This window comes from Rousettus aegyptiacus, unplaced genomic scaffold (genome assembly GCF_014176215.1).
Source record: "Rousettus aegyptiacus isolate mRouAeg1 unplaced genomic scaffold, mRouAeg1.p scaffold_m13_p_4, whole genome shotgun sequence".
NCBI classification, from domain to species: Eukaryota; Metazoa; Chordata; class Mammalia; order Chiroptera; family Pteropodidae; genus Rousettus; species Rousettus aegyptiacus.
In genome coordinates, this window is record NW_023416307.1 from 60917207 (window position 1) to 60978154 (window position 60948).

The window sequence follows — 60948 nt, forward strand, 5'->3', positions numbered from 1 at the left end:
CATTCCATTCCCAACTGTAAATTATCTCTTGGGCCTGTTACTTTTTTCACTCAGTTCCCCATCCTCCCACTCTTATCCCCTGCTATTCAAAACTACATGTGGGTTTTGAGAAAAACCATTTGAGTTTCACATTTATTTCACAGCTATTATTGTTCTTGTTTGCTTTTATTTCACGTGTATCCACATGTGCAGTTTTTCCTTGCTCTGTGTAGCCAGGGATGGCCAGCCTCTCCTTAGGTGTCTCACTGCTCTAGTAAATACACTGAGCAGAAGTCAACTTCTGCTAGGGGAGGAATTATTATTCGTTCATATATTCATTCCTTCATTCATTAGCTCTTCATTTTTTGAGCACTTAATATGCTGGCCATGTTACCAGGCACTGGGAATACAGAGGTGAATTATGACTTTTGAGAAGCTCAAGAACTAGTGGGAGAGACAAATGAGTGAACATCAAACTTGAATACAACAAGGTAAATACTTTTATAAAGATTGTGGGGTGTGAGGTAGGGGGAGTATGACTCTCCATAAGTTCAGTTTCCACCTGGATGGGCCAGAGAAAGGAACATTTGAGCTGGGTCTTTAAGGGTGAGTAGGAGTTTTTCCGAATAAGATACGTCCATCTGAAGGGAATCCTGGAACCTCACTGCTGCTTTGCCATTCTTTATATCATCTTTGTCAGTTCCCTGAAACATTTATCTCTAAATCATCCTCATGTAACTCCAGCTTCACAAATTGAGCAGCCCTTGGCACACCATCTACCTTCATGCTCTAGTAGACAGGAATATGTGGACGCGAGTTCCCTTCACTCTCCTCTTTACCTGAGTTATGCAATTCTTCACTCCTCCCCCTTTTATTCCTCCTCTTTCAGAGGAGCAGTTCCTATCTTCTTCCAAAGCCAACCCACCTCCTTCAAGACTTTGCTTATTAAGTTTTTCTCTGTCATAGCTTCAAAATCTCCTACTTGCAAATTCCTTTCCCTCTGTCAACAAGCAAGTTCTAGTCTCATACAACCTAAAAACAAATGAAACCTTTTTTAACCCTGCTATCCCCTCAAGCTATGGAGGCACTGATCACCTTCTTTTAACTAACATACTTGTTGAGGAAATCGCTTTCTCCTCTCTCGGGCATGACATTCTCACTCTTCCTTCATTCCTTACCTTCTAGTAGTTTGGCTTTCAGCCTCCCCCACCCACCCTCATACCACACTGAATCTTATCTCTCAAAAGTCCACAGACCTCCAAATTAATGGATCCATGGCCTTCATTCTCATCCACTTCAGCATTATTTAAATCCTTAGGATAGCAGTCCTCCCTTTCCTCTTCCCCTGCTTGCCTCCACCACCAGCACTTCTTTTCCCATATCGCAGATCTCATATTGCCCCTTGATCTCAGCTATATGACTGACTCCTAAACCTTGCTTCTGGGTTTCTGTGTGTCTCTAAGCCTCATTCTCATCTTTCTCGCTGTCTCTGTGATAGTTTTATCAGGGTGGCTCACTGATATCTCAACTACTGAGCTCATTACCTTCTTCTCCAAATCTTGATATTTTGGTGAGTGATACTGTCATCATCCCAATATCCAGAATCGGGATCTGAACCATATTATTTATTCCTAATCCTTTTTCTCCCTTACCTTATTTCCAGTTATGTACCAAATCCCATAAGATGTCATTTTGAAATAGTTCCCGCCATCTTTGCTATTATCAAAGCAATAGTTTTCCCTTGCCCTTGCGCCACTGTGGTTGTCTGATAATGCATTTCCACTCTTTTCCAACCCAGATAAAATAATCTTTCCAAAGCTTCACTCTAATGGTGTTAATCCTCTTCCTTCTTTAATTTACTCATATTTATCTCTGGGTAGTAACTGAGTGTTTTTAAAACAAAACCTAATTTTTCTACTCAATTCAACAAATTCTTGTTTGGCGTCTGGTATATGCAAGTCACTTGATGAGGAGTGGCAGAAGTAAAAAGAGGAAGATAAGAGTATTTGCCTTTAAGGAATAGAATCCAACTTTAAGAGAAGACCACTGAGATAAGACAGAGAATGAGGAGAGCTAGAGTATAGAGGAGAAAAAAAGCAATGATGTTTACAGAAGGAGATCACTGTGTGTGTGTGTGTGTGTGACTGTGAAAATAGAAGAGGTGTTTGTAAAGGATTTTGACAGGGAAATAAAACTTTCCAGGCAAAAAAAAAAAAAACAAAAAACAAAAAAACAAACAAAAAACCCCACAATTTCAACAATGGTGTAAAGATGGGAAAGTACCATGCATGTTTAGAAAATAGTGAGTAATCCAGATTTGCTGAAGCATAGAAGTCTAGTGGCATCTAGTCTAATTCCACCTACTTGATAAGTACAAAAAATCCACATATTCCTTTAGAAAATATATAGTAAATAGTATAACTTAGGGTTTTTCTTATGCTTCAATAAAAATATTTATTTGAGTGCTGTGTCTATTTGTTGGGACACACACACACACATAGAGACACACACGAAGTGTTAAGTAGGCTTGTGTGGATACACAGACTTTGCTTTTGAGGAACTCAAGTCTCTTTGGAGGAGGGAATAATTGCACTTCATGTAATCAACACTATTAGTACAAGTAAAGATGTGTGAAGTGCTTCTGGCAGCCAGTGGAGGGAAAGGAAATTAAGTTGGCGTGAATTGTAAGGAAAACTAGATAAGTAGCATGTGACTTAGGCTTTTAAGAACAAGTTTGCCAGTGAGAAGGGGAAAAGTAGGGTGTTTCAGGTAAAGGGAACATGAAAAAAGATGTGTGTGTGTAGGGTGGGGGAAGGTGTGTGAAAATGTGTTCGTAGAAAGGTGAGTTGTCTCATGAGCTAGATAATGGTTCTCAATGGGAGGGGGGTTACCCCCTGGTGGTTCTTATTGAGGGTGACTTTGTCCCCGAGGGCACATTTGGTAATGTCTCTGGACATTTTTTGATTGTCACAAGCTTGGGGAGGTGCCACTGGCATCTTGTGGGTAGAAACCAGGGATGCTGCTAAATATCCTACAACACGCAGGACAGCCACTTACAACAAAAATTTATCCCATTCGAAATGTCAATAGTGCTGAGGTTCAAAAACCCTGGGTAGGGTATGGCAGTCCTAGAAAGAAGTGGCAGGAGACAGTGTTGGAAAGATAGATGTGTTAACATAATGGAGGTTTCCAGAAAGGTAAGAGTTTTTAAAAATCCATTTAATTGGTCTCATTTTTCCAAATGGTGGCCATTAATAGTAAAATTCTATAACAAGTGTTAATGCTTACATGTAACATAAGAGCATTTTCTTCATAAAATTCTATAACTAAAGCTTTGAGGTCATTTGAACAAATATTTTCTTATGGAAAAGTATCCATTTGTAGCCTCTCCCTGGTTATTAGTTAGATTCCTCTGATCCCTGCCATTCCTCCCATTCTTGCCCCAATCCTTACCTTCACCCAATGCATCCAGGATTATCCACTGTGCCTTCTAGCTAAGATGATCTAGGAAGTTCAGGAGCTTAGCTCTGAGTAAAAGTGGCCTGGGTCTCTCTGCAAGTGTAACTAGGAACTGATCACTTGTTCAGATAGCTAGGTATGAACTATCAGGAAAGACTGGCTCTGGTCCAGGAGTAAAACTGGATGTTTGTGAACAGAAATCTGGGGATCACTTTCTCTAAGCTGTATTCATGTTGGAAAAGTTGAATTCATGTTTTCATCACTTAATTCAGTACTTCCCTCCCACATACACACACTCTTTCATTATGAATCCCTGTCCTATCCCCATAACTGGGTGTTAGATCCACTTGATGATTAAGAGGTTGATAACTGACTGGAAATTACATAGGAAACACACAGGACCTCCTAAGCCTAGTTTCAACCTTTTAAACAAAGGTATCAGCCCAGAAATTATTTCCCAAAGTACAGGGGACAAAGAAGGTTATGGGGCAGACTCTTTATTCTGATCAAAGAAGACTGATTACCAAAGACTATATATTAATGGTTTTCAAAACTTTGAGTTCAGGGAACATTTCCAAATACTGGCATTTTTAATGGCACCCCTAAAAGGATTACATAGAATTCACTATCATCATTATACTACAATGGCATTCCTACATTGAAGTTAAAAGGATACAACTTGTTTGTCTATAGAGAAAGGTCACAATTTAAAAGTTGGATAATGCTCCTACCTTTGTGCTGAGAAAATGTATGATGCAGATATGGTTATCAGACAAAATATAAGACACCTAGTTAATTTCAAATTTCAGATAAATAATGAAGTTTTTAAAGTAGAAGTATGTCCTATGCTAAATTCATTTATCTAAAATTTAAATTTAACTGAGCACCCTGTATTTTTATTTGCTAAATCTGGCAATCTTACCCCAAATGGAATGTGAGATGGGAATCTTCCATTTATCCAGTCAGTATCTGTGCCTTTGTGCTTCTCTGGGATAAGCAGCTTGCCCCTCTGGATAGATAGCTGTTAAAGATGCATACAACATGGTGGCGACTCCACAGTGTAGTAGTTAACATGTATGCTTTACACACCAGAAGGTCCTGGGTTTGCGCCCCAGGTGGAGCCATGGACCATGCTGTGAACGTGTGGGAGGAGACACCCTGCTTTCAGAGATCTAGTTCTTAAGGAGAAATGGACAACATCCATGGGTCAGGGGTGGAAGTGGGGTGGAGGGGGGAAATAAAAGGGGGGGGAAGATGCATACAACATGACCCTCTGGCCCAAGGTAATACCTTAACTAGTGCTCAGTTGAAGAAATGATCTACTTTAATGCTGGAAGGTGAAAAATGTCTGGAATGGACTAAGAGATATTGATCTCTGATGTGGTACATTTGTTAAGCATTTTCTTCATTTGACAAATATTAATTGAGCTTCTGAACTATTGTAGGCACTTAGAACGGATAGAGAAATGAAATTGTTTCTTATTAGGAGAAGGAACTAAACACTTTTTCTTGTGATGCCTATATGCTTATGGAGTGAAATTTTTAATGCTAATTTCAATATTCTTAATTTTTATCCTAGAATTGACCTGACTTAGATGTGACTCCATATATTGGCTTTGTCACACTTGAGTTCCTTGTCACTATTTAAATACATCTGCTGTTACTGCCCTGGTCTTGTTTTCTTGAATACTCCGGAGGTAAAATTCTTGCTATGCCAGCATCTCCCATAGCAGATTTTACAAGAACAGACAGCAATAAATACTGATGTAAAAAAAGAAAGCTTTTAGAAGCATGATTCTCCTAACTGAAAACTTTTTGTGTTTTGGCATGTATGCATATATGTATGTATGTATGTTTTGTTTGAGTGGATCTGGGCGCACAGACAATGATGGGTCTCTTGAAAATGTTGGGTGTACAGAGACCATCTCCTTTCAGAGTGAATCTTAATTTAAAACAAAACAAAACAAAACAATTTCTTGACCAGTATAGTCACAAAAGCAAACACTTGAAAGATTCCAATAACAATTTCTTGGGCAGAAAAGATGGCCACTGCTTGGAGCTTGGTTCAGCAGCAGACACTGAAATGTGGCTTGGCTCCATCCCTTGGCATAGTAATAGGGTGTTATGTTCCACTAAAGGCCCTGGTACCTTTTCAGAAACTCTCCAAATCAGGCACAGACTTGCTGGCAGCCACAGCAGAGGGATCTTACTGATCCATGCCCAGCTCTCAGGAGGTAACTGGCAAGAGAGAAGAAAGCAAAACAAGCAACCAAATCCTTGTACACCTTATAAATTTGACTTGGAAATTTTGCCTCAAGGCTGTCAAAGAGTAGAAATAATTATTCCATTTTCTCCAAGGCCAGTTCTGGGCATTTGGTCTTGAATGTAGAGAAAAATACGTCCAATTATCTGATTAGAAACTTTTTTTTTTTTTTTAAGTCTAGCCATTCCCAAGGTCAGGTGACTGCTCCTTGAAAATAAATTTAGGTTATGCCACTCTAGGTCAAAGCTCCTCTGACCTGCTTCCACTTCAGGAGCCAAGCCATGAAATCATGTGCATCTACTTTGCTTGTGAGACATGTGTTTATCTGAACCTCATCTTCCGGGGATAACTAGAGTTGTCTCCATTCTGTCTGAGGTCGGGGAGCTGGGATTCCGTTGGTGGCCGGAACATAAGATTAGGTTCCTCTGCTCAGCTTGTTAACTGAAGCCGGGACAAGCGAGTTAGAAAGCAGTCCCGGTACAGCCTCTTGCCGCCCTCTGGTGAAAAAGGCGGGTAATGAACAAGCCATAACGGGACTTTCATTTCCTGAACGAGTACTGTTATTGTCCGTGCAAAGGTCCAAGGGGAAAAATTACACGTAGAGCTATTAAGTTACAGTAGAATGTGAATCTAAACGTTATAATAGAAAGCTATGTTAAATATAGGGAGCTTAAAATATTTCTCTGTAAGTCTTGATTTCTCAGTAATGGGGAGCTTTAATTCTACCCCTTTATTTGTTTGTTGGGCAATTGTTTCTCACTTTTCTCTCTAAACTTTTCCTTTTCTTTAACCATCATTTTATGTGTCTTGAAATAATTATAATATTCCAGTAAGGTGTTATCTCTAAATATTTCCGAAAAGTGAAACTCAGCATTTGACCCAAGACTATTTTAATTTTCATATACTCCAGATCTTAAACTGGGCTTTATACCTATACATTCAGATCAAAATCCAAATCAAAATTCACTTCAGGAATTCAAATAAAATATGTTAGTCTTACACCTTCTGAAAGCCCCTCAGTGCAAGTGAGAGGTTGTCTCCTAAGACTTTTGCATGCAAATTACATTTTGAAAGAAAACATGCATTTAAAAAAAAAGCCCTAAAAATGCCAAAGTTCTCAAGAAGTATAGTCAGGTAGAAGGATGCATTTTTAAATAAAGATCTATGATAGGATACTTTTTAGAATCAAGGAAAAGTTTTGGAGACTCTATATGGGTTATTAATACATTATGCATAAAGCATATGACTGACTTTTCAAATGTGTTCCAGTGATTTCTAGAGTTATCATGTTTTCAGAGTTAAAGATTCTTAATGCTAGTCTAGTACTTGGTTCTTATTAGAAAGCTTTTTTATTCATGAATTAATCCAGTCAGTATTTATTTAAGAAGTAGGTACTTAGTACCCATGTGCCAGTAGAAGGGACATGCTTACAGAATTGAGCACAAGTGTCTCAAGAACAAGACAAAGTTTGGTCAGTATCATAAAAGAGGTAGAGATAAAGTGAGATGGGAGTTCAGAGATGAAAGAGATTAGTTTCAGCTTTGGGAGTAGATGAAATGAGAGGCATCTGAACTAAGAATTAAGAGATGGATAGGATTTGACATAAAAATTATTATACATGGCAGAAATTTGGAAATGTGGAAATTTCTAAAGCAGCATATTTTGGGGGGAAATAAATTATAGACAGATAGTAAGTGCCATAGAAATGACTTTCGCCCATTCAGGTTACTTATAAAATATGAGAATTAATAACAGTTCAGATACTGTCAATTCTTGATTGACCTCTGTCCTTTACATATGGAAAGATTTCTGCTCTCTTCCTCAAAATACTCCTCTCTCCTGAACAAAAGCAGTAAACAAGAGGAAGAATTATTTTATTCCTTTTCTCTGTCCCTAATTTTCCTTCAGTCACCAACATTATTTACTTTATATTTATTATGCCCTCATTATATGCCAAAGACTCTGCTAGATACTGAAAGACAACAATTAACAAGCAAACATGATCCTTTTTTTTTCTTAAAAAGCTTTTACTGTATGGAGACAGTCAATTAAGCAATGAAATAAAAATCCTACTGTGTAATAAGAAAAATAATATACAGAGGTTATTTGACTTCTGGTATAAGACAATCCGGATTCAAATCTGAGCTCCATTGAATACTTACCATGCGACTTTGAGCTAGTTACTTAGCTTCTTTGCACTTCAGTTTTTAATAGAAATATATTCCTAGGTCACCAAATGGTCCAAGCAGGTGTTTCTGGTGTGCAACGGCTTTCCTCCAGGAAATGATTCCATTTTATGGCTCTGCCATCCCCTAGGGCTTCATCTGAACTGCTGAAGGGAAAAGAGTGAGTGTGGAAGAGGCACAGCTGCTTCTTTAAAGCACCGATCTGGGAATGGCATCTATTAGCTAGATCTCAGTCATATATATGGTCACCCTTAATTCAAGAGAGACAGGGAAGAATAGTCCAGCTGTATATCAGTAAACCAGAATCTAACATCCTACCACTACACCTCCCAGCAATATACCAGGAAAAAGAGGAGAACATAGATTTGTTGTACAGCTGGAAATCTTTGATATAAGCTTTGTAAGCCATGATAAGAAGTTCAGGCTTTATTGTGAAATTAACAGCAAAGCCATCGACAGCAAAGGAGTAAAATGATCATATTTTTCATTTTAGAAAAGTCTTTCAATCAGCAGCAAAGAGAATGGCTTGCATGATTGACTGGATAACCTGGTGGATAAAAAGGTTATTCACTGAGACAAAAAGAGGTGCAAGTTTTCAGGGAGAAAGTGGGGAGCTGAATTCAATTTAGGACGTGTTGAATTTGAGGTGCTTTGGGATCATCAGATGATGATGTAGATTTATGCTCTAGTTATTTAAAGTCTAAAGCTCAGGAGCTGGGTTAGATTTCTGAATTTTCAATTCATGGATGTAGCCATGGGAGTGGGTAGAGAACACCAATATATGAGAAATAGACAGAGGAAGAGGGACTGGTAAAGGAGAATGAGCAGAAGCATCCTGAGAGAGAAGAAAAGGGAGCATAATATGGTATACAGATGCCATGCGAAGAGATTATTTTAAGAAGGCAGTGGTCCACAGTGTCAAAGCAAGACACTGGATTTTATGAAAAAGAGGTTGTACGTGAATACGCTGGTTATTCTGTTTATTCACCATTTCTCCCCTTCTCCGTGCCCCTGCGAGCTGAGCCCTGTAGATTTTATCATGGCCCCCTTGCTCTCTGGCTTCCAAGTGGGCTTGGCCATTGGGAGGCAATGGCAGATCAGAAATCAGAAGAGGAAGGCAAGATATTTCCCCCATTCCTTCTGTGTTTTGGTGTCTGGTCTTGAAAGGTAGGTCCATCCAACCTTGACTTCAGTTCCCACCAGATGTCCTCTTTTCCCTGGTTATAGTTTTCACTGTTTTAGTTCCTTCTCTGTCTCTTCAGTCCTAGGAATGATAATAGCTTCCCACTGTCTCTGCAATTTGAGTGCATCGCCATTACATGTTTATTGCCTACATCACTGTAAGTTACCCCTTCTTTTGAACCATTTGAGATGGATTCTGCTTCCTGCTGGTATGCTGACTAATATAATAATCTTAATAGTAAGTTTGAAATCAAAGTGCAATGGGTTGAATATCGAGTAGGTGGTGAAGAAGGAGTTAGACTTTCAAGGAGTTTGACTGTAGATTAATCTCTTGCTCCTTTCCCTGGGGGAACGGAAAGGCAAGAGACAGTATAAAGAGTGGAGAAACCCTGAAGTGGAGGGAGGAGTTCATTCTTTCCAAGATGGAAGAGACTTGTTTATGTTTAAATGCTGAGGGGAAAAGGCCAATAGAGAAGGGTATATTGTTGCTGTTCAAATGTAGGAGATTCATTTATTGCCTGAAGTGTTTGAGAAGGCAGAAGGATTTGGGACACAGAACACAGATGGAGGGATTTGTCTTAGGTGAGAGATGATCACCTTATCCATTGTAATTGGAAGAATGGAGGACAGGGTAGGTTAGGGAGACAAGTAAATTTGAAGGTTTAGTGTTAGGAAGTTGAGAAAGATTTTGTCTGAGGACGTGTGTGTGTGTGTGTGTGTGTGTGTGTGTGTGTGTGTGTGTGTGTTTTCTGTAACCACAGAAAATTCATAGAGTAGCCTTAATATTGGGTTGGGCATGTGCCAGGCAAATGCGATGGAAGTACAATGGGGTGAGGGAATTAAGAACACTGGCAACTAATGGACTGGGAGAATCTAAGCTCTATATAAATAAGAGTGAGGGCAGAAGGGTACTGATGAAGGAAGAATAGGGGGTTAAGGACTGGTGATTCAGTGAGGTTCAAGATTAGATTTATAAGAAGTAATGAGTAAGCAAGTTGAAAAGATAGGAAGCTATTTGTCAGAAAGGGAAATGTCTGAATTTATGATTTTAGAGATGGGACAATATTGGATGATGAAAAGACTTGGGATATGATTCGAGAGTACATGACCGAAGTGAAGTGGATGTGAAGGTTACTGGAGATGCTATGCTGGATGACTTGGAATGGAGAGGAACAAAAGTGTTCAATATCACTACTTCAGTGAAGGGGAGAGCGAATGGGGGAAAACATCTCGTCCCCATTCTAGGAGTCTCTAGCATTTTCCTCATCGTCTGAATCTAACATCCCACCACTACACCTTCCTCAGAATCCTGTGTCTCATGTGATTATGCCATTTGGGAACCCCTGCCTCAGGCCTAGAACTCAGCTTTCCTCCCCATCAACTCTGTCTTAACATATCAGGGGCTCATTGCTAAGAGAATCCCAGCTCCCATTTTCCACATGATAGAAAAACTGGTTCTGGAGATACAGCAAGGTACAAGCTCCCATTCTGACTGCCAGAGCTTTTGGGGGATGAGGGTGATACAAGCTGAGGAAAGATGTGCTCCTGCTATCTTAATTTGATTGTGGAAAGCACTTTTCTGTAACAATCCTGGGGTCCGTAGCTGGCCTCTTACAGAACCAGTGGCACGAACGTCATGTATGGTGGAGCAAAGTGGGTTTGGTTGGCTAGTTCTGGATTCTAATCATCATCCTTTACAATAATTTAATGGAAGAATGCATTCAGCTTCAAACAGATTTAGAAATGGATTTTCTAAAGTAGGGATTGTCTGTATTAAAATTGTGTGTTGGCCTCTAAATAGCTCAGGCAACAGAGTGATCAAAATAATGCCACTTATTAATGGATATTTTTTCTTTACATTTCTATGAGGCTCTAGGAGTTCAGATAGAAGATTGGCAACAATGATTCTTGCTAAAAGAGTGATTTATGTTTATAATTTAGATATTTTAATATTTAAAAATACCATTTATCATATTACAGAGGTAATTTGTAATTCATTGAGCACAACTCTGAAAATGAAAATAGAACATGAAACTCTTCTGTATTCTCGTCAACCAGAAATAATTATTAATATCATGGCATTATTTTCACTCCAGATATACATTTCCCTTTGCCCCTTCCTCAACCTGGAGTCATACTATATATAAAGTTTGATAATCTCTTTTAATATAATGCGAGCATTCCTCTGTGCTATGACATATCTTTAAAATATGATATGGGTTTTCTAGCTGTTCGCCAAAATCCATTTCCTTCTTGAGTGTACACTAAACTACATTTCCAGGCCTCCTTTGCAGTTAGGATGTAGCCCATGAAATATGAGTGAATGTGATATGTGCTATTCTTGGACCACTACTTTTCAGAGGCAGGTATACTTCCTTTATGTTATCTGTTCCCCTTTCTTGTAGCAAGATGAAGATAATGACAAGGGCCTAGGGAGATTCAAAGTCATAGGATCGAAGGGGCCTAAAATTTTGAACTATCGTGTATTGAACACAATGTAGGTAAGAATAAACATCTATTGTGTTTGAACCATTATATATTTTTAGGTCTGTTTGTAATAGCAGTTTTGTCTACCTTTTTTTTCACCCTATGGATGGATCATAATTTTTTAAAGAAATGTGTATTAGACTGTAATATCTCTAATGAATGGCCCCAAATGAATGAATCATGTCTTCCTGTGTTCATGTCCTTTTCCAAGAAGACCTAGAGTCTGTTTCCCCATTCCTTGAATCCAGGCTACTCATAGGATTTATTTAAGCCAAAAAAAAGGTGATGGAAGTGGCATTCTGGGATTTCGCAGCCCAGACCCTGAGAAACCTTGTAGTACCTGCTTTTGCTCAGGGTGCATCCCAACTGCCATGTAAAGAAGTCCAGGTTATTCTATTGGAGAAAGTCTATACAAGGATATAGGTCCTGGAGGAAGAGATACCGTATGGAGAGAGAAGCCATATGGAGGAAAACCAAGTTCTCGGGCAAATGTGTGAGCCCAGCTAATGCTATAAAAAGAGACACTCAGCTATCCCAGCTCATGCCCAGCCATTAGAGCTATCCTAGAGGGAGTGCCAGACTTGTGAGTGAGGCCACCTTGGTTCCTCCAGATCCAGGTAAGTCCTTAAGCCAACACCATGTGGAGAAGAAATGAGCCATCTCTACAAGGCCCTTCCTAAACTCCTGACCCACAGAACTGTAAATGATAAACTTATTATCTTTTACTAAGTTGTTGATGGTTAACCAGCAATAGATAACTGATACATGGATATTTATATGTTCCCACAATTTTGTTCCTGTAAGTGACAGTGATGAACATCTTTGTACTGACTTTCTCATCTCTCAAAGAAGTCTATGTTGTTGAATTTGCTTAAGTCTGGAAATTGAATAAGAAGTCATGTCTCTCCATGTTGGTGCTCAAATTAAGTTTCTGGCCCCTGTTATATAGATGAAACAATATTTTAATAGTCCGAAATCTATTCAATTCTTACTGACACTGTGATCAATTAGCCACTACTAAAGAGCCCTGCTATTCAAAACAATCGGTTACCATTTTGTCCCTATTTCCATTATAGTAAGTTCACCAACACTGTCTCTCAGAGGGTTTTTGTTGTTGTTGTTGTTCTGTCACTTGGTCTTTGTCGTTCTGGGATCCCATTATCTCCACTGAAATCACGGAGCCACTTTCGATAGTGGTATATTTTACCATCATCCTAGCCTACAGAAGACAGCCATCTAGAACTTTTTGAGGTGGCCCCTCAATAATGTATTTCTCAGTGCCTCAATAGAGGGAGGTCCTTCTCAGAGGATACAATTAGGAGGGAGTGGCTGAGCCTTTGGATTCCTCCTTCTACATTATGCCAGGAAAATTCTAGCATCTTACTTTCATTGAATATAGGCTATAGCTGAGTTCAAGTGTCAATCAACAAAGATACACTTAATTCCAAGAATCTCTGGTAACTCATTTGATGACCCATATCGATAGATTCGATCTAATCCAGTTTTTTTATATTCCATCCTCTTTAGTCTAATAACTTTAAGATCCACTATTACTTCATTTTCTGTTAATAAAAATTAGCAACATTTTGCAATATAAACTATCTTCTTCCATGTCGGACTTTGTGTGTCCCCCAGGAGCAGAGATCTGACTTAAGTTATAGCTATAGAGGTGATGAGAAGTGGTGGGTCTTGAGGTTGTTATAGAGTCTTCACACAAGTCTTACTCGACTTCACACAAGTAGCAAGAAGGCAGGCTGCTCCAAGATTCTTGACTTTTCCCCTGCCAAACAAGATAATTTCTCTTCCAACTCTCAGAATCCTTCTTATCAATCAATGCCTTGACTTTCACATATGAGACTTGAGAGTTTATGATTTCTATTTAGGTTGGAATTCTGCAACCTACAGAATTAAATTTTGGGTCAAGTTAAGCTCTGCAGCTCTAAGAAATAAGTAATTCTTTTTAGGGCTACTACAGAAGCTCTCTGATTCTCTGTGACTTGAGCTAAGAGTTAAAGATCTGAGCTTGTCAATTTTTGTAGGCTCTCCAGTGCACTCGGAAGCATCATTGCTACTGTACCGGTCATCTGATCTCCTTAGGGATTCAGAAGGTATTTCATCACAATGAACCTCAGTTGATTGTCACATGATAGCATACCATGATTTCTCATATCCCATTTCCCTTTGAAAAGAAGATCACTACTGTGTTCAAAGATAAGGACATGTCCAAACCAATCTGATAATCCCATTTTGATGGGCTGTTTCCTAGGACTACTTCTTGTTCCAAATATCATATTAGCCAGAGTCCATTAGTAAAACAGAATTATATTACGTATCTCACTAGAGAAAATTTAATATAAGGAATTGGTTAAAACAAAATGTTTAAGAATTGAACAGCAGACATACAACACTGTGGTAAAACAAAGATAACTGCTAAAAACAGTTACATACAATCCTAGTGCCAAGGAAACAAGGGACAGATTTTGGAGTTATCAGTATTTGGACTTTTAAAGGAAGAGATTTGCAAAATTGGGACCAAGATCTTTGAGGGCAGAAGAGCATCCAGGTGCTGCTCCTATCTCTGAGGGGTCAACTAGTTCTTCGAGTGTGTCAAAGAATCAGGGACAAGAGCCAACCACCATTATCTGGGGTGAAGAGGTATGGGACAACAATGTAGAAATAAGGGAGCAAGGAAGAAGAACGAGTCCTTTCTCTGCTCACTCACCTTCCAACCTCCCTCTAGTGGTTCATGTCGGTACAACTAACTACCAGCTGGCAAAGACCATGTGGTTTTGCTGAATCCCAGCCACAGCATCACAGAGCAAAGTATAAAAGTGTCGCATTGAAGCTGAGAGGCAACAACAGCTGGATGGGCCAGAAGTACTTGTCTCTGAATATAATGGTGTACATGCACACGCACACACACGTGCATGCACGCGTGCGCGCACACCCCGCCCCCACACACAAAATCCTAAGACTTTTTACAAACTATTTTGGCATTAAGAATTTTTTTTCTCATTAAAGTAACAACACATATTTCTTTCCTTTTAAATAGAAAATAAAAATAAGCTCACAGAAGAAAAAAAGATCTATCCAACAGCTGGAAAGATAATCATTGTTAATCCCTTCATTTAGGTCCTTCCAGACCTTTTTCTCAATGTGTAGATACGTATTTTTTCATGGAATCACATTATATATATATAGTTTCTTAAACTGCTTTTAAAATACTTTACTGTACCATTAAAAATTGCTCACATTAATACATATTTATTTATTTATAATAGTGGGTTCCACATTGTTCCTAGCAAGTGTCATATGAGCCACTTCTAGGAGTCTGGGGAGGAGGCCTTCTTAATGGGAGGGCCCTGCCTTCTACCATACACTTTTATCCACTGCAATTCTGCTTTTACTTGTTTTATATATTTGATTTCTATGTAAGATTTTGCGGGGGAAAAAAGGAATTCCACTGCCAAAATATTAGAAAAAAACTGATTAAATTTTGTCTGAACCCCAGTAACATGGTATATCATGCTTTTAATTCTTTGTCTATTTGACAGAACCTCAAAATTATATTTTAGTATATACTTCTTTGATTACTGATGAGATGGACAGGTTTTATATAGTCACTTGTCATCTCTGTGGCAGTTTTTCTTTGCAGACGAGGAAATTTTAAAGCATGGCCCTAAAATCTTATTTTCTTTCTAATGTATGCAGCACATGTCTCTCCCATATCCCTCAGGTCAAGGAAGCTCTGATTTCAAATATCCACTGCTCACCCAGAACCCTGCTCTCTACTCTTACTAATGATCACAAGTCCTCATCCACTGACAACACAGAATTTCTCTTTCTGTGGTTCCTTCATCTGTCCATTACTCTACCCCAAACATATCCATATCTAAAGCTATCTTTATTTTTCTTCTTGGCTCAGAGAATAAAGGCTTTTCAATCTTTAAGTTAATCCCTTTGCGAAAGCACTTGATCCCATCCCTGCCTATGTTCCTCTGGGACCTAGCATGGTGCCTGGCAAACAGCTGATGTTCAAAAACTTTGCTGAATGAATAACGAGCCTTACTCCATCAATTCCTTACCCTTTATCTCTTTAGTATGTCCAGCTTCTCTAACTCTGTTGGCTCCTTTCCCTTAGCCTATATATACAATCAAATAATTTCCTATCTGTGATGGTCAGTTTTATGTGTTAGCTTGGCTAGGCTATGATACCCAGTTATTCAATTAAACTGCTAGTCTCTAGGTGTTGCTGTGAAGGTATTCTGTAGATGTTATTATCAGCTACAATCAATTGACCTTAAACAAGGGAGATTATCCTAGGCAATTTGAGTGAGGCTGATCCAATTCAATCCATTTAAAAGGCCTTAAGAACTGAGATTTCTCTGAAGATGGGAAGGAGGAAGAAGAAATTCCACTTGTAGACTGTAGATTCAGCTCCCGCCTGAGAGTTTCCATCCTGCCCAGAGACCACCCAAAGAATACCCTATTGGTAGTTAGAGAATTCCTCCTGCATCCCCAAGACAAAGGACAGGTGGGTCATAGTCTTAGCTGGCCTAATCTGACTACAGATGCCTACAGACCGGTGGTTCCCAAACCTGGTTGATTATAATTACCTGGATAGCTTTTAAAAATAGAAAATTTCAGGCCCCACTTTGGAAATTCATATTCATTAGGCCTCAGCAGGGCTCTAATTTGTGCTTTTTAAAAGCTCCTTGTGATGGTGGTCAGGGTTGGGGAGCCCTTGCCTAAGGTGATAAAGGTGCTACCCTACAATTTAAGCTTCATTATAATACTATGTTTATGCCTGGAAGTTCATGAATCTAATTACAACAGACTGAGTTCTGGGTAAACACACGTGCACTAGGCAAAGAGTTATATAGCAGCCAAGTGTCAATCAAAATGACCTCAGGAGCCAATCACCTAAGAATGCCTTTGGAAGTGTCCATCAGGGCCCCAAATATAACAGCACACCTCTCCCTCCTCCAGGGTTATAGCTCTCCATTTTCCCTACTGTAACCCATTTCTCCCCCAGGGTGAAAAGGATCTAGAGGTGTGTGCTACCAGAACTCTGCTCCAAAGGTTACAAATTCTATTCATCCTTCAAAAACTCTATACAATATCAGTGAGCTATATTGGCAGTATAACCTTCAGTAAACTCACATGCCATTGGAGGAGATATACAAACACACAAATAAATACAGCAAGGTAATTTCTGAGAGTCTGTGGTAAACCGAATGATGCCCTCCAATAATGTCTATATCCTAATCCCAGAATCTGTGAATATATTACCTTACATTGCAAAACAGATTTTTAGATGTAATTAAAGATTCTGAGATGAGGAGATTATCCTGGGTTGTTTTGGTGGGCTCGATGTAATCACCAAGGTCTTTTTAAGAGGGAGGCATGTAGAAGGTTGAGAGAGGGTGGAGGGAGACTGGAAAACGTTGTGCTATTGAGTTTGAAAATGGAGGATGGAGACATGAGTCAGGAAATTCAAGTGGCTTCTAGATGCTGGAAAAAGCAAGGGAGTAATTTCTCCACTGGAGCCTCCAGGAGGAACCAGCCCTGCTGACTTTAGTTGTGAGATTGATTTTGGACTTCTGACCTTCTGAAATGTAATACAACTAAGTTGTTTTAAATGACTATGTTTGGAGTAATTTGTTACAACAGCAACAGGAAGCTACTATAGAGGCCACATATACAAAAAGGAGGTCCCTATTTCAAGTTCTGGAGTGTAGATGGAATGTTAAGAAAGAAGTACCAAAAGCTGATGACACTGGAGCTAAGGAAGATTATGTTTCAAGAGGATGGTCCAGGTAGAGGAATTAGTGAGTGCAAAGCGCACACGGAGAGATGGGAAGTGCTTCGATGAGACAATGCTACTTGTATTAAACATCAGAAATAATATCAACAATATTCATTCTGGTAAATGTTTTTTTGTATGCCAGGTACTGTTCTACAGCACTTAACTCTGTAACGTCTAGACTATTATTATCTTCATTTTACCTATAGGGATGCTAAGGGTTGGAGGAGTTAGGTAACTTTGCTGCGATCACAGAGCCAGTAAACGGGCAGAGTTATAATTAGAAGCTTGGCAGTGGGTCTCCAAAATCCACTAACTGCCTCTCTAATATATTGCTATAAGAACCTTAAGTACTTAAGTAAGGTAGCATCAGTTTGGCTGAAAATAAATGAACTACTAGATGATTATGAGGTGAGGATCAGCAGAGCTTGGAATATAGTCTTCTCTAAGATACTGATGGGACTGAAATTCAGCCAACTTACAAGTTTAATGAACGCGCACTTTTGCGATTGCTCAAGGTAGAGCCTTCCTTGAATATGTCAAAGTAAATTATTCCCGCGTTACAAATTTTACACTTTGCATAAGCCTCTTTATTTCACCTCCTGCTTTTCTCCCAATATCTGAGACAGGGTTGGGGATGCATGCACCAACCCAACTCTGGGCTTCAGTTTCCATATCTGTGAAACGCCTTGAAGTACTGTAGTTTCAAACTTGGTTGTGCCTCAGAATTCCCTGTGGGGAAGCATAAACGAAATGCAGATTCTTCGCCCCGTTCTGGATTCTCATTGAGTAGTGCCGGGGCGAGGCTCTCCCCCAAAACTCTCCCAAGAGATTCTGACACGCGTGCAGGTTTTGGTTACCAGATGCCGGATGACCACAGGCTCCTTCCCAGTTCACTGCATACGGTCCGCGATTCCGTGAAGGCCCCGCCCCCTCCCCGGCCCCGCCTCCCGGCCCCGCCCCTTGCCCCCTTCCACCCTCGGCGGCTCCACTAGTCTCGCCCGGCTCCGCCTTGCCGCGTCCTTCCCTTCCTCGCCTGATGGCTGTGGTGCTGCCGGGCCTGGAGCCTTGGAACCGCGTGAGGATCCCTAGGCCGGGGAGCCGCAGCTCAGTGACAGTACAGGCCCCCGGCGCGGCCCTGGGTGGGTGAGGTGCCCCGCGCGCGACCGGAGCAGACGGTTTTCGGAGGTGGCGTCCGGCCGGGGCGGTGCACGTGCGCGGGGGGCGGGACTTCCTGAGCCCGCGGGGCGCCGGGCTGGGTGCTGGACGGCCGGAGAGGGGCTGCGCTCCCGAATTTGCCTGGGAATCTTGGAGGGCCTGTGGCTGCGCAGCCCCTCCTTGAACTTACTGTGCCTACCACCAGGCCTGGCTGGAGCGAGCAAGGCCCAGAGCCCGGCGCCGCACGGAGGGTGCGGAGAGAGGCGGAAGCAGCCGGCGTCCGGGAAAAGTGCTGCTTGGGCACCTTGTCCTCGCTAAGGGCACTCAGGACTGTTTACCTTCAGTCAGTTTCCCGACTTCTGCCTTTGGGGAGCTGCGGGGAGTCACCTAGGCACTCTGGACTTAAACTGCGATCTTTCTAGTTCCTCATTTGCAAAATGGGGTTAGTTCTCCCTACATCACCGGTTGTTGGGAGGATCTAATGATGTCATTTAGGGATAGAGTGCTCTTAAAGTGTTTTACCAGTTTATGATGGTATTGCCGTTTATTCAGGCAGGAGCCAGATGGACTGGGTTTGAATCCTAGCTCTTCCCTTTGCCGGGAATTGTCATTGTCTAACCTTGTGCCTCAGCTCATTTTCAAACGGGGATAAAATTAGTACCTGCTTCACAGAGCTATTTTGAAGAATGAACGAGTTAATGTTATAGGTAAAGCATTTGGAACAGTGCCTGATACGGTAAATAAACCCTTAAATGATGGTTGTTATTAATATTAAATGCTTACAAGCTATCAAATCACATCCTCTTCTCCATCATCTATCCATCCTACGCAGTTTACAAATTTTCTTTCTCCTGTATTCAAAAATTCCTTAACAAGATTCCTATTAGGTGTGGACATTCACCAACTCACTCCCCATTTCCAAGGCAGCCTTTTCTTGCTTCAGGTAGTTGGGACAAAAGAAAGTTCTCCATGTTGTGTAGAAATCTGCCTTTGTGTTCCATCTAGGATGCTAGTGCTAGCCATACAGAACACATTAACTCCATTTTCTACTTCACGGCTTGGAAGCTGTTATCTTCTGCTGAGTACCCCGTGTTCAGTCAGGCATTCATCAAGTAATGTAATTTCCAGTTGCCATGCTGGTTTCTCTTAACATATCTTAAAGTGGTATTTTTATGTAATATACTTAATGTAGAAATGCATATTAAGTCCTGTTAAACCTCTCTGCTTTAGACCTTTGTATTGCAGCTGTAATTAAAGAATGCTGCCTTGTTACAATGTCGTTGAAGAGCCAAACCTTAGATGCAGAAACAGATGTGTTATGCGCAGTCCTTTACAGCAATCACAACAGAATGGGTCGCCACAAGCCCCATTTGGCCCTCAAACAGGTAAGGAGGAAGCCCTGTTTTTAAGATTCAACATTTTACTGAAGATGGAGATCATACTACCACTTAATATTTTGTTATTTATGGAAACTCAGTAAATTACTTGTGACTTATAGGTCTTTAGTCCATAGTTGCATGTGGGATTTCATTTTTTTAAAAGTATTTCAAAAACCTTATTTATTTATTTAGAAAAGAACTATGCTTAATTCTAACTTGTTTCTAGTGGGTAATTTTATAAAAAGTTTTCGTCATTATACACAATCTATAATAAATTACAGTGTGTTTGCTTAGTTCAAGGACACAGTGTTTTGTCCAAGACATAGTGTTGAAGAGATAATTTCTGGGCATAATCAAAATCCTACAATCATAAACAATAACAACAACAACAAAAAACAAAGTTGTGATTTATTTATTGTGAGGTGTATAATCAAATTGGTAATATATTAGAGTGTGTAAAGTGGTTTCATGTCATTTTTGGAGTGTAAGAGAAAACTGGACCCTGCAGCTTAGGGCCTGCACCGTAGAGCAGAGCCTGCTAAGCTGGATTCCTCATATGCACATTCATTGATTCACTTTATTAATTCTGCAAGTATTTTTGGTAACATTCTATTTGTCAGACATTTTGCTTGGTGCTGGGTATACAGGGGTTAAAAAAGACATAATCTCTAACCCTACAGGTTCATGCTCTCTGGTTAATTTTCAACTCCCATTAAAGCAAAAGAGATGGCAATTTGTTCATCAAAGAAAGGTCTGGGATCATGGTCTTCTCCTGAATTTTTTCTGGGCAGCTTTTATCTCCTTTTGAATCTTTAACTTCAAAACCAAACTTATCTCAGATTGAACATATTTCTCCTGGTAATTGTGAATAATTATCCAGTCAGAAAAATATGGTGTTCCATTTTCTCTGCTTTTTTCTTTTATGTAGCTCTGCCATCCAGTCAGTTGATCAGTCAAAACTTTTTCTGCATCTGGTCCCTTCTTTTACTTGTGGCTGCATTTTCTTTTTTTAGACATTATCAACTTTTAGTTGTCTTGCTGTCCTAACTGATCTTCCCTCCTCCAGCCTTTCCTACACTGGCATATTCTATAAACCCAAATCAGATTAATCATCCTAAAACAGAGCTTTGATTTTTAATGGTTCTTCACTGTCTTCTGAATAAAGATCAAACTTCTTAGCTTGGCTTACAAGATCCTCCATGATCTGTCCTCTTCAATTTTCCTTAGCTCAGGCTTCTCTCTCATTCTTCATCTATTTTATACTCCAGGCAACCTGAGAATAGAGTCCTCTGCTTACCACATTCATTCCCTTACCTGAGCTTTGCTCAGCTGGTTCTATATGTTAAGAATGCCCAGCCCCTCCATCTCTGTCAGTTAAAGACTTTCTCATCCTCTAAGTCCCATCTTCAAGGCTTCCCAGCAGTAATAATTTCTTCCTGAGGAGTAACAAAATTGTATGTTATGGTAATCTCATTTTAAGTTGCATTTTTCTGATTAGTAAACCTGAACTCCTCTTTTTATGATTCTTGATTATTTGGACCTCCTTTTGGATTTCTCTTACGGCATTTTGCACAGTCTACGTTGTAGTACAGGTATTTGCATACATATTTTATGTTCCCTACTATCCCTTAGAGTAGAGAACATGTCTCATGCTGCTGCTGCAACTATCATTACTACTACTACCTTATATATGCTTAACATATCACAGTTTATAGAAAACTTTCATCTACTTTAAGATTTACTTTTTCTACCTTCAAAAGGTAGGTACTGGAATTAGCTTCACTGTCATGTTCTCTCACGTGGAGCACAGAAAATAGTCTTGATTCCTTTTCTGTGTGACGGTACTTTGAGTAGATGAAGACTGTTGCTCCTCCATGTTCTCTCTTCCTTCATAAACTTCTCAAATTTTTTTGCTTTACCATATCTCAGAAGATGGTGTCCAGAATTGAAAAATGATAAAGATAAGGAGCTGACCTCAGAGAATTTAGGGATTGTTACCTCCATTGCTCTGAAAACTATGCTGTTAAGAGAGAATCCATAAATGAATTTCTAGTAGCATATATGTAGCTTTAGCAAGATACTGTTTTTGCCAGTATCAGTGGCCATCCAGATCATCACATCCTTCATTCTGGAAGCAGTCCCATATACACCCTTTGTGTGGTATTTCCTGAGGACCACAGAATTGTTATCACTTTTTATATAATGGATGGCTCTTACCCCCTGACCTTTTTTTTTTTTTTTTTTTTTTTTTATAAAAAAATGCTATTGAGTGTCTGCTCAACACTCAGTACTGAGTTACAGTGGTGGATAAAATAGACAAAATATATTGTCCTCATGGAGCTTATAGTTGAGAAGAAAAAGGCAATCAGTTGTCAGTCAGTCAAATGTCAGATGGTAATAAGAGGTGCTATGGAGAAAAATACAGCACAGAAGGAGGAAGTGCTGAGGGGACTGTAATTTTAAATAGGGCATATCTTTTTATTTTAGTATTTAAGTATATGTCTTTTAAACTAATTGTTTACTAGATTTTTAGCAATTAGAGATTGGGAAGTGTCTTATGTACTATTTTATTTCCCAGCATGCCTTGCATGTATAAGTGTTCAATGTACATTTATAAAGTGAATAAACTAATCACTTTCCTCACCTCTGTAGCACTTACAGATTGAGTCACGTAGCTTCAGAAAAATTATAATCTTGATAATAATCTTATACTTACTTTGGTCCCCTTTATAGCATCACAGATATTAAATTCTTAGTCATAACCTGACTTGATAAAATTTCTTTTGGCTAGATAAATTTCAGATTTTTAACCAGAAGCAATTGCTCTGGGTTATGGATTTCTTTACCCTTAAAAACCAGTATTCTGTGGTTTTCAGTCTATTTTGATACTTTGGAATTTTGGATCTCTTTGTTTTCCTGGTTACATCAGTGGCCTTATCTATATTATATATGTACAAATTTGAAATATTCTTCCCCTTTCAGGTTGAACAATGTTTAAAACGTTTGAAAAACATGAATTTGGAGGGTTCGATTCAAGATTTGTCTGAGTTGTTTTCTTCTAAGTAAGTGGTCCAGTTACTTTCTGATGAGCTGGGGACTTGGTGTCTTGCTGTGCTCTCCCTTTGGACTTTTCTCTGCTTGGTGTTGGAATGTAACTAATTACACTTTAGCTGTACAAATTTTGTTTTAATAAGGGTCACCTGGTATTTGTGGTCATCTCCCTTTGTGGGCTTGCGGGAGGTACTGGTGTGACTTGAAATGTGGGGTTATGATAGATTATATTGAAACATCTGTGTTGATCAACTCAGTCATTATTGAGCATAACCCATCTGCACTTGACCTTATAGCCCATCTGCACTTGAAAACTGCTATATCAGTAATTTATATTTAATAATGAAAGTAATGTACTTTTCTATTTTTATCAAGTGAAAATCAGCTTGTAACTACCAAAGCATGTGTCGTCCCCAGCCAACCAGTTGTGGAACTGGTGCTGATGAAGATTTTGGGAGCCTGCAAATTGTTACTTCGTTTGTTGGACTGTTGCTGCAAGACATTTCTGTATCCTTGAATCAACTGAAATACCTTCTTCTGAATTGGAATTGTTTGGATATATTTAGTATTTCTCTTAGAAAGCTAAGCTGTAAGAGTTATAACTTATGGGAATTCTTAAAAATTTTGCTCTTGACCTCCTTTTCCCCAAAATTGGCTTATACAATCATTGCTAGAGATTGCCTGTATCTAGTTTGTATTATCCTAAGGGCATTGATAGTTAGAAACTCTTAATGTTAGAAACTAAATTTAATAATGAGAGCTCTAGCACAGTGTATATTCCTTCAAGACTTTAATTCCTTCAAGAAAATTATTTCTATTTCCAGTCTAGTTTTCTCATAAATGTAACTTACACAATTGAAATTACTTTGGTTTTGTTTTCCAACTTTAACTTGATTCTTCAGCTTGACTGTGAAACATCTAGGTTTGCAAGAATTCATTATTTTAAACCTTGTGATGGTTGGGCTGGTGAGCAGATTATGGTATGTATGTACATACCTTAGAAATCCTTCATTTCTTTTTCATCTCTTTAACTCACCTTAGGTTTCTCATTAGTAATTTTCATATTTGTTTTCCCATGGGATGATGAAGATACGGGAGTTCCCTTTCTACATTTGATTAGAGTTTATTTGGGGTGGATTGGGAAGCTATGTGTTGATAGTTATGTCAAAATATTAGGCTTTAAATCTGAAGCCAAGAGATCACCTCAACATTAATGAATTAAGTAACTGAATTTGTAATATTAGCAACTAGAAGAATAAAAAAATGGTTGCTATAATCATAGAGCAAACAGCCCATTTAAAATGAGGGTGTTCCTGGGCAGGCTGTATCTTGTGATTCTTCCTGCCTGTAGATTTGTAATTTTTTATGTCAATCCCTTCTTTATGTGCTCTAGATTCTTCCACCTGAGGTGTAGTTGATATAAAGAACACTGGTAATAGTTTAAAACCAAAGATACCTTTTTCTGCATCTTCTATATTATGAAACTTTTCTGATGAATAATTGAACTTGGAATCTGCCCATCTTTGTAAGGAGACCTGTTCTGGGCCAATTTAGACAATTGGGATGATTATCTCTAATTTGAATTAAAACTAGAAAACAAATACAAAAATTCTGTCTTTGGAGATTAAAAACCTTGCTTTGAAGTCTTAGGCTGGCTATCTCAAATACTATTTCCAATCATCTTGTTTTTTGTTCTGCGTATCTTTAGTCTGGGGTAATAATGTTAGAATCACCACTCATTGTAAAATGTCAAACATTCATTATTATTTTCTGTGATGAAAATAGCTTTAATTTTTGCTGATTACAATAATACATGCTTATTTTAAGAATTTTTTTAAAATAGAAAAATGTGAAGAACCTGAATTGCCTAAAATCTCACTATCTAGATAAAACTGCATTTAAAATTTTGATGCACATCCTTTGAGACAGGTTTCTGTTTAGTACTCTATTTGGTTTTAAGTAACATACTCTACTTGGATTTTTCTGTTAGGGCGAGACTAATCCGGCTATTTGCAAATATGTTATATTGTTTTCTGTTTGTTTGTTTGTTTGTTTATCTATAGTGGTAGATGATAGGCATTTATTTTCAGCTTTGAATGTTGTAGTTATTGTATAATCTGCAAATTGTAATTACTAGCTGGTTCATGAGCTCCTGTTTCTTTCTCTAGGGTTCTCTATAAGGGTGTTTTAAAAAGGCTGATTTCTTTATATGGACCATTGTTTGGATTGCTTCATGAGGTTTCTAGGATTCAACCATTGCCTTACTTCAAAGATTTTACCTTTCCTTCTGATATTGCTGAATTTTTAGGACAGCCCTATTGTGAAGTATTTAAGAAAAAAATGCCTACAGCTTTTGCAGCTAAAGGAGTAACTAAATTCCTAAATAAGCTGTTTTTAACAAAAGAGCAATCACCAAGGTGCAGTGAAGAATCTTTACTTAGAATTTCCAAAAAAGATAAACAAATGAAGATCAATGTACAGAATAATGTGGATCTTGGACAGCCAGTAAAGAATAAGAAAATCTTCAAAGGTAATATGCTTTTATATGGCACATACTCTTAAAAATTTTTGAAATTACAATATAATTATGCAGTGTGTACAAAGAAATCCTGCATCTCATTAATTTTAACTCCTATTGATCATCTTTAGAGAGGTATGTAATACCTGTGTTTTCAAAGCTTGAGCATTTAAGCTTGTTTCTGTTGCTACTTCATAGTTCTCTGCTTGCTTAATTCCCTTTATTTCTTTAGTAGTAATTTGGCAAGAAGAGGTGTTATGCACTTAGGAATTTGTTGATTTGAAAATAGTATGTCTAAATTTTTATAACTGTGATCTTTCCATTTCCACAGAAAAGTCAACAGAATTTGATCTGAGGGCTTTCTGCAAACAGCTGAAACACAAAGCTATTCAGGTTTGGCTTACTATATCTTATGATTTCTGCTAATTTGTAGATGCCACTTACCAAGGACAGAGATTGAATTTTCTCTTTTTATCTCAAGCTCTAAGCTTAGTGCCATCTTAGTTCTCAGTCTGAGCTTTTGAATGAATAGAGGCACTCCGAAGGGATTTGAATGCACCCAGTTAATAGAATGCTTTCAGAAACATCTTACTAAGAATTTTGCTAAAATTTTAAAGTAACCCTAGGATCTATCATAGGTGTGGATTGTACTATAGTTTAAGAGTATGGGCTTTGCAGTCAGACAGAAATGGTTTGAGTCCTGGCTTAGGTTTGTACTTTGTGACCTTAAGTTTCTTGACCTGTCCATACCTCTGTTTCCTAATAATAGAAGGTACTTCATGGATTCTGCCAATTTTAATGCATGTAAAGTGTTTGGCACAGAGTCAGGAGTATGGTAGGCACTTAATTGGTGTTAGATGTTATTAGCTACTTTCATCATCATCCTCATCCTCATCCTTTGTCATGGGGCTTCCATTTCTTTCTTCTTGTCAGGGTTCAATCTTTAACATGGTTCTTCTTAGTGTCTGTAAATATGCTTGTTCTGGACCTAACAACAGATAAGTATGTCAGTGTCCCCTTCTTTCATCTGGTAACTAGTAGACTTATGTTACCCTCTGTCTTCTCAAAATTGTTTTTTTCTGTTATCCTGCATGGTTTATTTCTTCCATTCTTCTTAAGAACTCTTTAATCATTCTAATAAGTCAGAATACTTTCTTGACCGTTTACAAGGATTCCAGTTTGCATTTATATTCTATCTAATTCATGAGTTCCAGAGGGAGGAATAATTGATGATGATGATGATGATGATGATAGCTAATATGTACTTCCGTTGCATTTACTCTGCTAGGCATTGTTCGAAACACTTATATGCATTAACTCACATAATCCTCACAAAAGCCCTGTGAGACAGGTGCTATTATTATTGTTTACATATTTCAGATGAAAAAATTGAGGCATGTAAAGCCAATGAACTTCCTCAGGGGACACAGCAAATACAAGGCAGAGCTGGGATTTGAGTTTAGGCAGTTTGGTTTCATAGTCTTTGTTCTTTACTATTACACCACTCCCCAAGATAGTTTTGCCAACTTTGTTTTAAGAACTATGGCTCTCTGTGACCCTTGTAACTTCTGTAGTCCATCCACCTTTTCCTAGTTTTGAAGCTGGTTGGTCAGTGTCCCTCTTATCATGACTAATCACTACCACATTTTTAGCAATCAGCACTAATATGCTTAGCCTGCTTTTAGGACAGGCTTCTTTTATTGATCACTAACATAAAGTATTGATAGGTCTCTACTTTTTAATTTTCTATTACTTTTTTATGTTCTCAAGGGTAAGACACTTGGAAGAAGGCTAACCCTTGAATGAAGGACGGAAGTCCACCTAGTAGGTGGCATATTTTTATAAACAGTAAAAGTTGGTAAAATTCAAACTTGACTTGATACAGAAAGACGGGTTGAAGAGACAAAGGTGCCACATTAATAGGTGGTTGAATAGAACTGGAAATAGTGCTCAGTTAAGCATTTTAAACATATGTCTGGCAGTCATCCCTGTCTTCACGTGTTTTGTAACATTTATGACTCTTCATTGAGCAAGGTGACTCAGGGTATAGAAATAAGTGAAAAAAAAACGTGGTGGTAGTCCAGTAGTACAGAGTAATAGGGCTCTTCAGTAATTTTTTCCTACCAGATAGGCTTTGACTAATATTTAATTATGTGGAGTTTTATTCCTATGTATAGGTCAAATAGAGATGTGTTAGAATATTTATATTGTTTCCTGTGTACTACTGTATTTAACTACAGACAGGATCTTTTGTAGCACAGAGGAAAACAAATCTTGTGTTAGGAGCATGGATAAATAAGTTTTTTAAGACAAAAGGAAAGCACAGTGAGCTAAAAAAATTTTTCTTCTTTTAAAAATTTTGATAGTCAACTTTTCTTTGTTGTCATATATTTACAAGTCAGTAACAAATCCAATATATTTTTTTTCATCTTTACATTATTTCAGGAGGCCAGCTCTGAGTTTAAATGTCCTAAATCCCAACTAAAGGCAACCAGACATTCTTCTCAGAAAGCGACAGGAACTCCTTGTGCCCAAAGTTTTGTGCAAAGATTCCAAGAGGCTGAGACTTTCATACAACTCTCTGAAGAAATTCAAATGGCGATTCTGTGGTGCAGGAGCAAAAAACTCAAGGCTCAGGCTTCCTTTCTGGGCAACAAACTTCTTAAAAGCAACCGGCTTAAACATGTAGAAGCTCAAGGTTATAGGTAAGTATATTATAAAAATTATATTCCTTTTCCTGCTATCATTTAAGGCAAAAGTATATATTTATTCAAGTCAGCTTTCTTTAAAATGGGATGTCAGTAGCCTGAAGGAGGCTAAAAATGGAACCCACTCTTAATTGCTGATTTTGTTGGGCAAAGCTATATCACTTGGTTAATTGAATTTTTACTCTTCACCATTCCATCCGTTCATTCAGAAGCATTAGGAATATCTGGGGATAAAACCATCTGTAAGACAGACTTAATTTTCACAAAGTCCTAGCTTTAGTAGGAAAGACAGTCAGTCTGTCCACAACTTCAATGCTGGATGAGTGACAGCAGAAGCAGAAGGTACTTTACCCCTATAAGGGCACACACCAGACTCCAGGGTCAGGTAATGTTCCTTCACGGGAGCTACACTCTCCATGTATTGATTTTTTCCTTTCCTGTGATTCCTATGTTCATAGAACTGCTTAAGGATGGTCATTTTTTATTGTGAGCCAGTAATGTTTTAAGCATGAAGTTAAACACTTTAGGTTTTTACATTTTTTATTGAAAAAATAATAGATGCCCATGGTAACAATTTCAGCCACACATGGCTATAAACATCCTTATTCTTTCTTCATAGAGGTGTCATTCTGTCCAGTTTTTTATGTATCTTTCAAGAAATATTGTGTGTAGCCAGCATAATTTCTTATCTATAGTTACAGACAAATATCTGTTTAGGGCTTTATAATGGTTCCCATGGATGAAGCAATTTTACTGTCTAAAATTTGTTAAATTTTCTTTTAAAAATGTATGGAAAAGATAGTCCCATTTTAACAAATAAAAGTGATATGCGGTCAGGCTTTTTTTTGTTTTGTTTTTTGTTTTTTGTTTTTGTTTTTTTTTTACAAGTTTTGATTAAAAGCTGTGGGAGAAAGAAGTTAAGTATTCCTAAGGAATAACTTGCTGGAAGGGTTTTTACATTGGGGTCCCCACTAAAGGTCTGTAGCCATCTAAAAGGGATCTGGGTCAGGGTGGAAACTTAGCCTGAGGTGGAGTTGTTCTAGGTTTAAAGTCAAGGGTAAATGAGGCAGATAACAATCATTAAAATATAATGAGAAAGATAACAAACTGGTATTTGGTTAAACCATTATTCTGTAATGCACAAAATTATGGCCCTCTTTCATACTGTCTTGTCTTGCTGTTTCAGTAATATATTTCTAGTACATTTTTAATTTACTTAATGTCCACAGCTACAGATAAGGAAATGGTTTTGCTCAGGGTGTTGGAGACCTAGAACTTGGTACGGATCCTCTGATTCTTCTGTTTTCATTCTATTCCATTTCAATTGGGGGATATACCTACCTTCTCCCACCTTAAAAATTACTGCTTCTATTAAGGAAACAGTTTAGAAACAGAGATAATGAATTACTAATATTATAATGGGCTTCCACAAGTTCTGTATTTATTTAAAAAGGAAGAGGAAAGGGTGTTGGGGGAGGAAGTACAGACCCATGCTAATCTTTTGAAATCTGATGATCATAAATAGTGGGGCACTTAGCAAGGTACTAATATACTTTGTGGCATGTACCCTATTCAGAAGCAAAACACCTAAAATAATTAGCTATTTGAGTTCTGAATTCCCAAACTTGAAGATGACAGGTAAATCACAAATTAGTTAGCTCAAGACTGTCAGTTTGGGCCAGAAGCCTTGTCTTCTCATTCTTATATAAACTCCCTCTTCACTGTTGTTCCATTCTCCTTATTCATTTCCTGCTACAATGGGAAGTTGTTTATCCAGAAATAGTGCATCCTTGCAGATTTTTTTTTTTTCTTATTTATGATACATCCTTTCCCAGTTCCATTCCTCTTGCATTATGAACAGATTACATTATCAGGAAAAGCTCGGGCCCTATAGGATGGAGGTATCTCACCATTCAGCTGCCTTGCTGGGCAATTGTAGGAACTACTTTACTTTGGGAACATAATGGGGACACATTTGCCTACAGCCTGAGGGAAGTTGTGCTCTGAAAATGCAGATTTGGGTTGGAGCTCCTATATCCTTATTTTTCATTATGATTCTGGGTTTGTACACAGGCATAGGACTCGTAGATAAATTGTACATTTTCTGTTAGAAGTTGGTAAAAAGACATATTAAAAGTTTTTAAGACTGTTTTCTGCATTTTAAAAATCTCAAGATTTTTCCTCTCTCTCTGTCTTTTAAAGTTTGCCCAAGAAACTAGAGTGCCTAAAAACATCAGTTTGCAAGTGCCTTCTTCGTGGCTTAGGTAGCAAAACTTCAGAGCATCATCTGAGACAAAGAAGATCACAGAGCAAATTTTTACTGAGACGGAGAAAACCACAGAGAAAGTTGCAGTCGACTTTTTTAAAAGAAATTCAGCAGTCGCCTCATGGGACTCAAGATGCTACAGATACCAGTAAACAGAGACTATCACACCATGCAGTTCATAGAACTAATCTCCACCCTAACAGTAATCTGCTCTTGAGTAGCAGAGTTTCAAATCCTGTCATACAAACTAATGAGAAACAAAGTCAAGAAACTCTTATAGGAAGCAAAGAAAATGAAACTGGTTTGAGGACAATGAAGCAAATAAATAAATATGATACATCAGAAACCATTAAGGAGATAAATGACATTGATGATATTTTTGCTTTAATGGGAGTTTAGATGCTCATATGTGAGACTTAAATGATTAGCAAACTAGTCCAGTGTTCTGCTGTTTTAAGTGGAACTCCTGAGATCTGGAAAGATCTAAAAGTACCGTTTGGACTCAGAGAGGAGTTGATTTAATGCAACAATGTACGGCAGTTCATTTCCATTCAATAAACATTTACAGTAGCTTTGTGTCATTTAATTGACAAGTATTTGACTACTAGTCAAATTTTGACTTTGACTATGTGCCGGGTGTTGATGAAAACTCTTACCATATTCTGCCCTTGAAAAGCAGATGTAATTCCTTGATTAAAGCTGGTAGGTCCCTGAAAAACTGAATAATTTCATGACTTACCAGGGATTTAGACTTGAATAATTAGGTTTGCAAAAACCTACTCTGCCTTAAGGTAAATGGGGAGTAAGGGTGGAGAGTAGTCAGGAAGCACCTAAAAGGCCCCTTTGGCCTTACTGGCTTTGTTGTAGGTTAGTCCACTTCTGAACGTCAAGGTTTGTAGTTTCTAATGGTTGTACTGTCTTGCTTACATATTAGAATTGATCATCAAAGGAACTAAAAAGTTTAGCCACTAATGATATTACCAGGGATTTGTCACAACCATTACTTTGTTCATCTTATCTCATGGAAGGGCATATTAAAATGCTTTAGGAATTCTCCAAGATTTGTGGGGTTTTTTTCTGGTTTATTTATAGGGTAAAAGTGATTGATTCCAAAAATGATAGAAGGTGACTTACAGTTATACATGAAATACAACAGAATAACAAAGTAGAAGTAGGTGAGAAAGTTAAATGGAAAAATAAAGATAGCAGACACAAAGTGGACCCAGGAATAAGGCGAAACATAAATTTATAATTTGGCGCTGATGTTATCATCTGATACTTGTTGCTTGTACAATTGCTCTGAGGGCGTAAATCTAATGTATTTTCAAATAATGATGTGAGGTTTAAGGTTATATGTCAAATGTTCTAGCTTACCAGAATTAGGTTAAGCTTCTATTTGTTAAGTAGGTTGTAGCCTTAAGTTTTATGTTTTATATAGATTTGCAGAAAAAACGGTATCCTAGTATGTACTGTATTTTTTCCTCAGCATTTTTTAAAGCTTAAAATGCTGCTGGTTAGAATAGACTAGCTCTGTCTGCTACAAAACAACTGAAAATTTATTCAAAATTGAATTTTCTAAAAAAGCCACAAAGTTATTTTACAGACTTAATTTTTTATTGCTTATAACCTTTTAATATTTGGCTTCACTTTGAAAAGCTAAATCACTTGTATAAATAGGCCAGTAGCATCTTCATTCTTTCCATTCTGAATCTTAATGTAGCGATTCCCAGTTCCATCAACTTTTTTCTCCCCCTATGAAAGTAAGTTTTCTCAGCTTAAACTAGTTTGGTTTTTGTCTTTCACTAGAGAAAATGTTACTTCCTCCATGACAAGATGTTTTCTGTGATAAATACCTGTGAATTTGCTGTATTCTTGGGTTGGTTTCACTTTACGAAGATGCAAATGTCCTTTTCACATATAATACCACTTTGATCTTCATAACTTGTGAGATCAGAGTTACAAATGAAGCCCAGAGAAATCAAGTAATTTGCCCAAGGTCCAAGATACAAAAAAATAGTAGAACTGGAATTTGAATTCTGGTCTTCTGATTCTGAATCCTGTGTTCACCTGAAGGCAACTGATCCTAGCCTGAATTTATTTGTTTCCAGCATGGACTGAAATTTCATCAAGAATTGTTTTATATTCAGATAAAGACAGAAAAAAATGCTCCTACACATTCCTATACGTAGGAACATTTATCTTCAACCTACCTGTCAGTGCTTAATAGAAAAGTAGCTCCCTTTTTACCTCCTCCATTTTAATATTTTTACAAAAATATTTAAAAGACAGCCCAATAAATAACATGGCAAACCCTTCTCTACATAGTAGTAAACAGGTTTTCATCCTACGGACTTCTATGTGTTGCTTGTCAGTTTTTTTTTTTTTTTTTTAAATGCTTACAGCACCTGGTATTCCTAGGTGATCTCCCTTTCAAGACTAACCAGGCCCGACTCTGCTTGGCTTCTGAGATCAGACGAGGTCGGGCATGTTCAGGGTGGCAAGGCCGTTTGTCAAAATACGAAAAACTACCAGTATCTGTTTCTAATGAACAGCATAATTTTTCCCCCAGGCACAAATTCATTCTTGCTTTGGGAAGATGTGGTTTTGAAAGCTGAAGTGATCCTCTGCAAATTATATATACAACATTTAAAACAATGTCGACATTCTAGTTGTTTAAGTCCAGTTGGCATAAAAAGTTTTGAGTCTTCAGCTAAACTAGGTGCCATTAGTCTTAAGATTTCCTGTTATATTCGCTATAAAGCATTTCAACAGATGAATTCCAGAATAGGTCACAGCACTGTGAAAAGAAAAACATCATTTTCGTCCTTACTTTAGAGGTAGCATAGATCTGAATTCATCTAATTTAAAAAATTGTTTACAAAACTCTTGAGTTCCATGTATGAAATAAGGTCTTAATTTGTCTTACGTTTTCTCTCTTCCCTCAGCCTCTTGTGGTATTCTAAATCTGATGGTCCACATTATCTGTTCTATTTCCTTTATAATTCTAAAAATTTCACCATACCTACTATTTTGATTTTTATTTCCTGGACTAAAAGTTGTTTTTGTTTGTATGGAGGTTTAATTGACATATATTTGTTTCAGGTGTACAACATAATGATACAATATTGGTAATATACTGCAAAATGATCAATAATAAGTCTAGTTAATATCTATCACCATAGTTATAAAGCTTTTTTTTTTGTGATGAAGACTTTAAAGATCCACTCTCAGTAACTTTCAAATATGTAATACAGTATTATTAACTATAGTTACCATATTGTACATTACATCCTCATGACTCAAACTGGAATGTTGTACCTTTTGACCCCCTTCACCTATTTCTCCCCACACTGCACCTCTGGTAACCACCAGTCTCCACGATGAGCTTGGTTTTTTGTTATTTTACATTCCACATGTAAGTGAGATCATATGGTATTTGTCTTTCTCGGACTTATTTCTCCTAGCATAATGTCCTCAAGGTCCACCCATGTTGTTGCAAATGGCAGGATTTCTTTTTTCTTTTTTATGGCTGAATAGTATTCCATTTGTGTGTGTTTGTGTATCTCACATCATCTTTATCCATTTATTCATTGATAAGACATTTAGGTTGTTTCCATATCTTGGCTGTTGAAAATAATGCTGCAGTGAACATGGGTGCATATATCTTTTTGAATTTTTGTTTTCATTTTCACTGCATAAATATCCAGAGTGGAATTGCTGGATCAAATGGTAGTTCAATTTTATGAGGAAATTTCACACTGTTTTCCTTAGAGGTTGCAACAATTTATATTCCCATCAACAGTACACAAGCATTTTCTTTACATCCTTGTCAACACTTGCTAATTCTTGTCTTTTTAACAGCCATTCTAATAGACATGAGGTGATATCTCATTGTGGTTTTGATTTGCATTTCCCTGATGATTAAGTGATCGTTTCATGTATCTATTAGCCACCTGAATGTCTTCTTTGGAAAAGTGTCCATTCAGATCCTCTGCCCATTTTTTAAATTGGATTTGTTGTTATGGAGTTATATGAGTTCTTTGTGTATTTTGGATATTAACCCCCTCTCAGATATATGATTTGCAAAGATTTTCTCCCATTTTAGTCAACTGCCATTTCATTTTATTGATGATTTCTTTTGCTATGCAGAAACGTTTTAGTTTGATGTAATCCCACTTAGAAACATTTTAGTTTGATGTAATCCCACTTGTTTATTTTTGCTTTTGTTGTCTTTGGTTTTGGAGTCAGATACAAAAATTATCACAAAGACCACTGTCAAGGAGCTTACCACCTATGTTTTCTTCTAGGAGTTTCATAGTTTTGGGTCCTACCTTCGAATCTTTAATCCATTGTGAGCTAATTTTGGGGTATGGTATAATATAGCAGTTTAGTTTCATTCTTTTGCATATGGCTGTTCAGTTTTCCTAACACTATTTATTGAAGAGACTGCCCTTTCCCTATTGTATATTCCTGACTCCTTTGTTGTAAATTAATCGACCATACATGCATGGGTTTATTTCTAGGCTCCTTATTCTGTTCTATTGATCTTTGTGTCTGTTTTTTATGCCAATATCATACTGTTTTGATTACTACAGATTCCTAATGTACTTTGAAATCAGGGAGTGTAATTGCTTCTAGTTTTGTTCTTTTTCAAGATTGCTTTGGCTATTGGGGGTCTTTTGTGGTTCCATACAAATTTTAGGATTATTTGTTCTATTTCTGTGAAAATGCTATTGGGATATCTTCTATTTTGCTTTCTAGTTCACAGACAAAGTTTTTATCTCTTTATTTTTGTGACAAAGATTCATCTTGATAATGCAGACCTTTTTTGATTTTTTAAAATTATCATCACCATTACTGTCTATTATTATCTATCTGTCTTATTATATCCATCCATATCCATTCACCCATCAGCATAGAAGTAAACAAATGGTTCCTCAGGATACAATGACTTTTATGGCTATACTATATTCTTATGGATACAGGTATGGTGTATACCTGTATATAAAACAGGTAAAATATTTTCTCCTATATTGCTAATTCTCTTCCTGATAAAGTACAGCATTTTAGACTTTTTGACCAAAGCTGCCTGCTTGAGAAAGCCTATAATGATTCTTGGGTTATAACTGAAGTTATACAACATAAAGGAAAGAGAAAAGTTGGATAATCCATACAATAACCATGATATCTTGAACTCATTTACAACATTTCTGTCGACTCATGATTTTATTTGTTCTCAAGAATCAGTTTTGTTTGCTTGGAATTTCACTACATAGAAAACCACTGAAGCAATTATACTGTACCTACTTAGATATTTCTTTCATATCATTTATAAAAACAGACTGATCCCAGCAGCAATCTTTAGGGTCCTTCACCATTTATACTTTGCTCAGCTCAGACAGTTCAGACATGAAGGTTAGTGCTGAACTTTTGCCTAAAGGCTTAAAGGCCAAACCTCACTGGACCACGTTTACCCACATTTCCACCTTTCTTCTATCAAGATCATATGGGAAGAGATGTAAATATAATATGACTTATACTTATTCTGTGAATAGGCCAAAATCCATCTGGAGGGTTGGAATGGGATTCGGTCATGCTAGTAAAAGCAGGAAGTATATGTAACTACCTTCTGAATTGGGTTTTGAAAACTACAGAGTACAGCCTGCCAATTTCCTATATGTGGTCACTGGTGTAGTGAACACTGATGTTCTAGAAAGTCAGCAGGCTCCTACGTCTCAATTCTTAGACTTTGAGTGCTGTGTGGTTTCTATAGTGCCTTGGTCACCTCCGGTGAGTACAATGGCAACAGTGATTCCAGGGTTATGCAACAGTGATTCCAGGGTTATGTCTAAAGACAAGAATGCCCCTAAAAAGTACTGGGAATCTGATAAGCTTGGTTTTTGGCCTGACCCTACCATTTACTGTCTGACCTTTGGCAAGGAAGGCAACGAACATTTATTATACGGTAAATGTGTGCACATCAGTCACAATATATTTTATTTTATCCTTCTAACGATTACATTTTTACTATTGAGAAAACAGACTCAGAAAATCAAACAAGTTGCTTTAAAATCTATAGCCAAGAAGTAGCGGAACCATGTAAAACCATAGCTGTCTGATTCTAAAGCCCATGCTCTTTCTATCATAGCCAATACCTCTCTGCAACTCACTTCACTTCTTCAACTTGTAATTGTATCTGTGAAATAGGAATGTTTACTGTGAGGATCAATTAAGTGTTTTGCATGATCTAGTGACATAAGTTCCCCCAAGACCATCTGTTTCCAGATAGTTCTAGTTGTTCTTAATGTTAAGTCACACTCTAGCTTGATTGGTCTGGTAGCATCTAGCTTACAGTAGTGTGGGACTATTGCTTGATAATTCCCTTGTTTTGAACACTATAATTCTCTTAATGTAGCTCGAGAAAACATTGTCAGTTTTTCCCTAGCCCCATTATACTATTAATGCAAACTCAGCTTATAGTCAACTGAAACTTAAAAAAAATTTTTTTTTTCAATAAAGGCTGCTATTAAGGCATAATTTGCCCATCTTATGTTTGTGTTGCCTTTTTTGCTGAAGTCTCACTTCCTTATTAAGTAATTAACAGAAACAGCTGTGTTTACTGTGACACTGCTCAGAGCTCTAAGAAGAATTAGGATTTCATTCCTGCTCCTAGGAGTTTCCGTCGTATATATGTGACACATGAATGGGATAAATTAACAGGATAAATACAAATGTAAGTGAAAGAAGAGCATTTTGTAGGAATGAATAAAGAGGGATTTTGACAGCCACTTTATAATTACAATTTAAATGTGATCTGAATTGGTAGGATCTAGAATGACTGCTTAGAGCAGCGGTCCCCAACTTTATGGCACCAGGGACCATAAAGGTGGTTAGTATGTAGAGTTGTAAACATGACTCTTACCTTACAGGAAACAACTGAGGAAAACATCCTTGTGTATTAGTGTCAATAAATTTCTGGATCTGAAGCACTTGTTTTAAAAGATGTCCCTTGGAAGATTTGTCAATTTTTGTTAATACCATCTACAAGAAAACAAAGATTTCAGCATTAGAAATAAAGTCTTAATACAAAGTTTTACACATTTTAGCTATAAATTTTCAATAACGACTAGGTGACATTTACAAGTTTCTTAAACACTCTGCACTTGTTTCCTCATTATAAAATTAAAAAAAAAAATCCTGCTAAAGGACCCTAGAGTCATATGTGCAACTGCCATAAGCCAAATGTTTCATATGATTACTATACACACTGTGGTTTAAGATATATAAGTGAGTATTAATAAACTGATCCATATAAAATTGCCAACTTATAATTTTTTGACCTATAGAATGGTTTCATCTATAATAATCTAAAGGAAAAATTAGAAATTAGGCTATTTGTAAGTTGTATCTACTATTATAAGCTTTATATAATTATATTCTAAGTAAGCCTAGAATTTACTGGCTTTACTGGTAATTACTTTGAATAATTACTAATTTAAAGACAATCACATACTAGAAGAAGGTCAAAGCATGGATGATTAGAAAATCAATTAAAAAGTAACACCTTGATCTACCAGGTTTTCCTGGAAATTTTCTATAAAATTAAATTTCCTGACTAGGCTTTTCAGTTATAAAGTGTTAATGGTAGAAGAAGAAAGAAGCAAAAAGTGGGTGGTTTCTAATGACCTGTGAATCCCTCAAATGGGAGTCCTTCCTCATAAAGGCAAACATGCTGATATTTAAAAGGAGACATAATTTCATCTATCACAACCTCTTTTTCAAAGAAGAAAGTAATATTTCTTTAAAGTTAAAACTGAGGAAAATATATAATTTCACAAACTGGTAATCCATGAGACCAAATCAGGAATACTATCAGTTCATAAAACCAGTCTGGCATTATTTAGGCATTTTTTTTTACTATGTAGACTATCAATCCGTTGGCTCCTTGTATCTGTAGGCAATCACTAATGCTTCATAGGGCTTTCAAAAAAGTTGCTTAGTAACATGGTTTGATTTGCATTAAAATCCATGGTTATATTTTAGTGATTTTCTGATACTTTTTTGAAACTAAATTGTAGTCAATAGTTTCTCCACTTTTCCTTAGAAAGGAACTTTGGGAGTACTCATCTATCGGGAAAACTCACAAAGCAAAATAAATGTGGATACCAATTTACTAAGCTATTCTATTGCAGAGCAAATAACAAAACAAAAACAAAAACAAACAAACAAAAACACTGGTAAGATATTCCCAGGAGAAATTTGTTTTCTTTAAGAATATAAAAATCCTATTTGTGTGTGCTGGAGCCTGCTATGTTCTTGTAATGGTTCTTAAATTCCAAATTAGTTTAGCGAATTTTTCAGTTGCAGTTTTATTTACATACTGAAAAGTACTATCTGACAATCTGCTGTTAAAGAGCTACTAACATGTTTTAAACACATGTTTACATTGTTAGTAAAAAAGACAACTAATGAACTTAAGAACTCTAAATGAATGGCTTAAAAAATCTTTTGATTAGAATTTTGAAAACTTAAAGCTGAGAGAAGGAAAAGAAAATAAAAGTTTCACAGAACTTATTTTATTAATGGTTGATACTCAAAAAGATTATTCAAAAGACAGACTCACACAATACTGGTATTTCTAACTGCAACCATGATTCAAAAGAAATACTCACCACATAAGGTAATGCAAATTCTTCACACATTTCTATGGCAATATTGTCTGCTTTTTGAATTCCAACAACACTATCCACTAACAAAAATGTTCTCATCAAACTATAAGAATGCAGAAATAAAGATTAATGGCAATATAAAATTAATTCATTTCTCCCATCAACCCTCACTATACTAATAAATTTTCCTTTGAACATTTTTTAAGTCAAATTAAAAAATTTCTTGAAGCTCTAAAGGAAATTCTCGGTTCACCAGGAAGTCCATCCTACAGTCCAAGTTAACTAAATTCACCAAATATTAATTTATTCAATAGCATGTATTGAACATGATACTGTGCTTGGGACTGGATACAAAGATGAGTGAACCCCTTCCTCAGAGAGCTTGAACTCTAGTGGGAGAAAGAGATATGCACCCAATTAACTATGTTATCATAAAAATGTTTAAATGTTCAAATATTACTTTAAAACTAACAGATAACACAAACCAGATATTATATTTGTATTTTCTTGTATAAACATTTCCTCTTAGTTCTATGTAAAGCTACAAGTGAGATGCTTGTAAACACTTTGACACTTCGAAGTTAATGTTAAGTTTCCTACATATTGTGCAATGCTTAAATATACAACTGCCATCTGACTACCTATGGGAACAACAAAAAATTAACATTTACAGAGGAAGTGATGTCAGAAGTGCTTTAACACTTTACATAAGTTTATTTAAATCTGGTAAATACCACATTAACCAATAATTTTCATTTTCAAAATTAGCCAGCTAAGAGCTTGGTATAAGAATATAAATAAACTCTGCTGAAGTACTATTTATAATCTCAATTTAGGAAAACACTTACTTAAGATTAAGCTAACCTATAGGAAAAAACTAAGCAAGCAGTACATACCTTGGTCCCAAATATTGTGTTGCAAAATATGAGAATAAAATGTTCTAAAACAAATCACTTGATAAAACTAAAATGGTTATCATGTTATTTCATATAATGAAAATAAGCTTTTGGTTTAAATGTATAACTAGTATGAGAAATTTTTTTCCTTACTTCTTTCGTTCTTTTAGATAGGTCTCTACCATGTCAACAAAATCTTCAGGTGCTCTATAGCCATAACCTGGCATGTCCACCAATGTAAAATACCTTCCAACTTTAAAAAAATTCATCTTCTTTGTGTGCCCCTGAAAAAAAGAAAAATGAAAGCTTCCTTAAAATATGTCTTTTATAAAGTTCATGACTTAAATATTTTCAAATCAATCAGTACATATTTATTAACATGTATAAGTATTCTACACATAACCCCAGCTATGCTGATGATGATGCAAGAAAAATAGAAGGGAAGCAGCTAGAGATAAGCTTAGATGACACTGCTTCTTCCCTCCAACTTATAATTTTAAGAGAATCTATATGACTTAAGAAGAACTTTAGATTCCATATTAGAAATATGTAGACAAAATATTTTGTAGTCTTTCCTACTTCATTATCACTCTTTCAGTGAAAAAGTTACCCTGTTCTAAATGGTGTCACTGAATTAGTCAATGTTCTCTGATGAGTAATATATCTCTACTTTAAAGAAAAATAAATTATGACACAAATAGCTTAAATTAAGTGATTACTGTTAATCATGTGTTTTCATAAAGCCTAGATGCAAAGTGAGATAGTTTATTATGCCTAGATTATTGCTTCCCTAAAATCATGAAGTTTTGCATGTTCCATTAGGTGGAGTTTAGTGCTTTCATTAAATCATTTTTTAAAAGCATGTACAGCACTTATAAAATATCTGTGCAACCAAAAATGATGTACAGATAAGTGGTTTATTCACAGTTGTGTGTTTATGGACCTTTATTAGTCAGAAAAGGAAAGAGTAAGATACTTTAAAAAGTCAATTGTTAAAGAGGGGCGGGGGACAAGGTGAAAAAATATAAATGGTAGTTATAATATAGTCATGGGGATGTAAAGTACAGCATAGGGAATATAGTCAATAATATGGTAATAACTTTGTATAGTGCCAGCTGGGTGCTAGTCAGGTGGATCACTTCATAAATTATACACGTCTAACCACTATGCTGTACATCTGAAACTAATATAAAATAATATTGAACGTTAACTGTAATTGAAAAATAAAAAAAGGGGGGGAGGTAAAGGGGAATAAGAGGTTCAAATTTCCAGGTATAAAACAAATAAGTCATGAGGATGTGGTGTACAGCACAGGGAATATAGTGAATAATATTGTGATAGAGTTGTATGGTGTCAGATGGTTGCTGGACTTATCATGGTGATCACTTCTTTAGGTATAAAATGCTGAATAACTATGGTATACACCTGAAATAAATACAATATGGTACATTAACTATACTTTAATAAATATCTTTTAAAAAAAATGAAAAGTCAACTGATTGGAACTTAGAACAAATCTTTTCAGAGGAAGATTTTATAAATGGTTCCCAGTTAGCTATGTCTCTATCTATGGGAAAATAATTTTAGAATTACAGATCAGAAATGTCAAAAACACATTTCTTCCACTGTCCTCCTTACCTAGAAGTGACAGTTTAACTAAGTTATTTGGTGAGGTAGGGAAGGAGTAAGGACCGAAGGGTTAACAAATGACAATCATCAGTGCTACTCTAGAGTCAGGGAATCAGCTATATAAAGAAGTGGGGGCCAAGAGAGTCTTAGTGAAGCCTCGTGCGTGAGTTCCAATGCAATGAAAGGGGCAGTGGGTTGGTGGGAACATTTTGCCATGGATAGATAATAAGGTGAGGGGAACTAAGGGTGAATTCTGAAGAGAGGATATCTTAGATATTGGTAGAGTTTGCATCATTGAGAAGGTAGTAGAGGAAATTAGAAATAACAGAAAGCTACTACAGCAGATTGGCTGGGATAATAAGGACATTAATTTGGCGCAGGGTAAACTGGGGACGGCCTGACTGGTCTATATGCATGAGTCAGCAAGGTGTAAACGATTATAGGAGGGGGAAAAAAAAACACTTTAAAACTGTTTCCTCTGAAATCAGTGTAGAACTAGATGATCATTCTCATAGAAGCAAATATAGAATTACAATAAAACAACTCTTTGGAAAATATTTGGACCAAAGAAGATTTCCTCAAGATACTGGCAAGACTATTAAAATAAATCCGGACGTACCTTCTTTTCTTCAGAGAAATACATGAACATTAATGAAATGTTTTACTTTAGTACTTGTTTGAAAGAAATCACTTTTCTAAGAACTTAGCAATTATGATTTCTTGTACTTCCCAACATTTACTATTCATCTTAGTCAATTCAGGGATAGTTCAGAGAGATTTAAAAATTTTAACATACCGGTTTTTTGGAGACTCTGACTTCAACCTCTGGAGCCAATGAAAATAGAGCCTTTATTAAAGAGGATTTTCCAACATTACTTCTGCCTATAAAACAAACCTTATACAAGAAAAAAGATAACTGAGTACTGTTTATATACATATATTTATTATATGAGGTATTAGCTGCAAAAATCTGTCAAACTATTCAGTCTTGCACAGTCATAAACAGTTGCTTATGTTTAGCCAAATCTCAAATTCTAACATAGAGCTAGTATATACTGAATGATATCAAAATGTCAGGTGCTGTTCTAAGCACTTAACATATATTTTATTTGCCTTTTTCAACATCCCTATGAGGTATATTATCTTCATTTTACAGATGATAAAAGGAGAGACATAGAGAGGTTTAATAACTGGCCCAAAATTGTACAGCTAGAAAGTGAAGGAGCTGAAATTTGAACTCAGGATCTCTATATCCAGAACCTATGCTTTTAATTACACTATGCTACTCAAGAACATCTGCAACATTTACAAAGCTTTCCATATTTACTAAGTTTTTAGAAGTTAAAAACCAGAAGCGTTTCAACAAAACTGGCTCTAAAGTACAAGTTTGGAACCACATTTCCCAACAAATTTTCAGAGTATACTGTAACACTATTTTAATTGAGGTTATTCCTTTCTTTTGACCTCTCTTCCAATTAAGCTGTTCTTCTTTAGCCCTCTATAATGTAGAAAACAACTTAATATTTCTGATACTAAACATTAATATCCATGGCTCTGCTTTTTAACATGGTATTGAAAGGGGTTCTAAATGAGGGTGATACCACCCCCTGGAAGGGGAGTGTTTTGGAAATGTATAAGGGCACTTTTGATTATGATTATGTGGCATTTAGTGGGCAGGGGGCAGGGATGCTATATATGGTGTAAAACTGTGGTCAGTCCTTCAAAATGAATCGATCTAAATCTTACATAAATTTCAAATGTTCTGCCAGATTAAATCCAAAGATAATACGTAGATAATAAAATTGAATTTTAAAAAATGAATTACACAAGAAATCCAGTAATTTAGAAGCTTGAATCGAAAAGCGATGCTATCTCAAAATTATTAAATGATTCATATGCTCTTAAGTTATTATAGCAGTTCTATTTATTAGAAGAGAAGTTTTAGTGTAGTTGTGCAGATACTGCAAATACATCAGATCCTTGAATAACACTGTTCCATTCAACTTCATTTTGCTATAACCTTGATGAAGAAAAAGATCAATTCCCAGCCCGGGCCACTGTCTATGTGGAGTTTGCAAGTTCTCCCCATTTCTGTGTAGGTTTTCTCCCAATACTTTAGTGTCCTTCCACATTCTAAAGATGTGCAGGACTGGCATGGCTATTGTCCTACTATGAGGGCATGTAGGTGTGGGTGGGCCCTGCAAGGTAATGGCACTCTGTCCAGCACTGGTTCCCACTGTGCACCCTGAACTGCCAGGAGAGGCTCTGTCTGTTACCCTGAACTGGAATAAGTGGGCTGGAAACGATTATCTCATTTGTTTTTATTAATCTGCCTTAAATGTACATATAGTTCACATTCAGTGTTCAATATTAAGTGTTTTGGGCCTTTATTTAGTAGTTTGGTGATGTTTTTGTGACAAGAAAGATGCTGTAGGAACTTAACTCTTATGTATATCAATTAGCCTATGGTATAATCGATTTTGTTACATGTTGTTTCACTTAGTCACAATTTCCAAGAGCCTATCCAGGATGTTTGAGGACTTACAGCATGTAAAGAGATCTGAGTTTACTTTTAGCAGACTTAGAAGAAAACTTTACTAATTTAAAAATTATTATACTGCAGGACATGAATAAAATGCAGTCATGGACTTTCACTATAGTTGTTTTTAAAAGTCTTCTACATTATTACCATCTATGTATAATTATTTTTTTAACACATGAGAGGAAATTTTGATTGGGTGAAAATTACATATTGATAAGGATCACCTAATTTGTGAAACTATTAACTTGTCATATTCTTCTCTTTATCTACTTCATTTAAATAGGATAAAAATTTTTTGAAAGCTTGGCTTGGATTTTAAAACCTTTTGAAGTCTTCTATATTCATTACGAAAATAATTAAAACTTTATTTGCTTATTTAATTAAAATAATCATATGCACCCACACAAAGCTAGAAACCTCTCTCGTTTTGTGTCAAGACATAGGTGAGGGCAAAACCCCGGCCCCCACCTTCACCACCGGCCGGCAGCTGCGCTCTCACCTCCGGACGTGGGAGGTCCGGGGCGTGGTCAAGACGCTCCGCCGAACTCAGGTATTCGATGCGGTTCCGGGCGGTAGCCGTGAAGAAGCCCTCTGCCCTCGCAATGTCCTCCAGGCTTGGGTGGAAGGTCTTCAGGTGAAGGTCGGACCCCGAGTCCTGAAGAAGATACCGCTCGAGTTCCTGTAATGGGAACACGAGCTTTGTCAGTTGCCTTTTTGGCAGCCGTAGAACCTCCGCAAAGGCGTGGGACGTGCTATGGTGTCGGCTCACGCGCCCCAGCATTGCGGGTATCTCATAGACCCTGCCCACGCCGGGCAGCAGCCCGGGGGCGGCCATTTTTCTCTCCCAGAAGCCCCGCAGCAGCCCTCCTTTCCAGCGTCTGGGCTGCGCGTGCGTGACCCCACTCCCTGTGCGCATACTGGGAATTGTAGTCGCCTGTGGCCTCCTTCCCGCCGCAGCTCGTTGCTTCTAGTGGCAGGCGTTTCCCGGTGTCGGGGAAAACCCGCTGGGTGCCTTTCACACTCGGGCCATGACGACTGTGCCTTTGGTGTGTCTGTCGCAGTGGGAAGGCTGTTAACTGGTTTCTGGTAATAAAAAGACACACCTGGTTGTGTGGCCCTTGAGTCTTCAGGGAAGGGGAAAACGTGTGACGCTCTGGTGAATTCCAGGCCCCGTTTCTCTTCACAGTTTCTGGTTGTCTCACGTTAACGTTGATGTACACATCACTAGGGAAAACACTCAGCAAAGACAGGGACTGGTGAGAAATGTGGTTGAGATGGCACCTGGTTATCGGGAGGGACAGTTTATATGTCAGCCTCCACATAGCTGCTAGAAATGTCATTAAATTTTGGAGGCTTCTCATAGAAAATAAAAGCAAAAACAGTTTTGCACAAGTGTTGGTTTTATGAAAGTTAAATAAGGACATCTTATTTCAAAAGTGTATTCTCAAACCAGTTCAAACTGATCAGCGCCAGAATGGGAGATAAAGCAATCATGATGAAACGAATAAATAAAAGATAATTCTTCATGAAAGACCAATGATCTTCTGAAACATCAGCACCAAAGGCAGAGAGACCTTGACTCATTGCCTCTTGAGCAATTCCCCAGGTTGTTTAGTGACTAATCAAGGCAATTCTTTAATGAAAGTCACACAATAATTAAGAACCAGGGTACACAGCAGGAGGTGAGCCACCGGTGAGTAAGCGAAGCTGCTTCTGTATTTGCAGCCTCTCCCCAGGGCTAGCATCACCATCTGAGCTGTACCTCAGATCATCAGGTATTAGATTCTCATAGGAGCATCGGTCCCTGGTGCCAAAAAGGTTGGGGACTCCTGGCCTAACCTGCTGCTGGTTGCATGATTTTTTGATTTTTGCTTTAGGCCTTGATGCTTTCTTCCATTCCCCTAGTCTCACTCCCCCATGATAAACATTTTATTGTAAACATCCAGATATTTAGAATACATAATTGTGTGGGTATTTTAAGTCAAAATACTGTTCTAAGCCTCCCTCCACCCCCTTTTAAAAGTAATTTTGGAAGTCTTTCTATATCAGTATGTACCGACTTACATGATTGTTTTTAATGGAGGCATGTTATTACATTTATTATCGTCTTATTGATCACAAATTAGGTCTTGTTATTACAAACTGCTACAGTGAACACTCCGAAATAGATAATTTTGTACCCTTGTGGGAGTAAGATAAGTTCCTTGAAGAGGACTTGATGGTCATAGGATGTGAACACTTATATTTTCATACTTCTATTGAAAAATTATCCTCTAAAGAAATTATACCAAATTACTCCTTAACAAAGTATTACAGGACCAAAAACAGGCACTATAAAACTGGGGTGTTATGTCGCATAATCTTGCCGATCTAATAGATGAAAAATCTTGTTTCTTGTTTTAATTCATGTTTTCCCGACTATCAGGGAGGATGAACATATTTTGATATTTTGTTTGGCCATTTGCATTTATTTTTTGTAAATGTTATATTTTATATTAGGTTATTCACCTTTAAAAAGGATTTATAATAAATTCGATTATTGAAAACATTGACCTCTTGTCTGTTATCTTTTCCAAATATATTTTCCATTTATTTATCTTTTGACTTTTCATAGTACTTTTCGCTGTACAGATTTTTAATTTCTAGGTGGCCAAACCGAATTGTCTTTTATGTATTCTAAGTTTGAGTTATATTTAGATGATTCTTCTAAGCTTATAAACAAATTAATTTATTTGGAATTCAATGAAAAGAATCCATTAGGAGTTCAGCTTTATTTTTTTCCCAAATGGTTAGCCAATTGTCTCAGCAAAATTTATTAAATAATTCATCTTTTCTTCACTGACTGATAATACTACTTGTAACAAATTTCTAAATGTATGTGGGTCCATTTCCAGACAACTCTCAACTATGAAAATGCTTTCATATGTGCTATTTTATTTCTAAACCTTGGGGTTCCCATTTTGAAAATAAACCAGAACATGAAGGACTTTTGCTTAGAGGGGTTTTAGAGGTATTCAGGGATTAGTAGATTCTGATGTATTCATAATCCTACATAGTCTGAATCTAAAATCATTTGACAGGATGGTTTTTGCAAAACAAATTGTTTTGTCATCCAAAGTTTGATGGGTCAAATAATCCACTGGAAATAAATACAAAGAAAACCACTAATTTATTTAATCATCTTTTTTTCTTCTTCACTTTATTTTTAAGTGTATGCATAAACAAGGCATACACAACTTTAGAAAGATGGTTTAGAGTAGGTGACACACTGTGCTTTCCCTGGGTAAATGTGATCAAGCTCTTCCCTAATTTCTAGTGCAGGCAGAGGGTCAAAAATGGGGCATGCATAGCAGCAGTGCCTATAGTAAGAGGGAAAAAACTAGAAACATGAAGAATTAGCTTAGCAGAACTAACTCTATTATAGAGTTTTGATGGAAATCATGGGTCCGCAGAGAATTGTCAAAGTCCAGAGAAATTAGGCCAAATCAATATCTAAGGTTTTCCAGTCTGGTAGATGGGATGGATGAGATGTTGCAAAAGTACTCCTTCTGTTCTGGCAATATTCTGATTTATCGTTGGCAGCATCTTGGCTGGTTCCAGGTAGTCTGAGTGAGGTAGTAGCTTTGGATTGAGAGTCAGGATGTAGCCTCCTGGCTGGGCAGGGTGTTAGGTCTGAGATTCAGAATAAGATTTAAGTTCTAGTGTGGAAAGGGAGTGTGGATTAGGAAACCAGGCAGCTATTTAGTCATGCAGATGTGCAAATATAACAAGGACATGAGGTAGGGCTTGACCTAATCTAAGGGCATCTTAGCTCTCCTCCCAGAGAACTGTGTAAAACCCACCCTTGTTGTACTTCCACAGCACTGAGGTCAGGATGTACTTTGCTAAACTGCGATTGCCAGGAAAGGTCAACAAATGAGGACCGTATTCATGTACTATACTGTTATGTACTTCCCTTACTCCCTTTGTACAATACTGTAGGATACATTATCTAACACTGAGAGTGATGAGGCACCCTGCTAGATTCCACTATTAGTTTATCAAGTATTTAATGAGCACTGATTACATGCCAGGCACTGTATTTGGTGCTGAAGATGATATACGAGTGAGTAAATGAAACAGGAAAAAGTTTCTGTCCCCATGCTGTCTTGAGACGACACATAGGTAAAACACAGAGTATGTTAGATAATGATAAATGCTTAGGAAAAAGCCAAATTGGGTAGGGATATAGGGTGTGTGTGTGTGTGTGTGTGTGTGTGTGTGTGTGTGTGTGTAGGGATATAAGCTGTTGCTGTTTTAGCATGGTTCTCACCAAGAGGATGATAGCTGAGCAAAGACTTGAAGGAGATAAGGGAATAACTATGTGCTTATCTGGGGGAAGCATTCCAGGTAGAAGTGCAAAGGCCCAGAGGTGGGGAGTATATATGGCTTGTTTGAAGAACAGAAAGGAGTCTAATGTATCCAGAATGGAGTAAACACGGATAGATGTTGGAAGTGGCTCTAGCTATTCCTATCAAACTTTAGTTTGCATATAGACATTTGAAGTGAACAAATGTTGTTTCTAGCTGTTCAGCATCCCTTTCATAGAGAGGAACTATCTGCTCCCACTCTACATGATTCTTTTGGGGCTATCAACAATAGAACCCTGCTCTTCTGATCACAGGAAGTAGGTTTTGGCCACACATTGTATGTATTATGACAGTAATTACTATTTAAGTAATGTACAAGTGACCCCAACCAAGCCAGTCATAATGTTGAAGTTAAATGGGCAGCTAGCTCTGCCACTGAGCCTCCTGTAACAATGCCAGAATGTGAGTCCAGCACTCACAATGGCCATTCTTCCCAGCTACATTGAGGATGCCTTCAGTGTCTTAAGAGAGTACAAAGCTAACACAATTAGATTATAAATTGCTATTCTTAAAATTTAGTATTTTACCATCATTCAAGAAACAACAGAGATTTGGAGTTGCCAGAAAAATATCTAGAAAAGTCAAAATTGCAACCTGTATAACTAAATAGTAGAGACATGATGAGCTAATCAGTTGAAATCAGTACTTTACATCTTAGTCATGAAGATAACATCAGATCTGGACAGCATCTGAGGACAGGTAAAGAAGAGAGTTTATGTTTAGAGTTTGGGGTTTCTAACATAAAATATTCTATGAAGGTGAGTGGGACTTTAAGGATTATGTAAACTTGGGCCCCCTGAAAGTGAAGCTCATGTGTGTGGAGAGCAAGAAAATGCCCATTATTTGGATAAATACCCAGAAGTGCAATTGCTGGGTCAAAAGGTATATCTGTTTTTAATTTTTTGAGAAGACTCCATACTGTTTTCCATATCAGCTGTACCAATTTGCATTCCTACCAACAATATATGAGGGTTCCCTTTTCTTTGCATCCTTGCCAACACTTGTTGTTTGTTGATTTGTTGATGATCGTTCTGATAGGTGTGAGGTGATATCTCATTGTGGTTTTAATTTGCATTTCTCTGATGATTGGTGACCTTGGGCAAAACAATAATTCATAAAGATCTATGTACCCCAATATTTATGGCAGCACAATTTACAATAGCCAAGATATGGAAGCAACCTAAATGCATATCAACAGACAATTGGATAAAGAAATTATGTTTTATATATACAATGGAATATTACTCAGCCATTAAAAAAGTGAAATCCTATCATTTGCAATGACAGGGATGGACCTAAAGGTTATTATGCTGAGAGAAATAAGTCAGACAGAGAAAGATAAATATCGTATGATTCCACTTATATGCAGAATCTAGGGAACAAAAAGAACAAGCTAATCAAAAACAGACTCACAAAAAAAGTGGACAATTTTGTGACGAACAGAGAGTCGGGAGGTTGGGGAGTTGAGAGAATGAGGTGAAGAGTTAAAGAAGTACAAATTAGTAGTTGATAGTCACGAGGATGGGGAGCGCGGCATAGGGAATGCAGTTAGCATTAATATGATGGCTAGGTGGAGGGTCAGGGGAGGGAGCAACTGGGGATATTGTTTTATAAACTATGTAGATGTCTAACCAAAGTGCTTCATACTTGAAACTGATTTAAATGAGTAAATTAAAAAAAAAGAACAAAGACAAAAAAAAAATGCCTATTCTCTTTCAAGAGAAGGAAATTCTAGTCAAATTCTGTCAGGAGGCCAGAAAGCTACAACACATATAAAATCATGAAGTCTTTTCTCTAAGACTAAAAGTTGCGAAGTAAAAACAACTTTTCCTTATAAATTTTCTTTGAAAATTGAAATAAGGAACAAAAAAGATATATTTTCTATGATCCTCTTCTTTGGGTACTCATTAAATCATTTAGTTTCACTTTACATTTCATTAATGTACTTTTAGACAATATGTCTAACTTCAGAGAGGCTTTTTTATTTTCCTTCGGAGAAGCTTTTGAGCTTTATTTTAAGGTTGTGTTTGCTGTACTACCTGATTTCTCTAAAGAGATCCAGAGATTAAATATCAGACAGTGCTCATGTGTAGGAGGTGACTTCTTAGAATGATTTGAGTTTGAAGAAGGTCTAGTATAGAACTTAACTTCCCTCAGGATTGTTTTTCTCAATAGAGAGAAACAGTTGTTTTCTGTAGTGAATTTTTATCATTCGTAATTGTGTATTTGATCTCTCTGCCATACCAGTTTTGTTAAAATATTTTGGTACACTCTTCAACGTGTGTTTTTATTCAGTGTTTTTTTGTAGGAAAAAAAAAAAGCATGGATTTTGCTGTTCTCATCGATACGTTCGTTAACATTTTAATTCTCATTACCCATTGGGTAAGGTTATTTTTGTGTGCAAGTTTACTTTGGAGTAGGCCTCTAATTTGTGTCTTCAGTGCTTTATTGCAAGTGAATGGTGTGCTCTCTGGCACACTGACTCAATGAGATGGCATTCCAGAGTCAGAGTTGTTGAGATATATTCAGATTGCTTAATTTGTTCACAGGTTGGTAGTGTCAGGGGTCCCCAAGACTACTCCCCGCATTTGGTGATTCACTAGGAGGTCTCAGAGGACTCAGCATATGGTCATACTCATGCTGTTTATCACAGTGGTAGAATATGATAAAGCAAAATTGGTAAAGGGAAAGGTACTCAAGATGAGGTCTGGAGAAACCCCGTTTCAAGCTTCTATGAGTCTTCTCCTAGTGGAGTCGCACGGGATGTACTTAATTCAGCCAGCAACAGGCTATAACAACATATGAGAAATATCTGCCAGGAACACTCACCTGAGCCTAGGACTGAGTTTTTATTGTGGGCTGGTCATGTAGGCACAAAGTTGCTGTGTGACTGACTATAGTCACTACAATTCCAGACTCTCAGAAAGAAAACGAGTGTTCAGCGTAAACCACATAGTTTGTACAAACAGTATAGGAAAATTGAGCCACTGTTCTCATTTAGGGAGTTTTTTAATCAAGTTTTCAGATGCCAGCCAAGGGTCACTTTGATAAGCAAGCCTTTCTAGGGACAGCAGTTGCAGGCCTGCTCTGGTAACTCTTTTTTGCACACAAATTAAAATGTAAAAAAATTTAAAATGATAAATTTCTCATCTGTACCTATTATGAGTTTGTATATTTGTAGGAAAGTTATATTCCAGGTTCTGCTTTAAAAACAAATGATTTCTGTGGAGATTTTTGGAAAAAGTAGGACAAAGCTGCTTTAGTCATTTTAGTGGGATATGGCGAAACTAGAACCCTTCATGTCGAAGGAGGTTATAATCAAAGCTGCTGGTGTAAGCAACCTGTAACGAGGTATGGTGTCTCTGGAGGGCAGTTCAATGAATATTAGTGATTAAGTTGATATGAACAGCAGATCCTAGGTTGACTAGGTGAGCCCTGGAGTATTTAGCTGGAGTTGAGTGAAGCTAGGGACTGGAACATTCACACCAACCTTGTTACTTGTCCTTCTTCATGGGCTAGACAATAAATTACAAAAGATTTTGTGTGATTACTTTTAGAAAGGAATAATGCCTGGGGTAAAGATTCTGGGTAGTTCACCTGATAGGCAGGATCTCATGGGTGCAGTGCACAGCAGTGATTGAGCCCAGAGTGTAATGCCAGATGGTATTCATGCTATGATGTTCCCCTCTACTGTCTAAACTAGTACAAGCTTGGGCCCAGACTTTCACTCTTCTCTTCTGGTATTTGTTATTTGTCAATGTAACTAACTGGTTTTACCATGATAATATGAGCTCACAAGTTCATATTATGAAACCGGAAGCATAAAAAAAATTAAAGACAAAGAAAAAATTATTATAGAAGTAATCAGAGTGATGGATGTGGAAGACAAACAATTTAAAATAAAAACAGCATCCTCAAAGACATAAGGGAGAATATGAGAAATATGAAATAGACAGCTTCAAAGAAAAACCATTTGGGGATATTGAATATCAATGCATGATTGTTGATGTAAAGATGAATATCAATGAATGTCAATGGATGGGTTTAATAATTAGGTAGCAGAATGAATACGGCAAAAGAACAAAATAGTAAGCTGGACAATCAGGTTGGAGAATATTCAATAAAGTATTAGGAAGAGATAATAAGATGAAAAATAAAAAAGGTCAAGAGCTATGGGAGATAGAAGAGGGGACGTTAATATCAATATTATTAGAGTAACTGCAAAATAAATAGAGTTAGATTTGAAAACTTAATTGTTGAAAATTTTCATCATGGAAGACATAAGACCTCAGTTTGAAAGGTCTCATACAAAAGAATAGATGAGAGAAATTCTATACCTAGACATATTAAATTAACAGTTTAGAGCACTAAGTTTAAAAAAGCAAATGCTAAAATTTTCCAGAGGACAAATGCAGGTCAACTACCAAGCAATAAAAGTCAGACTCAATTTTCTAAGAAAGGGCACTGGATTAAAGAGAAGAATAAAGTAGTATTTTAAAAACATGAATAAAATAAACATTGAGCTTAGTAAATTTTATCGTTGACTGAATGAACAACGACACACAAAGGCGTATTCTAATGATCTAGAACTAAAAGTCTAGACCAACACGGCTCAAAGTGCCAGTCCAAAAATAGTTTGTTAGCCATCTAGATGAGATAAAGAGCTTATGTAGAAATGTAAATCAATACAGTGCTTTTTTTTTATTGAGAAAATCTTGCTAAGGAAAAAAAGTGTGTGTGTGGAAGGGGGCAGCTGAACTAAACTGCGTTTAGTAATTTAGTTGATTTACGCTGGCACAACACGTTCTCAATCTGTCCCTCTCTCTCTCCCCCTCCCTCCCTCCTCCTCTGTCTCTTTCTACAATGGATATTCGTGCTGGTACATAGACCACATTTTGAGTAGCTCTAGATGATATCATGTGGTGGATGTGGGGTGGAGGTGTACAAGACTCTAGGAACATGAGAGTGAGTTTAGGTATTTGTCTTAGTTTTGTGGTAGAGAGATTTAGATATAGATAAACTTTAAAACTTTATGGTGAATAATAAGCATAAATATGAATCTTATTAAGTTGAGCTATCCACTATAAGAATAAAAATAGGCTCTAGGTCTTTTAAAATAGAATAAGAAAATAGAATTCTTTTAATGGGAGTATTAGGCAAAGATAAGTAAATAAACTTAAAAAGTATGGTAAATAGGTAACTGTAAATAAGATGGCTGAAATAAGACCTCCTATCATAGCAACATAATAAGCATAAATAGTTTAAACTAACTAATAAAGTAACAGGATTCTTATATTGGAAATACAACAAAAATTCAAGGTTCAAATCCTTCAGATAATTCCATATGTTGTCTTAGAGACGAAATTTAAAATAAAAATGTGTAGCTTTTTAACTTCTTCCAAACTTTTTTGGAAGTAAGAGGCAGAGCTGAGGGTATAAATATCCAGGATATAAGGAACTTTAGTATATTACCAAAAAATATAGTTGAGCCAAATAGAGAAAAGGCTAGGCAAAGCATGTGAATAGTCAAGTCACTGAAGGGGAAATTGAATTGTGTAGAAAAAAAGAAAAAGATTTATGGCATAATTATGTAATGCTGAATGAATTATATATCACTCTTCCAAGCATCAATGGACTATCCAGAGAACACCCACATTTATGCAACAGTAATTAAATTTGGCCATCTTTGATATTTTGTCAAGATTTGGGGTTATATAAAATATAGTTTTACATTTAAAAAAGTGTATGAAAAAAAAGAAAATTATAGCAGGCCTTTGTACAAATTGCACATAATGTGGAAGACTACATGAGTACAGCAGTGATTGAAAGGTATATTAATTTCTTATTGCTGCTATAACAAAGTACCACAAACTTAGTGGTTTATAACAATACAAATATACTGTCTAATGATTCTGAAGGTCAGACGTTTAAAATTGCTTTAACTGGGCCAAAATCAAGGTGTTGGCAAAGCTGTATTCGTTCTAGAAGTTCTAGACAAGAAACTTCCTTGCCTTTTACAGCTTTTAGAGGCAACCTGTATTCTTTGGTGCATGGCTCATTACTCCATCTTCAAAGCCAGGAACATACATCTTCCAGCCTCTCTCTCTCTCTGACTCTCAGTCTCCTCCCTCACTCTTTTTCTTATAAGGATCTTTGTGATTCTTTGGGCCCACACAGATAATCCAAAATACTCTCCCCACTTCAAGCACGTTGATTTAACCATATTTGCCATATAGTCCCTTTTGCCATGTAAGGTAACATATTCACCCGTTCTAAGGATCAGGATGTAGACATCTTTGTGGGGTAGATGTATTCTGTCCACCACAAACAGTGTGTAGCAATGAGAAGGTAGGTGAAAATTGAAGCCCTTGGAAAAATATTTTCACTTTCTAAAAATATCATTTTGTACTACTGTTTAAATTTTTTTTTTTTTGTCAAGAAGATATTACTTTTATTATAATAACTATTTACAAATATATTTTGGTCCCTTGGTCATTTTTTATTTCTTTTTATGGAAAGCAAATTTTATATAATGCATCTCTTTGCCTTGTAGAAGCATTATTTTGATGGCCTTTTAAAGTTATTATGTTTAGATAATCCTAATGACTAGAGATACAAATTAGTGTACACAGAACATAATTGATTTACCCAATATTTATACCTGAATAAAAACAATATATTTTAGAAGAAGTATAATGGTGGAATAAAAGACTATAAATAAGGCAAAAAATTGCTCAGGAAGCATTTCATCATGTTACTTCCAAAAAAACCTAGTTCTGGTCTGTGCATTGAGTGTTATTCATTAATATTGCTATCCCAGGGGTCAAATGTTAAGTTGTTATTTGCTTCCAAATGGACCTAAGGCAAATATTAAGTTAGATACCTGATGACATATCTCTGGGAAAAAATAATTTTTTAAGCAGTAATAATAGTTTATTTTCCTTTTTTCCTGATCATTTCATATTGGCAAACCAAATTTAGGCAGTCATAAAACACATTATTTTAAAACAGAGATTATTTAACACACGTACAATGGATAAAGATAGAAAGCAGCCTACCTTTCACATTGCTGCCCACATCCCTTCTGCCAAAAGCCTTTCCCAAGAAATCCTAATGTTTTGGGTGTCCTCCTTCTGGGTGGAGGTGTCCTGAGATAGTTATAGTGATGTTTTGAAGCTGAAGGCACGGCTGCTTGTGTTCCTACTGCCGTTGGTTCTGAGGTTCTCATTTTGAAGAATTAGGGTTTATAGATCAGCTTGTGGTGCAAGCTCACCCCTAGTTCATCCTCCGCAAGGTTGCCACATTGCTAGTAGGAGCTCGTAACTGTTCTTTCCTTTTTTTGTTAGAAGCAGGGCACCACTTCTTGTAAGTTTGATTGCTTTATCATGTTCAGCCAAGTACAATATAGAAACACTAAATCAAAAAAAGGGCTTATCTACTTCCTTTTCTCAATACAGAACACCGATCATCTAAACATTTGCAACAGTCTCATAATCCTTTTTCTTTTCCAAAGGTGAAACAATCAGAACAGTATTTTTAAAAAAATTCTCCTGGACACACTTTCAAATCATATTAACCTCTCCAAAATCATTGGCTGCATATTAAATAAGAAGAATTAAAGCATACAAGAAAGAAAGATCACTAATAGGAAAATAGTCATATAAACCTAATTAGATAAATATTGATTCAGCATAAACTATTTCAAGGAAAAATATCTTAATGCAGGACTTCTGACTTTTCAAATTCTTAAATTTAATGTATGAAATATCTGAACTTTTATATTTCATTAACATAATCAATGCTACAAGTGACCACTACAAACAAGGATTTTAATAGAACAGATGGAAGAAAATTGTTATAAAATGAAGCAGCTACCAAATGCAAGTGTTCTTTGGCTTCTAGCATCTGTTAATCTTTTGCTCCTGTTCACAAGTTAAACAACATAGTGATTTATTTAAAAAAACATGCTTTGAATGCATAACTTTTTCTTTTTCTTCTTCTTCCTTTTTTTTTTTTTTTTTGTTAATCCAATACAATGGAGATTGATGAAATGGTCAAATTTAGGAGTATTTTAAAGAAGGAACCAAAAAGACCTGCTGATGGATTGTGAGAGATGAAGCAAAGTAAAGAATCAAAGGATGAGACTTCTATTTCCGGTAATGACAGATAGAAATTAAGACTACCCTTCCTACTTAAGGAGAAAGGCTAGAAACAACAATTACTACTACTACTATTACTACTACTACTACTACTACTACTACCACCACCACCACCACCACCACCCGCTGGAAGGTATTGGAGAACTCACAAGGTAATGAAGAATTACCTGGCTAAGATCCAGAAAAAAAATAAATAAATAAAGACAGATAGGGGAAGCTGGCACTTGAAACTCCTTTAACCTGGGGCTATTTGCTGATCTAGAAGAGCTGGCTGAAAAGCAGTGTTTTAAACAGCTTCTTAGAGTAGGGAGAGGTGAGGAGGGAGGGAGAAAATAAAACCATTCCTCATAAAGACTGCAACCTAGCTTCCAAGCACCTGGTGGCCTAGGAAATCTGTCCTTAAAATTGGATTAAGTTGATCTCAGATTGCTAATGTTTACTTACTTCCTGGCAGAAGTAAGTAAAAATCCTCTCTGGAGAAAGATAAAATCGTAAGGGCCTCAAATTATTTTCACAATTCAAAAAACAAAACACGATGCCTGGCTCATGAGAAGAAACCAGACTTCACGGAAAGAGCTAATAAAAACAATAGATAATAGAAATTTACCAACAGCCATTCTAAATATTGGAATTATAAGATAGAAACTTTAAAATATTCTTTTTATGTTCAAAGAGAAAAAAGACAAAGTCAAAAGTTTTGGTAGAAAACTAGAAATTATAAAAATGATAGCAGATTTGCAAAAAGAATCAAATAGACATTCTGGAACAGAAAAAAATATACATATTGTAACCAAAACCTGAGTGGCAGAAGTGAAGTTTGAATCCAGGAAGTTCAACCTTAGGGGCTATAGTAGCTATAGTTTTAACAGCTATTCTCAAAACTAGGGGAAAAACATGTTACATTCTCAAGTAAACTTCCAAGTTTAACTAGAGTTCAACCAGCTTAAATAACTTCCCTGTTATTTATTGAAAACAAGCATCATTTTATAAAAGACAGCTTGGTAAAATATATAATTTGGGAACAAAAATTTTAAGCCACTGATACAATAAAACCATACTGGTTCAACAGCACATTTGTCATTTCCCTGAAAAATATTCACTGAAAATTGAATGAAATTACAGACAGATACTTGCTTCTACAGTAGTTTTCATTTCATTTTCAGCCTTTTACTATTCATTGTAACTAGAAAGTTACACAGAAACACAATTTATTTATTAATTTATACTGTCTGAAACATTTCAGGTGATCCCATTTGGCTATTGCTTTTTAAAACTTTTTGTCCCTTCTTGACTCTAGTCATTAGGACATTTTAGGGATCAGATGATATGTCTCTTTTCAGAATACTTTGTCTGGATGTTAGTATTTAGTTAAGATATATGACTTGGCTTTTCATTCTTCTCAATTCATTTCCGTATTTTTCTGGACTTCCCCTTTCCAGTTATCATTCATAGATGAAAATAACATAACTGCCTCTAAAGTTGTGTGCGTGTGCGTGTGTGTGTGTGTGTGTGTGTGTGTGAGAGAGAGAGAGAGAGAGAGAATTGCCATTTATAATAGAAATTGCCAAAATCATCACCAATGATTCACAAAGGGGTGAATGAAGAGGCTCAAACACTGATTGAAAGGTTGATCATAAGTTTGGAGGGAGAGCGAATGGCTGGTGGGACTCCCAGCTGTCCTTCCTCTTTCTAATGTCACAAGAAAGGGGTCCTTCTCTGGCCAGCACTCCCTCCCCTACTCCCATGTCTAGCTTCTCTTTGGGGAGGTAGAGTAGGGGGATGTGGGAAGAGGGTGTAGTGTGGGTGGGCCCCAGAAGGGGCATGGCTGTTGGAGTGGAAGCAGGGGTCCTTCTGTTTCACATGCATCTTAATGTGGAGCAACTCCAAGGTTAAATTTTCAACAAGAGTTCTATTTATTAATTCGGTTCCCTGGGAATGAATGATAATTGGTTGGCTGGAATACCACTATATTTGTGTTCAGAATTCAAGCAGCTTGTTTTCCAATGTTTATCTACATAGCAGATTCTGCGAGGTACCACCTGATCCCCTTCAATGAAGAAGTGGATTGCTCCAGTGTTGATAGTGTTGTCAGCAGTTCAGCCTCCTCATGGATTACTTTACACAAGGTCATGCTCCTTTCCTGAGTTATACTGAATGATGGATAGATGCAGGAATATTAAGACAGGGCCATTTCAGCTCAGCAGAGGACATCTCTAAAAGGTAGTTCAAGCTTGAGAGTACACCATGAGGTTAGCTGAGCCTGTTGGCAGCCTACCTTTCAGTTTGACTTTTCACTCTGCCCACACCAATTTCTGTCCCTTCATTTCCACAAGAGATGATCTAAGTTTACTCCTTAATAACCATCCTTTACAGTAAAATCTATTTCAGGGTTTGCTTCCCAGGGTACCTGACCTATGACAATTTACTTCAGATTTCTTTGGAATGAGGCATTGAATCTATCTTTCATCCATTCATCCACCCATCTATCTCTCTACTTTTTTTATTAAGCCATCCTGGTATCTCAAAAGATCTATTATTCTTCTTTTCAGTAATATTGCTTCAGATTGTAATAGCTATACTATCTGTTTAATTAGCTTTTAAAGATATAAATAAATGTGCAATGTTTAGCATGTTGACACACTTTGTGATCAAATTCTCAAAGTGTAGATGTTACTGAATTTGCTAAATGAATTTATGAAAATATCAGATTTGATTTTACCAATTTATCTCCAGGGGGCAGCAGAGAGAGAGATATTAATGCAATATGATTAGAGAAGCTCAGAGTTTCTTTTTCTCTTTCTTTCTGTCTCTCTCTGCTTCTCTGCCGCCCTTCAAAACAGACAAACTATGAAGTTGTAAGAGTGCCCAACTGGAAGAGTGAATGAATAGATGAATAGATTTAGGATGGATAAGGAGTGTGGAAGATATATTGGAGATAAGACAGAGTTGCAAAACAGTAATTAGCCATAAAACTAAGAGATGAACTTTGGAGTGAGATTTCTTGTGCTTGAATCCTGTCTCCATCACTTATTAGTTGTGTGATTGAACAATACTTAACCTCTTTGGCTTTAGTTTCCTTGACTGTAAAAAGGGGATAATAACGATATTTAATTCATAGATTTGTTGAGAGGATTAATCAAGGCCATATCTATAAAGTGCTCGAAACAAGTCCTGGACATTAAGTTAAGAACTTGACTACTTATGATGGTTATGACCACTGAAGTCTAAAATTCATATTTAGCAAATTATGAAATGTGGTTACTAATTTCTCTGCCATGTTTTATTTTTTGTTTGACATTACAGTTATTTTCTTTTTAACATCTACTTCTAAATTTTTCTTTTCACAGAATCCGTGAATATATGTTGAAAAATAATGATGAACTCTCATTTGATATATATTTTTAAAGGAGAATTGTGGAGATGACATATATTGGAAATGAAAAATTTCAAGGTGAATATCAATGATAAGAGAGGATATAAAAAATAGAAACATACATTTTGTGAGGCTCTTTTAAGTTGCTCATTAGTATATTTGGTGATTGTACATGGAAGGAGATCCAGGATTTCAAATGAGTATTCAGAACTTGGTTCTACAAAGATTGTAGGGAAGTTAATTGGAGAATAGGGAAATAGGTTATGGCCTGAGGAGCAGCCATTTTAGGCAGTCATTGCATTATAGTGCCTCTGTGGTGGTTCATTAGCCTCATATCTCTAATCATTGTTCCATGAGGGTAAGGAGGAAGTAAAATAAAGAGTGGAGTGTTGTGGAGTATGGGTTCCTTGAAATTCTTCCTACCGTTAAGCATTGTTCTTTTACCTCTGTGAAACTGTGACATTAGTACATGTGCAGCAGTCAGACAGGGTAGATTGAGGGACTTGGGACAATCATTCAGTAGTATGTGCGTATGAGTATGCATGTGTGTACACACTATGGAAGGGTAAGTCAGGCCACATGTGGAAGTCAGAGAGTTCACAGAAAGGGAAAATTACAAGGCAAGTAGGTATTAGCTCATTTTTTACAAAGATGCACATCCAGAAAATTTAGTTAAGGTATGAGAGGCGAGCAGGTACTTGAGTTCTAGGAAGTCAAGACTCAAGTGTAGTTGGTGAAAGAGCAGGTAATAGAGAACAAAAGCTCAGGAATAAAAAAGCCATTAGTGTCTTTGCAGTAAGTGTTTAAAATCCATGCAAAGCTTCTACAT

The 60948-nt window shown here is 36.9% G+C and overlaps 2 protein-coding genes across 8 annotated transcripts; one reads left to right on the plus strand and one right to left on the minus strand.

Annotated features, from left to right (window-relative positions):
• The first annotated feature begins 18336 nt into the window (after nucleotides 1–18336).
• On the plus strand, nucleotides 18337–31014 carry NEPRO (nucleolus and neural progenitor protein). 4 transcript variants are annotated; one of them, XM_036219091.1, is made up of 9 exons: nucleotides 18337–18504; nucleotides 19751–19905; nucleotides 22882–22961; nucleotides 23326–23457; nucleotides 23853–23930; nucleotides 25119–25480; nucleotides 25800–25861; nucleotides 27914–28173; nucleotides 30379–31014. In XM_036219091.1, exons 1-9 carry the CDS (start codon nucleotides 18402–18404, stop codon nucleotides 30839–30841), a joined length of 1695 nt encoding a protein of 564 aa, XP_036074984.1. In that variant the 5' UTR covers nucleotides 18337–18401; the 3' UTR covers nucleotides 30842–31014. The 4 variants fall into 4 exon arrangements, with proteins under 4 accessions (XP_036074984.1, XP_016006177.2, XP_016006175.2 ...); XM_016150691.2 differs by having other exon boundaries at nucleotides 18409–18508; XM_016150689.2 differs by lacking the exon at nucleotides 18337–18504 and adding an exon at nucleotides 18548–19256.
• GTPBP8 (GTP binding protein 8 (putative)) lies at nucleotides 20459–45042 on the minus strand. Of its 4 annotated transcripts, none has more exons than XM_016150698.2 (6): nucleotides 44678–45041; nucleotides 42433–42531; nucleotides 40161–40291; nucleotides 39115–39214; nucleotides 37365–37483; nucleotides 20459–21335 (listed from the first exon to the last, which is right to left on the minus strand). In XM_016150698.2, the coding sequence occupies exons 1-6, from the start codon at nucleotides 45011–45013 to the stop codon at nucleotides 21293–21295; spliced, it is 828 nt and encodes a 275-aa protein (XP_016006184.1). In that variant the 5' UTR covers nucleotides 45014–45041; the 3' UTR covers nucleotides 20459–21292. The 4 variants fall into 4 exon arrangements, with proteins under 4 accessions (XP_016006184.1, XP_016006181.1, XP_016006183.1 ...); XM_016150695.2 differs by lacking the exon at nucleotides 20459–21335 and adding an exon at nucleotides 21342–22066 and having other exon boundaries at nucleotides 44678–45042; XM_016150697.2 differs by lacking the exon at nucleotides 20459–21335 and adding an exon at nucleotides 25369–26456.
• Nucleotides 45043–60948: the final 15906 nt, after the last annotated feature.

What these genes read in the sequence shown, in the direction of transcription:
- NEPRO (XM_036219091.1), top strand. Translation starts at nt 18,402, where the DNA reads ATGGCTGTGGTGCTGCCGGGCCTGGAGCCTTGGAACCGCGTGAGGATC. An exon ending in CCCATTTGGCCCTCAAACAG is followed by an intron (nt 19,906 to 22,881) that starts GTAAGGAGGAAG and finishes TTCCCCTTTCAG; the next exon opens with GTTGAACAATGTTTAAAACG. An exon ending in GTAGAAGCTCAAGGTTATAG is followed by an intron (nt 28,174 to 30,378) that starts GTAAGTATATTA and finishes TGTCTTTTAAAG; the next exon opens with TTTGCCCAAGAAACTAGAGT.
- GTPBP8 (XM_016150695.2), bottom strand. Translation starts at nt 45,013, where the DNA reads ATGGCCGCCCCCGGGCTGCTGCCCGGCGTGGGCAGGGTCTATGAGATA. An exon ending in CGGACCTCCCACGTCCGGAG is followed by an intron (nt 42,532 to 44,677) that starts GTGAGAGCGCAG and finishes TTCTTGTATAAG; the next exon opens with GTTTGTTTTATAGGCAGAAG. An exon ending in TCAGAGTCTCCAAAAAACCG is followed by an intron (nt 40,292 to 42,432) that starts GTATGTTAAAAT and finishes TCTTTTTTTCAG; the next exon opens with GGGCACACAAAGAAGATGAA.